Below are 72089 nucleotides of genomic sequence, written 5' to 3'. Positions count from 1 at the left end.
CCGGACTGAGCTCCCAAGGTTATAATGAGGAGCAGAAGGAGAGAGAACATGAACAAGGAAGTCAGGACCATGAGGGGTGCACCCAACCACTGAGACAGTGGGGCCGATCTATTGGGAGCTCACCAAGGTCAGCTGGACTGCTACTGAAAAAACATGGGATAAAACCGGACTCTCGGAATGTGGCGGACAATGAGAGCTGACGAGAGGCCAAGGAGAATGGCACAGGAACTTTCAACTGGCGATAGATCGAGAGAGAGACAGAGACCCAAATTGGAGCAACGGTCTGAGCTCTTAAGGTCCAAATGAGGAGCAGAAGGAGGGAGAACATGAGCAAGGAAATCAGGACCACGAGGCGTGCACCCACCCACTGTGACAGTGGAACTGATCTATTGGGAGCTCTTCAAGGCCAGCTGGACTGGGACTGAATAAGCATGGGTTGAAACTGGACTCTCTGAACATGGCGGACAATGAAGGCTGATGAGAAGCCAAGGACAATGGCACTAGGTTTCGATCCTAATACATGAACTGGCTTTGTGGGAGCTTAGCCTGTTTGGATGCTCACCTTCCTGGGCCTGGATGGAAGCGGGAGGACCTTGGTCTTCCTGTAGGGCAGGGAATTTGGACTGCTCTTCAGTATCGAGAGGGAGGGGGAATGGACTGGGGGGAGGAGAAGAGGAGTGGGGATGGGGGAGGGGAGTGGGGGGAGGGGGCAATGTGTGGGAGGAGGGGAGGGAAATGGGAAACGGGGAGCAGTTGGAAATTTTAATTAAAAAAGAATAAAAAAAATGAAAAAAAAAAAAGAGAGAGACAGAGGCTCTAACTAGAAAGTGACAGGGCTGCAGTTTAGATCCTTCCGACTGTAGAGTCTTCAAGTCAATGCTGTGCTGTCTTTTATTTAATAGAACCCATTCTTTGTTGCCGGAGCTCCTTCTGCTCCTTCAGCCAATAGCTGCTGAGATACCAGCCCATTGGGGCGTGGTCTCCCTGTTTAAAAAAGTCGCCACTGCCCTCCGAGCTCTCTCTGTGGCTTCTGGCTCCACTTTCAGCAACTAGGCTCCCTTCCTGATTGCGCAGAGGGCTGTTGTCTGGGATGGTGATCTGTAAGTTTTTCCCCCTTAAATAAATAACCATTCTATTAATCATAATTCCAAACTGGTGTGGGATTGTTTGTGACTTACACCTTCAATCCTTACCTTTTGCTCTCCTTCCTTCCCCACTCCACTTCATTGTTTTTTCCAGAGAAAGTTATAAAACAGTGAAGAACTCTTAAATTAAAAACACAAATCCAAGCTATAAATATTAAAATATCAAATGGCAAAAGAGAGCTGTCAGAAAATTTGTCAACACATCTATGGTTTCAGAACATTCGAGCCAGCTGAGGGTTTCAACAGAGATGGCATTAGCTGCCAAGAAACGTTAGTAGTGGTTAATAAGAGAAAATATTTACTCCAATGTTCAAAAGGTATCTAGATTGTAAATGCATAATAGAGAATGAAGCAGCGAACACTGACAGCAGTAGAGGGGTCATTTCTTCAGAACCAAGAGTGAGTTATAACAAAAACACGTCTAAAGGACTATTAAGTCACAGATAGAATGTGCCAAGACAATGCAAAAAAAAATTGATTGATTTGTTCATTTACCAGTTCTCTATTGAGTACTTGCTGCCAAGTTCTGGGTGTGGGGAACAAAAAACAGAAAATGCTTGTGAGTTAAAAAATACGTGTCTCAAAAGTTAGGTGATAATAAGTCCTAAGGAGGAAAAAACCGTGAAAAGAGAAAAGTTTTCATCTTGGAGTTGGGCTGTTATGAGGGTCACCAGGAAGGGTTTTGCTGATCATGTGACTTTTATCAGCGAGCTGAAGGTGTTGAAGCGGTGAGCCCTGTGGATAGCCAGGAAACAGATCATTAAGGGCAAAGCCTTTCAGGCTGGAGCTTGTGGCCTGTTTGCAGGATGTCTAGTGAGGGTTCTCAGGAAGGGAGGGCACAGATGCAGCCAAGAGCATTGAAAGCTCCAAGGTCACTGTCAGGCTCTGGGTACCAGGATGAAGGGATGCGTCTCTCTCTCTCTCTCATTCTCTCTCTCTCTCTCTCTCTCTCTCTCTCTCTCTCTCTCTCTCTCTCTCTCTCTCTGTGTGTGTGTGTGTGTAGGGGTGGGAGTTGTATAGAGGAATGTCCTAAAGTTAATATCTTCAAAATAAGGAATGTCAGGGGTTGAGGAAATATGTGGGTATTGTTAATGTACCCGTAGAGTTAAAAATGACAGACTGAAGTCATAGAGAAATGAGAAAGGTGGGAAAGATGTTGACTGTGAACTTCAAGAAAAAATACATTATTATAAAGGAACACACAGTTAGCCGCTAGTGAGACAGGAAGAGATGTGTGTGTGGGGGGGGGTGCAGAGGTTGAAGCGGCGGCTCAGTAGTTAAGAGCACTTGCTGCTCTTTCAGAGGACCCAGCCCAGCACCCACATGACATCTGTAACTTGAGTTCCAGGGCATCCAACACTCTTTTCTGGACTCTGAAGGTACTAGGCACACATATGGTGTACACACCAGACATCCTGGCAAACACACACACACACACACACACACACACACACACACACACACACACACAGAGAGAGAGAGAGAGAGAGAGAGAGAGAGAGAGAGAGAGAAAGAGAGAGACAGAGACACTGAGAAACACAGACAGAGAAGAGAGGTAAAGTGTCCTTGGATCAAAGGAGCAGCATTTATGAAGGAAGTTGAGCCTGGTGGATGAAATGTGGTTGGAAGATGGGATAGCATGAAGCCTGACTGCTGACCGATAGATTTGAGGTTCATAGATTTGACCTAAACGAATCAGCAGTAGTGGAAAGGCAGGGCAGAAGCCTGCTTGAAATGGTCTATAATATATAAAACTTCTTTTAAAAGTTTTCATCAGGGGCCATAGAAATGGGGTGTTAACTCTGGCAGGGAATAGAGAAACGTAAAAAATAATATACCCGTGGAGTGATTCAGCAGGGAGGAAATGTGATAACGCAGGGGAAAGGGCACGTTTTACAGAGTCATACCCTGGGTTAGGTAAAAAGATTATGTGGTTATATTTATAACTAAGATAGACAGGGATGAAACAGCGGGTCCTGTGGTGGCAGAACCAGGTGGATGCTCCCAGTGAGGACATACCGAAACAGGAAACAGGGTCAGGAAGCGATTGTGTAGAGAAGGGAAGACACCCAACGTGAGAGTGAAGGTGTTGGAGGGATGTGAGACAACAGTGGCCTGCTTGTCCTTAGCAATCGACAGTTTAAATCAGGGCCAGTTGGCGTGCATATGGGGTTTTCTCCATCTACATCAAGCAACAGGTGCAGAGGAGCTCAGACGAACATCACAGATGATGTGGGAAGAGAGAGCAATAAAGCTAAGGCGTGTGGTGGTAAGAAGTGGTGGCTCATGGCGTCTGAGGGTGCTGAATTCAGATTGTGTGTGTGTGTGCGCGTGTGTGTATGCATGTGTGTGTGTGTCTCTCTCTCTCTGTGTATGTGTGTGTGTGTGTGTGTGAGAGAGAGAGAGAGAGAGAGAGAGAGAGAGAGAGAGAGAGAGAGAGAATGGATAAAGACATTGTCTAAGGTTATGGATAGACACACAGCTTAGAATGGCTTAGGATAAGTCCACAAATGACTGAGATAGGAGAGAATGAGACTGGGAGGCAGAGACTAAGAAACTGAAAAGATAGAGGCTAGAAGTATCACCATGGATCCAAAGTTTCCAAATAATAGGCGATCCTTGCCAGATGGTGTTCTTTAATGGATACTGTAGAAGTCTAGTTGGCTGCTATAGGAAGAGGCAGATCCTGAAAACATTATTGTATTTTATGCCCAGGAGTGTTTTGCCTTCCTATGTATGTGTGTAGCACATTCATGCCTGGTGCTTGTGGAGACCAGAAGAGGGCGCTGGATCTGGAACTAGAGTAACATAAGGTTGTGAGCTGCTGTGTGGGTGCTGGGAAGTGACCTGGGTGTTCTGTGAGAGCAGTAAGTGCTCTTAACTGCTAAGTCTTCTTTTCAGTCCCAAGTAGTACTATTTTCTTAAAGAATTTGTCCATTTCACTGATCTTACCCCCCCCCCCCATTTATTACCTTCAACTTACTCACAATAAATATCTTTTGTCACGTCATACTTTGGTAAAATGGAATGAATAGGGAACCCCTAGGATTTATGGAGACTTTATATTAGTACATTTCTGTTGCTGTGATAAAATACCATTACCGAAGCAGCTTACAGAAGGAGGGGTTGACTTGGGGTGGTGAGGAATGAGTCCACCATGGCGGGAAGCAACCAGCACTCTGCATTTTATACAAGTCAGTTCCTGAAACCTTGTATTTCAGCTAAAACTCACAAAGAACGATTTCTTCCTGGTGACTTACTTTTTCTTCCACTTATTTGAGCTTGTACACTGTTATCAACTGAGCACACAATATGTGATTGTAAATGCTATTAGCACACCTGTTTTGGAGAAAAGTGGCCAGCTTGGCAACGACCTTTTATAACAGTGATTGCTATTGGTTACAGAGTATAAAACATCACCTTCGTGTCTGGGGGCCAATATGTTCCTACTCTGCCCACAGTAAGTGTCCTCAGTCATTTTATGTGTGATCCAATTATGTTGATATATTGATAGCAAAATCGCTTTTTGTATATAATTTGTTGAATGGAAAAAATTATTTATTTGCATCAATAAATATAACACCACCTCCAATTTCCCCTTCACTTACTTAGTGAGCCATTTCTCCAAGGCCTGTTCTTCTGAACTGGCTTGCCTTAGCACACATCAAGCAACTTTCACGGCTTTGTCCTTGGCATGTTCCTGGGAAGTTGAGTTCTAAAGAGAATAATATGATGAACAATTTTCTTTTCTGACTTTTCAATAACTCAGTATTTTTATTGTAACAGATTTTCATTGTGATGTAACAAAGTAGCCCTTTGTTTTCTCTTCAAAGACAGAAGTCAAGCTAAACTCAGTTTTCTCCATTCTTATGTATAATATTTTCTTTTACTGTGCATGAATTTCAAAATAATATGTCCTGTACATATCCATGCATACTATGGTATTGTTATCTTTATTTTTGTACATGGATACACGTGTATGCACATCAGTATGCCCATATGCCCATGTGTGTGCAATGTGTATGTGTGAGTGCTTGCATACACACTCATATGGAAGCTAGAAGTTGACACCCGATATCTTCGTCACTTCTCACCCTTTGAGACAAAGCTCTAACACTAACCCTGGAACATGGCCAATTTGCTTAGCCTGACTGGTCAGCAAGCCCCTGGGATCTTCCTCCTCTGCCTCCCCAACCCTGGGATTATGAGCGTGTCACTGTACCCATCTCTTTTACTTGGCTGCTGGGATCTGAACGCAGGGTCTCCTGCTTTTCCAGCAAGCACCTTAATGAATGAATCATTTTCCTAACTCCCTGATATTAATATCTTTTGAAGTTTTAATGCTAGGATGATTACATATAAGAAGTAATATAGAAACCCCCGACCTCTTCACCTGCTTTCTCTTGGGTGATACCTTGAAAAATTGCAGTACCGTGATCATGTTCAGAATGCTAGGCAGACGGGGCCGTATAGAGCCTACCACCTAAAGTATGACTTAATTCCTTGGTACAGCCACACCCACCTACCTCCAACGCAAACCTGTCTTTAACCACTGATAACCAAATGGAGTCATGCAGGATGTGTAACCACTGGGATTAGTAGGCAAGTGTATGGTGTTACCTGTCCACGGTGTCCTCAAGTTTTCTCCATGTTGGAGAATATTTTCAGAAGTTTTCCAAGGCTGAATAATACTTCATTTTACCACACTTTTCTTTTTTTAAAAAAAGATTTTTTTTTCTTTTTTCTTTTTTTGTTTTTTCGAGACAGGGTTTCTCTGTAGCTTTGGAGCCTGTCCTGGAACTCCCTTTGTAGACCAGGCTGGCCTCGAACTCACAGAGATCCGCCTGCCTCTGCCTCCCAAGTGCTGGGATTAAAGGCGTGCGCCACCACCGCCCGGCGATTTTTTTTTTTTTGTATGTATATAGTGCTCCGCCTGCAGGCCAGGCAGAGGGCACCATGTCTCATTACAGATGGTTGTAAGTCACCATGTGGTTGCTGGGAATTGAACTCAGGACCTTTGGAAGAGCAGTCAGTGATCTTAACTGCTGAGCCATCTCTCCAGCCCCACACTTTGCTTTTTGATTCGATGCTTTTGTGTTTTAGATAATGTGAATAATGTGGATATGAATATGATGTTTGAACCTCCGATTTAAATTGTGATTTTTGTGTGTGTGTATGTTAAGAATTTTTCCTAACATGTGCTCTCTGCTGATGCAAAAATCCCAACCAAGGCAAATTACAACAAGCCAAATTAAAAAAATATCCAGGTTTAATGGGATTCCTGCACTCTCGGGTGGCCCCAAGGGGAAACCCGGAGGCTGAGAATGGATGGGTGGGGGAAGAGACCCTGTGTTTCTCATTTGGGAGCTCACGTAAATATCCTGTGGGAGTGGTCCGGGGAGGGGTCAGGACCTGGCATGCTGGGATTTGGAGTCCAGACCAATACAACTTTCAGGCCTGGGGGCTGGGACGGATGCGAGGGGCTGGGGGCTATGCTCCCAACTTAACAGTGTACACTAATTTTCTATTATAGCATTGAAATATCTGAGACTGTTAACTTAAAAGGAAAAAAAAAGTTAATTGTTGCTCACTATTCTGGAAATTTCAGTTCAAGACTGAGTGGCCCATTTCTTAGGGAATATGGAAAGGGTCACCCACTGTAGAAGAAGCACAGCCACTCACCTCATGGACCAGGGAGCAGAAAAATGAAGAAATGGATCCCACAGGACCATTGAAAGGCATGCACCCAGTGACCTCTTCTGAGGCCTCACCCCCTTCCAAGATCACCTTGGGTGCTAAGCATACTTCACAGGGACCATTGAAGACATATAGCATCTAAAATGTAATAGCTTCTAAAAAGTAGGAGAGTTGGATTATACGGTGATGCTGTTTGTGGGGTTTGAGGAACTGCATCCTGTGTTCCGTGGAGGCTGTACCACTTTGCATTGCCGACAACATACAGTTCTCCAATTGCTCTGCAAGGACTGCTCCTTTGCTTTGTGCCAGCAGCCATCCTAAGGGACAGGAAGTGGTCACTCACACATGCCAGGCAAGCGCTCTCTTACCACTGAGCTGCATTCCCAGCCCCAGCATTGGGCGCCAGAGCAGTACTGCTGCCCAAATCGTGAATATGGAATACGCTTTTATTTTTATAGTTTCATATTTAATTTCTTTCATCTGTGCTTTGTAGTTTTCATTGTATTATTAGTCCTTTACTTCTTTGGTTAATTGCTTAACATTTTATTCCTTCTGACTAGTGTTATAAAACACTGTGTTAGTTACAGTGTTAGTTTGCATGTTAAAATAATAAACCACCACTGGAGTTCCCATTTTTCTTATAACCTGCTTCAAATTCTATTTCTTATATTTGTCCATGCTGATAGAAATACCTGCAGTTTTCACCGTTATGTTGTATTCCACTGTTGGCGCCACGAATTCTGTTGAGATCTAGGTTGTGCTGTGAGTGTCTTGGTGTGGGTGTGTGTTCATGTGGGTCCCTGACATGAGGATGAACTTGGCCTCTGCAGCTGCAGGGGCTCAGTCTCTGAACAGAAGCACTTTCCCTTTGCCTCTTGGCATCTTTACTTTTTCCTCTATTCACACTTTAGCTAGTAGATTTCCATATCTCAAAACAAAATGAATGAATTTTTCGAAAACACAATGCCAGGTGCAAATATCTGATTCATGAGGTACCACGGTTTTCTGGGTTTCCTCTAAACCAAGTTTTGTATAGGCCTTGTATCCATGGGAAACTCTCAGACAAGACTCATTTAGGGCAACAAAAGGTATCTGTAAGACAAAGGACGGATTAGGGGATGAGTGGGCTAGGCCAGGTACAGCCCAGCAGGAGTTCATGGCTAGAGAGGGTTACTTGGTGCCAGGCCAGCATGAATTTCTGTCACAGGCTGCTTACATCTCAGTAGTGCTATGAGCATTTGTGCGCATGTCTTTTTTTGGCATAAATGTTCCTCTTTATGGTGGGTACCTAGAAGAGAGGGGGCACCTCTACCAAAGATTATGCATTGGAGGATACTACTTAAGTCTCCAGGAGACTCTAAGATGCCACTACCTAGGATTCAAGTAGCAAGCCACTCAAACACACTTGGAAACACACGTCCTGGCTGTTTCTTCCAGCAGTTGCATCTTCTAGACCACTCTTCCTCTTTCCTCGGTCCCCTCCTGCACATCTAGATTTTCTTGCCCTTAGTGGTCATCATCACCACTGATGTTTAAGGATGCTTCCTTCTTATTTCCAGACACGGTTCTGCTTTCTAAGCATAAAATAAATAACACAAGTTATTTCTACTTCACACTCAACAAGGTCAACTGAAATACTTGCTCAGGGTCACCAGTTTGCATTCAGACTCAGGCTGTAAGCTCCATTCTCTCAGGCATCATATTGCGTTTCTCTGTTATGCCTTCTAATTTTCTTTTTCTTTTGGTGTGTGTGTGTGTGCGCTCACGCGTGTGTGTGGTGTGCTTTTGGGGACTAAATTCAAAGCCTTGTGCTTACTGGGTCAGTGATCTACCACTGGGCTACAATCCCAGTCCCTTAGCTTTTAATTTGCAAAAATAAAACACGGTGATATAATTATTTGGATAGTATTTGTTAGGAATATTTCCTAAGTGAGCTTTCTGATGATGCAAAATTTCCAATCAAGCCAAATCAAAACAAGCCAAATTAAGAAATATTCAGGTTTAATAGAAGATTTGCGCTCTTGGGTGGCCCCAAGGGGGAAACGGGGAAGCAGAGGGAACGTGACCCCAGGGAGGGAGAAAGAGACCCACTGTGTTTCTCTTTTGGGAGATCACTTAAGTACCCTGGGGAGGGGTCCTAACCCTACCCCCAGGGAGGGGTCAGGACCTGGCCTGCTGGGATTTGAAGTCCAGACCAGGCCTGGGGCCTGTGCTCCCAACCTAACAGTATTTATATAACTTCTCTTTTGATTAGTTTTTTGTCAGTGTGACACAGGCCAGGGTCATCTGGGAATAGGAAACCTCCACTGAGAAAGTGCCCCCATCAGGTTGGCCTGTAGGTAAGCCCATGGACCATTTCCTTGGATAATAATTGATATGAGAGGATTTAGCCCACTGTGGTCAGTGCCTCTCCTGGGCAGGTGGTCCTGACTTGCTCAAGAAAGCAAACAAAGCAAGCCAGGAGGAGCAAGCCAGGTGTTATGCCCAAATCCACGAAGTCCCTCCAAAACCAACAAGGAGACAGAGTCCCGTATGTAAAATCAAAGAGCCTTTATTTTATGCAAGTTTTCAAACTTGGTCTCTCCACATGTCCAGCATACTGGAATAAACGGAGAGCCCTGACCTCAGTTAGAGTTGGGTTTTTGCCCTGACTTCATGATAAACTGTAAGCTGAAAGAGGAAATAAGTCCTTTACTTTTTAAGTTGCTTTTGGTCACTGTTATAATTCTGCTGGCTTTCCTGTCATCTGGGTACCCTGTCCCTTTAAGAGACAAGCTCCATCCACCTCACTCTTCCCCCTTCCTGCCCAGGCAAGCCAATGAGCCTCCTCTCCTCTCTCTTCCTCTTCTCCTCCCCTCCCCTCCCCTCCTCTCCTCTCTCTCTGTCCTTCTTCTGAAGACACAACCTCTTCTCTCTTCCCCACCCCTTTCTCTCTTTTTCTTCCACAATCCCCTCACCTTTATACCCTTTCCAATACCCATTAAATAAACTCTATACCCAAGCTCTGTCCACATGGCATATCTGTCTGTCTCCTGTTGGTACTGTGAACTTGGCAGGTTATTCCTTGCAGCTGAGGACTGCTAGGGATCCTGTAACCTTTAACCCCCCCCACACGTCTGGTCACGCCTCCATGAGTGTGCAATTGCCTGGCCATGGTTCCCCGTGTAAAAGGTCCAGTGCTGGTCACCCACTTGCCTGTCAGGCTTAAAGCTTCTCAGTCAGCACCAGACTCCATGTGATGATGCCAGGGTCTGGTTTGTGCCCACCTGTTCTCACGGCCTCTGGACCTAGTAAGTGATGACCCAAGGCCAGCCTGAGTTGTGGTCCATGCTGAACCTCTGCGACACTGGAGTCCCGTCTCTGGACCTTCTCCTTTCCTCATGGAAATGGCAGCTCCTCCCTCAAATATCAAGCTACATTACTGCCCACGTTCAGTTTACATTCTGCCAGTGATTGTTAGTTGAAAATGCAGCCTCCTTTCTCCACGTTTATCTTTCTGCCTTTTGTCCAGGGCACGGGGGTCCTGGACCTTCCCAACTCTCCATCTGTCCGCTGGGACACTTGGTAAGATCCCCTCTCCCAGTGGTTTTCCCTGACAGCGTGGCACTTCCCACGAGCAAGGTTCTCAGGCTCTGCCCCAGCACAGCTCTCGTGGAGCTGAACATTCTTTTCTCAGGCCCAGGGCCCCTAGCACCACCTAAACGGTGCCTTTGCTTCTTGGATCTACTGGTGACTGCCCTTTCTCGGCCTTACCTTGTGGATGAGTGGATAACGGCCTGGGAAACAGGCTGACAAAACCATATACATTTCTGACTTCTTCCAGCAAGTGGTTAAACGTAGGCAACCACGACTGTGGCCATTTTGTTTGAGTTTAAGAAAGGGGAGGAGAAGCCGGGCGGTGGTGGCGCACGCCTTTAATCCCAGCACTCGGGAGGCAGAGGCAGGCGGATCTCTGTGAGTTCGAGGCCAGCCTGGTCTACAAGAGCTAGTTCCAGGACAGGAACCAAAAGCTACGGAGAAACCTTGTCTCGAAAAACCAAATAAAAAAAAAAAAAAAAAGAAAGAAAGAAAGAAAGGGGAGGAGTCACAGACTCATGAGGTTCTACTCCTAGCCAAGTGGTGCCTGCAGCAGGTTCTCCACAGGACCTGCTTTAAGCTTTTAAAGATTACCTTTATGGCCTGGAGGGATGGCTCAGCCGTTAAAAGCTAGGTTCTGTCGCATTTGGTGTGTTTGCATGATGGTTCACCTGGGCAGGACCTGCTGAGGCATTCATTATACGCAGAGCTCTGTTTATTGTATCTAATTCCAGACTAAGAAACAATACGTCTCAAATATTTTAAAATTGTATATACTTTTAAATCTCTTACAACATACTGAATATGTATTCCAACTCTGCTTTAAAATATGTTAAGCTGTTCTCCACTATTGTCAGTTCTACCATTAAGCTTCTATTGCAAACAGGTTTTTCTTCTTTGTCTTTTACAAGCATAAATCTCACCTGTTAAGTTAAAAGCCAGTACAGTCAAGCTTGGATCCTGCTCTCCAGGCAGATTCTATACTGTACTTATAGCTTATCTATACCCAATAAACAGCCCCCAACTGCTCAGAGATCTGGGGAATATGACATTTAAATGTTTAATTAGAAGACTTTTTGTAACAGAGAAAAGGTTTGACTCCTAGCAGCAATACCCCACCTCCTCCAAAGAAGACAGAAGACAGATGGGCACAGAGCAACATTCATCCGCAATTCACTGCATCAAGTGAAAGCACTAGCTACTGGGCTAAACTGCCCTTCATCTAAACTGAAGATCTCCAGACAGTGGACAGAATCGACTGTAATAGACGGCCTAGCTGCTCAGACCAAGGTAGGCTTCTTTCTACAGATTTCTTAACCCACAGGATTTTCTAAAGCCTGGCAGGCTGTGTGCTAAAAACAGAAGACAAATACAGCCCTGATGCCCTTGCCCTTGAAGGCCATGGAAGACCCTGAGGAGTGGTACTAGGTAGCCAATAGAGTTAAGTCTTCTGTCATTTTTAAATCAATAACTCAAGTAAAATTTCATCCTTCTCAAAGATCTCTGATGCAGTTTGACAGTTGAGAGGTTTTTGTCAGTTTAAAAAGGACAATCTCACCAATATAATGAAGTTATAAATTTCATTATAACTTCCTACCATGTCTACTAAGAGGTGTTTAAAGTACACAAATACAAGTTATTAAGGTGTGTATCTACAAGTTATAAAGGTTTGAGGGCAAATGTAAAATTATCAGATTTTTCTCTCATTATGTTGCTGTTCATAGTCTTTTTTGGGGGGATACAATATCTATATATATTAAAGGTACAATATCTATATATCTATATATATTAAAGGTACAATATCTATATATCTATATATATTAAAGATACAATATCTATATATCTATATATATTAAAGGTACAATATCTATATATATCTATATATATTAAAGGAAACAAGCTATCTTTTTCCATTTTACACACCAATTCCAGTTCCCATTCCCTCTCCTCCTCCCACTGCCTCCATCTTCCCCAGCCATTTATAGTCTTAACATTATCAATAAAATGCTGATAAGCTATTAATCTAACTCTGGCTGAGTGCTACCACTACTGCAAGACCAAGATTTTAAATTCTCTTTGGTAGTTTTCTGAAGATATTTTTCATAGTGCAAAACACCTGTCACAGTCACTCTGGCTTAAATATGCTGCTGTTTATACAATGCATGTGTCTAAAACATGTTTTACAAACTCAAAGAATTCTTGTGAGTTCCAGGGAGCCAAATTGAAGGATTCACCTTAAACAGGTCAGATACACACCTCTCTAACCTTAAACAGGTCAGATACCCCCCCCCCCCCTCAATTCTCTGGTCTTGATACCCTCTTCCTCAATTACCAGGACCTAAAGAAAGAATTTTCTTTCTAAACTTAACCTTGTCCTCTGCTCTGCCAACACCTCACCAGGTCCAAGAGACACAGGACAGTTCCACACTGTAAGTCCTGGACAGGAGTGAAGTAATCGGCTACCCCAGGATGTGACCAGCATCCAGCTTTCTCAGGTCCCCCAAGACTCCAACATCCACAAATCAGCAGGAAGCAGTCTTGAGAACTCTTAACCTGCCATGCCTAACTCCTCACCTTTTTATTATAAGAGAAAGATGGGAATGCTAAAATTTGGCTGGCCTTCCCTGTCACTTGGGTACCCTGCGAGTTCTACCCATCCCCAGTCTCCCCCTTCCCACAGAGGCAAGTTGATCTCCTCTCCTCTCCTCTCCTCTCCTCTCCTCTCCTCTCCTCTCCTCTCCTCTCCTCTCCTCTCCTCTCCTCTCCTCCCTCCCTCCCTCCCTCCCTCCCTCCCTCTCTCTCTCTCTCTCTCTCTCTCTCTCTCTCTCTCTCTCTCCATCCTTCTTCTGGAGATCTGAAGAGGCAACTTCTCCTCCTCCTTCCCTTCTTCTTCTTCTTCTTCTTCTTCTTCTTCTTCTTCTTCTTCTTCTTCTTCTTCTTCTTCTTCTTCTTCTTCTTCTTCTTCTTCTTCTTCTTCTTCTCCTCCTCCTCCTCCTCCTCCTCCTCCTCCTCCTCCTCCTCCTCTCCTCCTCCTCCTCCTCCTCCTCCTCTCCTCCTCCTCCTCCTCCTCCTCCTTCTCTCTCTCCCTTGTTTCTTTCCTCCATAACCCCCTTACCCTTATACCCTTCCCAATACCCACAAAATAAACTCTATACCCAAACTCTCTCTGCATGGCTTATTTGTCTGTCTCCCACTCACCAAAGTCTGACACTCACTGCACTCTCCCATCCTCCAGGGACCTGCCAGGGTTGTGCCACCATAAATCTTTCAGTCACAGTCTTTATCACAGCAATAGAAACATCAATAGGACAATATCAAAGAAAAATCAAGATAACGAGGTAAAAACCACTGTATTGTGTTTTAAAATCCTGAAGTACTAACTTTGGCTCAAGACAATGTGTCCATCCATTTATTCTCTCTCTCCTAACTTTAAGTCCATTAACATGCAAGCATTCTTAAGAATGTAGAAGCAGATTAGAGGGAAGTCTCTGTAGCTAAGACTGTGCACTGTTCTTCCAGAGTCCTGGGTTTGGTTCCCAGCACCTACCAGCTGCTCATAACTTTCTGTAACTCCTGAGGATCTGATGCCCCCTTCTGGCCTCTGCAGGCACTACGCTGACATACTCAAATACACACACATTAAAAAAAACCTTAAAAATATGAAAGTATGCCAAATGTAACTCATTATTTATACACATTCAAATTTTTCTTATGGATGCCTTTTGCTTTTATGTATAATTTCTTTTCTTTCTTTCTATTTATAAATAATTAGCATTGTGTCTTTAGTATTTCTCACACATAATAACTTGAGTAGATTGTGATACAATTTCATTCATTTTTCTATTGTTATAGAAATATAAATTTTTTCAAAGAACATTTTCTTTCTTATTGCTTTTCCTTTTGTTTGTGTTGTTTTCTTATGATAAAATGTTTGTGGGGAAATTGCCAGGCTAATGGACTGATCATTTTTCTGATTTGTGGTACCGATCAGTATCCGACCAGGACCATCTGAGGTCAACAACCCAGTCTCTGTGGAGATACCTTCCCTATATGCCGATTACTTGTCTGCAATTGATGTTAATTAGAAGTTTATTTGTGCAATGGCCCAACCTCTTGCCATCATCTATGCTCATTCTTTAGGCTGACACGGTTTACTCTGGTGCAAGCATCCAGCTGAGATTTGCACTCTCAAAGCTGAGATGGCACTCAGTGTACATTTTTACCACAGGATTAATTATAATTTACAAACCTCTTCTGGAAAACAGCCATTCGATAGTAGTAAAAACCCAGAGGACAAAATTAGGTGAAATAGTAGAAAAGTATGTCACGGAGGCCTGGAAAATAAGGGAGACTTATGTTAGGGGCCATTTCAGGCCTCTCCTCTCTCACAGGACCTTGAAGTAAAAACCTTGAGATATGTCAGGGACCCTTGTCCCAAAGATGATAGCAGGGACCATTGTCCTAAGAATGTTTGCAGAAAACCCCACTACCTTGAGAGCTGTTTGCTGAGGGAACTTGCCTCACATCCCAACTATCTTGATAGCAGGGACCATTGTCCTAAGAATGTTTGCAAAGAGCCCCCATATCCCAATCGCCTTGAGAGCTGTTTGACCAGGTGTGCTGACTAGCAACTTTTGCTACCCCAGGAAAACCCCCCATCCCAAGCCAAATTCCTCATTCAAGGGCTATATAAGCCACAACCATTATGCTAATAAACTGAGACTTTGACAATAGATCTTGCTTGGTCTCGTTCCTCTTTCTCACCCATGTTCTTTCAGGTAGCGCCTCTTCAGACCCTGGAATAACTGGACCTGCTGGGAGGGTACAGATTTACACGCCATGCTCGTGGCCTCTGTGCACACTGCTGAACTGCTGATGGTCACGCTGTGCACAAAGCCACCAGAGCACTGAACCGGGCACTCACAATTCACACAGCTGAGTTTGAACAATTCACAACACTACTGGCTTTATGTGCACATGCCAATAGGAGTGTCCACCTGTCAATTTTGCCCTTGTTTTTCTCGGTTCAGCCAGCATGCATTTCTGGCAACAGTAATAGAATTTTTTGACGCAATTGGCTGATGCCTCTTAAATCAAGGTATTGTTTTGTTCCATTGAAGTCTTTATTTTCCCTATCTTGTAAGCAGTTATATGACATGGATAAGAAAAAAAAAAGCCCACACGATTTAAATTATATCAAGATAAAAAGTTAGTGACAAAAAACGCTAGAGAGAATATTTAGGCCCATATCTATCTGAATTGAATCTTCTTTTCCCCCACTGGAAACTCAATATTCAAGCTTCTCAGTAAAATTTGAACGGTAGAAAGAGGTGCAAATCTGACCACCAGGTGGCGCTGACCAGGTTCCTTCTATGGGGAGCTGTTTGGCACCTTCCTGTTGGGTGAAGAAGGCAGAGTCCAAAAGGGAGGGATCGCGTTTTCTCTGGGCTCGCATAGCACCTGTGAAAGTTAAGAGTGTAAGTTAACATTTTGCACTATTTGGGAACTTCTATCTTTAGGCACACAGTTAAAGAAATGCTGTCCATTTCAATATGCATTGAAATAAACTCTAGTTTAACAGTTTCCATGATAATTCAGCTTAATCTGACTCTCATTAGTTAAAATATGTTAGCGTCTTGAAACTTGAAAGTTACGGTAGAAATGGCAGGCAGCCCTCTACCTACCAAGGAGAGGAAGGGCGTCTGTTTCATTGGTCTTGAAGGAATTAGACAGCTCCGGTTCACAGACCGGCTTGATGAAATCGCGGGGAGCATGCTGTCACTCAATCCCCAGTTTAAAATAGCACTCGCAGAGAATGTTATTTCTGGCCTGTCAGTACCCCCACTTATGCAGTTCCCAAGTCTGCAGAATGTGTTCTTGTACGTCATGTAACTAATCTAACATTTTGTGTCAGCTGCAATTATGAAAACACGCACTCCAGTTCTCACGCTTTAGCCCTTGTTTGGACCATTTGCCGTTTGCAGTTGTCAACAAATCATCCTATAATGTTAACAAACAGCACGAGATGAAAACACACATTCTGACTTACCAAGGATCAGCTTTGGCAGCGATTAGGTCACATTCGTCGTCTTAATTAACTTCCTCACTCAGCAATTCGCGCATTGCCACATTTTTTAATAAATGAGCGTTGAGGATAAATTATAAGTGGATGTGAGCTTCTTAATTACAAGGTACAGATTTGAGTGCTCTGGGGGCAATCGGTTTCTAAACAATAGCTTATATGGTTCCCTGGTCTCTACTGTCCAGGAGGCTTGTGATATGGTTGGAAAGTCAAGAGCACGCATAACACACAGAAAGAGTTCAAGACTTAAGTGGCGAGGCTTCCCAAGAAGTTTCAGCTGTGTTCCGCCTGGATGCTGCAAAAGATGAGCGAGTGCCGCTGCAAAAGACGAGCCAGCGCCGCTGCAAGCTCGAAGGCCAGTTTCTCCTGGCAGCCGTGGCACGGGGGAGGATTACGTGTAGGCAGTGTATGGTTGGCCCTTTCAGTGTGAGAGAGTCGGTGAAAGAAGATGGCTTCCACATTGGGAAGGAAACAAACGACAAATTTCAGTAAACACAGGCAGTGACGATGGCAACCCGGCCTAGGGGTGCGTGTGGGCTAGAGAGAGCAGGGAGGCCAAGGACACAGACTCCAGTTCTTCAAATGAGAACGCGCATCTTCACGGTGGAGTACTGGACCCCATGGTCTAAGTGGGGGACATCTCTCCTGGTGCCATTTCAACTTGGAGACAGGAGGAATATGCTAAGCAACGTTCGTGGGCAGGTGAATGAAATATTTAGTATTAAGCAGGGAAGCTGTGTGAAGGAGAGTTAAAGAGACAGAACTTTGGAGAGGCAGTGGCCCGTCCAGGGTCACCTAACTGTTCACACTGCAGTGGGGTGGATCACGGGGCGGGTCAGTCATGCTCACGACACACACACACACACACAACACACACACACACACACACACAGTTTTTGCTTTCGCTCTGTCACCGTTTTCATTTATGTTGTCTGACCATTGGTGAGTTCCTCTGCCAAAAGATGACCAGGAACAATAACAAAAGTGATTGAAAAAAGCTCATTATTTTTCCCCGTTCTTGTTGATACTCTTGTAATTAGATGACACCAGAACTGACACGAAGTTTCAAAGTCATGTAGCTGAAATCTTGCGTGTTCTCCGATTCCCGTTGTCAAAGGAGCGGTGCACAGCTGGAGCATGCGCACCAGGGGCTGCTGCTAGGAAGGCTGCGGTCTGCGGGTTTCAGACCTAGCATGCCTTTGGCCTCAGAGCAGAAACAGCTGATCCACTAGACACGCGTGTGCACTGGGTATGCCCAGCCAATTAAGTCCTTTTCTTAGCCTGGAAAAACAACCTCCCTTTTAAATGATGACCTGGGTGGAAAAGGAGCCTTGGCCTTCAGGTGGACGGCTGAATTCTTATTAGCCATATGATCGGATCTTTGAGGACATTTTCAGAGGGCCCCTTGTCTTCTCAGGCTGCTGCCTCTACTGTGGAAATCTGAGCTTTTGTATCTTCCACAAGTGACTCAGGAGGCTCTCAAACGAGTGTCCCCACCGTGGTTGTGACACATCACCACACTCCGCGCTATGCAGACTTTCGTAGTCTGGAGATTAGAAGTGTAAAGTAGGTGACAGAATGATGCTCCTGCCCGAAGCCTCAGGAGAGAATCCACAGCTTCTAAAGGTCGCAGTTCTCAGCTTGGGGCCTCTTCCTCTGGCTTCAAAGCCGGCAGTGCCATGTCTTCCAAGCTCTCAGTGACTTAGGTTTCTCTTTCCAATGCCTCTGCTATTGAGCACCTTTTTGTCGGCTGACCGAGGGCTGCCTTACTTACCCAGCACAGCCCCCATCTCAAGGTCCTTCATTTAGTCACATCAACAAAGTCCTTCCTGCCATGTAAGGTGTGACATCTCCAGGTTCTGAGGTCAAAAACATGCATGTGTATGTGTGCGGGTGCAGACGTGTGCACACTCCAGTATGCCTGTGTATGTGTGCGTTATTTCTTGCTTACAATATGAAGCCTGTTTTTTTTCTCTATCTTCCTGTGTGTATTTGTATGTATATTGTTGGTGTGGGAACGTGCATGTATGCATGTGGGTGTATGTGCATGTAGAGGTCAGAAGTTAATATCCAATGTTCTTTCTGATTATTTTCCATCTTATTTTTTGAGTGAGGGTCACTCACTGAAGCTCCTCTGACTCGGATAGGCTGGCTGACCAGTGAACTCCAGGGATCTACCCAGCTCCTCTTCTCTGACCAATGAATTCCAGGGATCTACCCAGCTCCTCTTCTCTGACCAATGAACTCCAAGGATCTACCCAGCTTTTCCTCCCTGACCCATCAACTCTGGGGAATCTACCCAGCTCCTCCTCCCTGACCAATGAACTCCAGTGATATCTACCCAGCTTCTCTTCCCAGCAGAGACTGCAGGCTTGAGCTACTGTACCTGACCTTTGTGTGAGGGCTGTGACTGTGAACTGCATCTCCATGCTTACCTGACAGAGCACTTCCTCCACTAAGCCATCTCCCTGCCCCCAACAGGTCCTCCTACTCTAGATCACTGCCATGTGGCTCCACTTGTGGATAATGTCCCCAGTCGGGAATAACTCTTCTATCAATGGCACAAGCAGCATCAGGGCCACAGATGCTGCCAAAGGCACCATGTGCCTGTGGACACGCCGGTCCTCTAAGTTCAGGTGGTGATGCTTCTACCATTGCCTCTGCTGCTGCTGGGGCCACATTGTCTCCATCATCTTGGACTCAGATCTAAGTCTGAGACGGAAGCTGGCAGACAAGCTGAGCTACGACGTTATACTCTGTGAACAACTGCATCTCACCTCTGACTTTGGTCCTTTGGTCTTGAACCAGTTTTTTTCTCTGTCTTAGGTCTTGTGGTCAGTCTGTCTCAGGAGGCTCCCCTGTTCCTCCTACACGACCAGCCCTGCTTCCAGGCTCAGATATGTCAGAATCTCAGTGTAAACACAGCTGGGACTCAGGCAGCCACATCACTCACTCATGCTTTCCTATGGATCCTGTCCCAAGTGTTTACATTCCACGCTCAGAGAACTTGAGGGGAAAGAGCAGTGCTGCTTTTAATTGTTCATAAATTCTTACCTAGTGTGGGTTGAGCATCTGGATTTGATTGGAGGCCATTTGTGCTAACTTAGCACTTCCTATTAACTTTGTGAAGGATTACTATTGAAATACATAATTTAGTAACTTCAGATTTTACAAGCTACACCGAGTGCTGTACCATGGAGGGCTGGACTGGTTTATTACTGTTGAAAAGGACATCGTTGACAGTGCTCCTTCCTGCTGCTACTGATCCATTCTGTCCCAGCGTGTGTGAAGTCAGAGCGACAAGAGATATTTATTCCTCTCTCCTGGTCTCATTTGAATAGATGTTGTCACTTCATGAAATAAACAGTGAGGACATTTTATGAATGTCGGTGTATTTTTAATGAGTTTTGATTCTTAGGGTGGAATGTATTAATATTTTGCATGCCCTTCCAGGAAATAAAGACTCTGAGATGGGACACTAGCTTCAGGTTGTTCAATAGGAACGTGTGATCACAGTGTTCAGGGTAGGAGAACCTGATCTTCAAGTCCTCAGGCTTTGAAGACGACTGGTCTAGGAGGAAGAGGTTGGCGGAGGCAGGGGTGTGGGGACAGGTTTCCTGATCTTCATTTGGTGACAAGGTCTCGAGTTTCATGTGACTTTGGAGGTGCATGAGTCTTTAAAGAGTAACAAAAGGAAGGGAGGAAGGTAAGGGTGTGGCAGGGTGGGAGAAGAGGGCCTTTCCGTTGCTAGCCAAGATTTACCTTCTGGTTTTACTATTTCTCATTCAGAAGGATTGTTTGACTGGGGAGACAGCTCAGCCAGTGACGTGCATGCTGGACAAGCATGACAAGCCAGGTTTGACCCTCAGAACCCACACAAAATGTTGGATGTGGTGGCATGTGCTTATTATAGTCTCAGATCAGGTGCATCGGTGGGTCTTTGTGGCCAGCTGACCTAGCCCGCCTGCCAAGTTCCAGTCCAGGGAGAAACTGTTTAATAACACAAGGTGGATAGTTCCTGAGGAAGGGCACCCAAGGCTTTCCTCTGGGTTCTACAAGCATACAACTGCATACACAGACACATGCACCCCCCACATAAACAAACACACACACACACATACACACACAGAAGAGAGGGAGAGAGTGAGAGAGAGATTCTGTTTCTCCTTAGAAGACAAGCAGGTATGTAAATAAAAATAATAAAATAAGACAAACAAGCTGGAATACGACAAAAAAAAAAACCAAATGAACAGAAAAGAGTCAAAGAAAAGCATAAGAAACACATAGACACAAATATAGACACAGACAGACACATACGTTTGTGCACACAGGAACCCCATTAAAACACAAGACCAGAAGCCATAATATATTTGCAAAGGATTTGTAAGGTAAAAAGGAAACCTCTGACAAAACATTGTGAGACAAAGAACCTCCAAAGATCCCAAAAGATGCCATTGGGTTCAGGTTGTGTTGGCCATCTACTGCTAGGAATGGGTCCTGCCCTGAAGACTGGTTTGTACACCTAGTGAACCTCTGCTGGGAAAACCAATTTTTCAGTTTTTGAGTGATTATCAATTAGAGATAACTTCTGAGTTAGTGATGGGTGCTCGTGCCCGCTTATCCTCTCAACAGTGGGACCCTATCCGGCATAGACCGGTACAGGGCCTGTGATGCTGCCACAGTCTCTGTGAGTTGATATGTGTGTTGTTCCCGCTGTGTTTAGGAGGCCTTGGTGTTCTCCACCCCTCTGACCCTATACTCCTTCCATCTCTTCTTTTACAGAGTTCCCTGAGCCCTGAGGGAGGGATTTGATCCATCTCTTCTATTACAGAGTTCCCTGAGCCGGGAGGGAGGGATTTGATGGAGACGTCCGTTTAGGGCTGAGTGTTCCAAGGAATCTCACTCTCTGCACTTGGTCTCGCCGTGGGTCTCTGTATTTGTTTCTGTCTACGCTGAGGAAGCTTCTCTGATGACCCTGAGCAAGGCTCTGGTTTACGAGTGTAGCAGACTGTTTTCAAGAGTCGTTTTGCTGTGTTTCTTGAGCAAAGCAGTGGGATTTGGTTTACCGTGGCGTCCCTGGCTAGTCTCAGATCCTTGTCCATCCAGGCAGCATCAGGCATGGGTTCCATCTCATCGAGGGCCTTAAGTCCACTCAGATAGTGAACTGGCTATTCCCACAGCTTTTGTGCCAGCATTGCCCCAGTGTGTATGCGGGCAGCTCACCAATGTAGACAGAGGGCTTGTAGCTAGGTACCTGTTTACTTTTTGCCTTTGGTAGCCTGCAGAGGATCTTCCAGTACCATGAGCACTATTCCCCAGGGCTGCAGACTCTAGGTAGGTGCCAGCTCAGCTTCTCCATGTTCAATGGGTTATGCAGATGTTGTGTTCACAATAGGGCCTTACTATCAGGTTTGTTTTTTTTTTTTTTTTTTTTGAGCAACCAATAACCTTGGTAATAGCTAGGTTGCTTGAGTGTTCCCATGGATTCCCTTCGGCCAACAACTTGATTAGATGTAACCCATTCCTTGTAGTGGAAGCTTCATCTGATGATGAGAGATGTCCAGGTGGGACTCTGTCTCTCCTATTATTTGGAGATTTCATTTAGATCACCTTCATATATGTATATATTTTAGCAAGCTTATACTGTAAGGTTTCCAGATGACTTCTCAAGTAGCCCGTAGTTTCCGCTGTCCCTCCCTTTCCCCATTTGCCAGTCCTGTTCCAGCCCCATCCTTACCCCTGGCCCTATGTATTTGATATTCACATTTTGGTAATTTACTTGCTTCTACACGTGCACGTTAAACCTGGTAAGGAGTGGCAGCAGCCGTCCGTGCACTGACTGGAAGCGCGCTTCTGCCACCTGGTGGTCACTTCGAGGAACTCAAAGAATTTTTCCACAGGAAGAGGGGAAATTTGATGAATTTCATCTCAAATTTACTTCAACATTGAGAATTTAGCCAAGTACTAAACAGATTAATTTTTTGCCTTTGTGAAGGCTTGGGTGCCTTTGATCACTTGGTTGTTTTAATGAGCTCAACGTGGTTGTTTCCGATTTGGCCTTGGAAGTCTTGGCAGATCGCCTCCGTGTAAGTGGGAGCCTCACTGCCTCCAGGTCGGGCTCCTCAGTTTGGCAGGGCTGTCCTTCCCACTGAAGGAAGGTTTACAGGGAAGGAAATAGTTTTGTCTCAAATTCTGCCAGGACACATCAGTTGTTTCCAGACTTCCATCTATCGTGTGATTCTCCGAAGGCAGAATGTTAAGGAGAAGCAAACCGTAGCGCACCTGTCCCGATAAAAGTGCCTCACCTCACAGCGTCACACTTTATTAAACTAATAAAACAAAATATTGATTTATTGGGATTTATGACGTGAATTTCTTCTTTTAAGCTCCCTGGTCTTCATGTTGAGGAGGACTTGCTTCCAGAGTCACCCAGCTGGAGGTTTCCAGGGAGCTTCTGGCAAAACCAGTTTTGTCCAGGTTTCCTGTGGCCCTCTTTGTGGCCAGATTCCAAGGGACTCAATTGCTCTTCTATCTTTAGAGTCGTGTTTCATCTCACACGGAGCTCTTCTCATGCCCACTGAGGCCATTCTGACGCCATCCCGTACCCTGCATGTTGGAGAAAATGTGTGACTGTTTGCTATCCGTCTCACAGCATAAACGCGGCATTTTGTGCTTGGTTGACAGACTAACCAATGACAAGAAGAGACCAGGATCCCGCTGCTTCTCATTGGAACAAAGCATCCAGGGCCAAAACAGGGTTCTGTTTTCTCTCGCTTCTCACTTTTGATACCAGGCCCAAGTTGCTCAGGTGTGGCTGTATAGGACAGGCTCTTCTCTATGGTGTCCCTCCCTTGGTGTCCTGTGTGTGGTAAGTAAATTGTCCCAGAATTCACTGAAGTTAACATAAGCCATGGAGACATTTAACTGAAGCTGTTGAATACTAAAATTTGGTTGTTGCTCTTGGAAGCTAAAATATATCGATGGCAAGTTTTGAGCCTTTTGGTTTTTCTGACTGTTTTCTCTACCTGGTCTAGTTTAAAAAGCTATTTGTGGTCATATCAGATGTGAGAATAACAGAGTACTCAAGAAAAGGGAGATATATTGGACTTGCTTCATGGAATATTTCATACCACCGGTAGCTTTCATGCCAGAGCTATTTTAAACAGGGGTCCCCACTTGGGGATCAAGCCGGGGACCAGAGCTGTGAAGAATAATCAGTTCCATGAACATCACTTGAAGTTTATGCATCCAAAAATGGTTTGCCTTTCAGGAGGAAAAGGAGAAAAGAAATGGCAGCAGCGATTTATTCTCTCCTGATTAACATGCCATTGCCCTATCGTTGCCAAGCAACAATACCGACGACAACAACACCTCCCACCCGTTACTGAGCGTCTCTGGAAAGCTCATGTACAGTGTTCTTCCAGGCTGACAATCCTACTAGGGGTGACTTGAAGTTTCAGTAACGCCCACATTATCTGTGCTTCGACAAAGCCAGAGTGGCGAGTGCAGAGTTTATTGCCACACATTTTAGGAGGTCCCCCTGTCGGGTAGTTTATGCTGCCGAGGGGGGTAGCTACGCGGTGCTCTGCTGGATGTTGGAGGCACATTTTGTATGAGGGGTCTCTTTAGCCTAGATTTCCTCATCTGCAAGGTGGTTGGTCTGAAAAATTCTGTTGTCCTTCCTAGTTTTAGAATTCCACAATCTACCTTTGTAAGAAGAGGAAGCTTTGGCTTATGTCTGTCTTGTAGACATCATTCTCAGGTCTTGTACTTCATTCCACTGGTTCTGAAAATGTTACCAGAGTGGCTGAAGGACATCATCCATTCACCTGAAGTGCTCTCTCTCTCTCTCTCTCTCTCTCTCTCTCTCTCTGTTTCCTGTCTTTCCAATCACTTTCACACCCCTATCTTTAAGAAGTGGGTTAACCCTATCCTTAAGAAGTGGGCACTGAATTTTGTGAAACAATTTAATATTTGATATATTAAAAGGTCTCATCAAAGCAATAATGCTGAAAAATGGACCACATTATATTTTCTTATACTTTAGAGGTTAACATCACACTTTTTTGAATCGTCCCCATAACCTTTTAGTTTTTAGCACTTTTATAAGATCTTATCTTGGAGATTAAAACTCTACCTCAAGTTCTTTATTTCTGGACTCTTCCCCCCACCCCATGTGCTTGGCACTGACAGGCCAGGTACCTTCTAGAAATACTTGGAATTTGAAGGATTTGGGCTCACAGTTCCCTTTCACTGCTCATTCCATCTTTTCTCATTGTGTTTCATGTTACTTCTGGACACGATCATGCTTCCCAGAGTGTCCCAGAGTCTATGAGCGATGATGATCCCATGAAAGGAAACCCAAGACTTTTTTTAGATGGGCGAGAAGAAAACACCCCATCTCCCTGCTTCTGTCACTTGCTCTCATACTTCTCCAGCGGACTAATAAACTCTGGAACCCTAAACCAAAGTGAACACTTGCATTTACGAGTTGCTTTCGGTCATAGGATTTTATCACAGCAATAGAAAAGAAACTGATGAAGGACTGGAGAAATGGATCTGCGCCCAGACCTTGTTTAACTGAGGAGATCCACGTTAGATTACATATTGCCCAGGTGGGACTGTGGGAATTTTAGGCACAGAGGGACACAGATTCTACATGTGGGAAGGCTAGAAGCCACTGGAATAAAGAGTAGGCTGTGATGTATTACATTTCAAAACCATGGTAACCACAGTACCTCCTATCCTGTGTACTCTTCCTCTGCTGCAACTTGCCCTCTCTCATCAAAAGGCGACTCTATTTCTCTACTTCTCTGAATCTGCTCAGTTCTGGGACTGTATTGCCCAATAGAATATGGTAGTAATTATGTTGGGCCAGTTCGGTTAATTAGTCTGGTAGCTTCTGCTGAAGTTGGATGTAACCATGTAGGAAATATAATCTTATGCAGAGAGAAGCCCTAAGACAGGATGGAAAGGTTTTGGAGAATAAAGGGAATGAGTGAGGGAGATAGAGAGATGATAGACAGACAGACAGACAGATAGATGATAGGGAGATGGATGTGGAGATGACAAGGGATAGAGTTAGAAAGATAATATTAGAGTTCTGAGAAACTAGAATCATTAGGATATGAGATGAGAGCTTTTATTTGATTGGATCACCTGACCATAGTATTTAAAAAATCTCACAATGGTCACCTGCAGGGAGAAGAGCCAGGAGAGTTGCTTAGTTCAAAAACTCAGAAGCCCCATTTTGAGAGAGGACAACATGTAACACCCACTACAAAGTTGAAGACTCAAGAACTTGCTGGAAGAACACTGGTACAAGCCTAAGCTCAAAGGCAACAACCAGGGAAGAATTGCCCCACAGGACAAACTTCCTTTCTCTGGGGTGGAGCAGGGATGCTTCTAGGGTGATGTTATGTATGTGCACGTTCAAGAGAGGTCCTCACCATTCATCTTCCTGGCTCAGACGCCAAAGTTTGCAGGAGAGTCCAGCAAACCTACTCATACATATCCCTTACCAGTTCTCTAAGAATTCTTCAATCCAATCAAACTGACATCCAGGAGAATAGATGCCAGCAGTCTCTGGGTACCAGAACATGAGTGATGAAGCCTTCTTGGAAACGGGCCTCCTGTTTCAGCTGCCCCTCCATCTGATGCCACTAGGGTCAGCCAAGTTAGCTGACCCTTTTTAAATTTCAGACCTACAAAACTGAAGAAAACAGAACAGTGTTCAGTCGCTCAGTGTTGAAATAATATTTCATGCAGTTGTAAGTACCGGGTTCAGGTTTATCTTCTTCTGTGAGATCAGGACTTTCCAACACTTGAGCCCTCTGAGGAGTACAGGGGAACTGGAGCCCTCTGAGGAGTGCAGGGGAACTCGACCCTCTGGGGAGTGCAGGGGAACTGGAGCCTCTGGGGAGTGCAGGGGAACTTGACCCTCTGAGGAGTGCAGGGGAACTTGCCTCTGCAGCAATCACTCAGTCTAGGCTTGCTTTCCTCCAAGCCTGAAAAGCCAATTATCTTGACTCTGTTTGCCTGGGAGCTTCTGAAATTGAATTAACTTCAATTTCTCCTTGAAGATCGACCTACTTTGTTTTCTCTTTACTAAATTTTTTTGGCATATGGAAGTCAGTGGAGACAAAGACTTTTAATCTTCATGTTTAACGGAATATTTATATGCGTTTTCTTGATAACTTAGAGTAGCAGTGATGACTTTGGGCTTTGGGCACAGAAATATGGGTTTTGTGAGTCACATTGGCTTAGAGCTTCTCCACGAAAGGCAGAACTATTGGGGATGACTCAGGGGGCCAATCAAATCGTGACTCTGGCCAGAAACATTCCTGGAGTATGATTGCTATGGGAACATAGTAGGTGTTACAGCTGCCTCTGGAAAAAGAGGCTCCTGGCGCCAGTGGAAGACAGGACACACACACATCTATTTATTTGTAACTTTGTAAATCTACAAAGATTATTTTGAAAAATTATTATATATATATTTTTAGAATTTCATAGATGATACAATATATTTTGATCACATCTGTCTTTCACTTCCCATTCCAACTTCTGAACATGTTCCAAAACACACCCCTACCAACTTGAGGTCTTTTATTTTTTTCCAGCTCATGCTGCCACACCATGGGAGTCACATATCTGTAGGGAAATGACTCTCCATTTCCCAATAGCCATCAGCTGCCAATAACTTCTCTGCCAGGAGTGGGGCCTCCTGAGTGCCCTCCCAAAGTTGAATGGTGACTGGCTTGGTTGTGCACAGGAAACCACAGGTGCTGAGAGTCCATGAGGGCAGTGGTCCCATCATGTCCAGAGGACACTGCTTTTTGACTCTGACAGACTCTTCTCTGATGCTCTCTGAGCCTTGGGAGGGAGATGAGACAGATGTGCATTTAGGGCTGAGAACTTTGACGGGTTGCAAGGCGTGATTCTTGGCATTAACCACTGTTAACCACAAAAGAAGCTATGCTAAGAGGGTTGAGATGCACTAATGTATGGGTATAAAGAGAAGTGTTTAGAAGGCACTTTGATGTTATGTCCATTTAGCAAAATAATAGTAGTGGCTTCTCCCCCAGGGCTCTCATGGGTTCCTAGCCAGGTTTACAGCACCAGGTATGAGTTCCCCCTTGTGGGGTGGATTTTAAATCCAATCAGAGAACAGTTGTTTATCCCCATAACATTCAGGCCACTATGGCACCAATGAGCACATTTTGCTAGGCTGGGTACAGCCTGTTAATGCCCCCTCCCCCCAGTAATTTACAATGTGCTTTCAAGCAGTATGTGAGCAAGATATTAGGGGGAAAGCTTCCCAGGGCCAATTTGTTTTTTTTTTCATTTTTTTATTCTTTTTTAATTAAAATTTCCAACTGCTCCCCGTTTCCCATTTCCCTCCCCCTCCTCCCACATATTGCCCCCTCCCCCCGCTCCCCTCCCCCTATATCCACTCCTCTTCTCCTCCCCCCAGTCCATTCCCCCTCCCTCTTGATACTGAAGAGTAGTCCAAATTCCCTGTCCTACAGGAAGACCAAGGTCCTCCCACTTCTATCTAGGTCCAGGAAGGTGAGCATCCAAACAGGCTAAGCTCCCACAAAGCCAGTTCATGTATTAGGATCGAAACCTAGTGCCATTGTCCTTGGCTTCTCATCAGCCTTCATTGTCCGCCATGTTCAGAGAGTCCAGTTTCAACCCATGCTTATTCAGTCCCAGTCCAGCTGGCCTTGGAGAGCTCCCAATAGATCAGTTCCACTGTCACAGTGGGTGGGTGCACGCCTCGTGGTCCTGATTTCCTTGCTCATGTTCTCCCTCCTTCTGCTCCTCATTTGGACCTTAAGAGCTCAGACCGTTGCTCCAAATTGGGTCTCTGTCTCTCTCTCGATCCATCGCCAGATGAAAGTTCCCGTGCCATTCTCCTTGGCCTCTCGTCAGCTCTCATTGTCCGCCACATTCAGAGAGTCCAGTTTTATCCCATGTTTTTTCAGTAGCAGTCCAGCTGGCCTTGGTGAGCTCCCAATAGATTGGCCCCATTGTCTCAGTGGTTGGGTGCACCCCTCATGGTCCTGACTTCCTTGTTCATGTTCTCTCTCCTTCTGCTCCTCATTATAACCTTGGGAGCTCAGTCCGGTGCTCCAGTGTGGGTCTCTGTCTCTATCTCCATCCATCGCTAGATGAAGGTTCTATGGCGATATGCAAGATATTCATCAGTATGATTATAGGATAGGTTCATTTCAGGTTCCCTATCCTCAGGTGCCCCAATGAACTAACTGGGGACATTGCCCTGGGCATCTGGTAGCCATTCCAAGTTCAAGTCTCTTGCCAACCCTCAGGTGGCTCCCTTAACTAAGGTATGAGTTTCCCTGCTCCCCTATCCCACCTTCCTTTATCCCCAATCACCCCGATTCCCCCAGTTCCCCTCATCCTCTCCTTCACACTTTTCTCTCCCCATCACCCCTCATCCCCATCCCACCCCACCCCCAAGATTCCAATTTTTTGCCCAGGGCCAATTTGACTTCCCCCCTCCCTCCTTCCCTCCCTCCCTCCCTCCCTCCCTCCTTCCCTCCCTCCCTCCCTCCTTCCCTCCCTCCCTCCCTCCCTCTCCCTACCTCTCCCTTCCTTCTCTCCTTCCTTCCTTCCTTCCTTCCTTCCTTCCTTCCTTCCTCCCTCCCTCCCTCCCTCCCTCCCTCCCTCCTTCCTCTTTCTTTCTTTCTTTCTTTCTTTCTTTCTTTCTTTCTTTCTTTTCTTTTCTTTTGCTATGGTTTCCAGGAAAACATTATCCCTCCATACTGGGTAATTTCATTCAAGTTCTTTTATTATTATTATTATTATTATTATTATTATTATTATTATTATTATATTTTGGTGAGATTATACAAAGTAGGTTCATGAAGATTCTCAAAGAAGAAAGCAGTATGTTTAGGCTTTCTAGACTGAAATTGTCACCATTCAAATGTTCCCTACAACAATGGCGACACTGAGAAGGTGATGTGGGCATTAAACATTTTTCTAGAAAAGAGAAGAGCTGGTATTGCATGTGGCTGAAAACAAACCCCTCTTGACTCTGAGAATTCCAAACTGTCATGTAAGAACCTAAGACCGAGTTCTGAGAAGAGAACAACGAATCAGGTGGGTTTTCTTGTTGTTTTAAGAATAATCTAGGATCTGAGTTCTGTTTATTACTGTTGTTAAAATTCCAAAAGCTGAGACTGAAGCTTTTATTGAACTTAAGGGAAAGTCCTCAGCGTTAGAAGGACCTATGATTTCACAAGGAAAAACCAGACTTATCCAAATGAAGGCACATCTGGCCTCTGTTGGTACCACTTCTCCCCATTTCACCCTCACTGTTTCTTCATTGTGAAGGTGTGGCACTCAAAATTCAGAGGGAGCAATTTTGAGCACAAGTCTTAGATTTGCTGGTGTTCTTTCTCATGGAAGGAACAAAAGCAGTAGATTACAAAACAGAGCTTGAAGACAGTGTTCTAGGCAAACTGTGGCTTGGGAGAGCTCTGTGACCTAGGAGAGAGAGGTGTGTGAAAAGGGGCAAGGCATGTTTGGGGGAGCCTTTCTATTGAATGACACCAAAGGCAACAGGAAAGTGTGTATTCAACAACTTGGGGTTCACCAGGAAAAACTGGGGTGTGAGGAACAGTCTGAGGAAGCTGACCTGTGGTGTTCCCCCAGGAAGTTTAAGAGAGACAGCCCAGTGTGAGGAGATTTTGGTGAGTGGGAGAAGCAGGCATCAAAAAATGGTGAAGGAGAACCAGTTTTAGAGTATGAAATGATTTTATAGACCCTAGATGGCTCCCTAACTCATGTGACACTCCAAGTCTTGTGGTAAGGAGGAACTTGTCTGGTAATAAGATGTTTCTAACTCAAGAGGAAAAACCCAATCAAGTAACTATAGCCAAACTTAAGGGATGCCAGATGGGGCAGTACTTAAACACATGGACCTTATGGTCAGATATTCTGGGATTCAATCACTGGCTTTCTCAGACTATACACATATTGTAGGACTACTAATGTATTCTCTCTGAGACTCAGATTTCTTATTATTATTCTTTAAAAGTTAGATAATATCACATTTCGTAGGGTTGGTCTGATGATCTTACAACATTGTCAAGTACTTAGCAGGAGCCTGGACATAGGAAATGGCAGCCGCTGTTCCCTGCCCCCATCTTCATCTTAGCAGAGATAGTTACTCTCCATGGCTCATGCTTCTCTTCCATAGAATACTGTTTCCAGGAAGTTTCTGCCCAACAAGACTACATTTTCCAATCATTCTTGAGTTTAGGGGGACCACCGTGATAAAGTTCTGGCCCTTGGGATGCCAAGTAAAGTCATGCATATCACTTCTAAGTCTCGTCATAGGTACTGCCTACATCACTGGCCATATTCGCCTGTCTTCCCTGCTGGCTGTCATGGAGACATTTTAAGTTTGTTTCCTGGGTGATTAGGGGGAACAAAGATTTCAGAGTTGCACTACATTACAGTGAGTTACATGACAGCAATTAGTGTCACCGTAGCAGCCTGATCAAGTCTGACCTCATCAGCCAGAATCCTACCAAGCAGTGGCCAGAATGGCAACAAGGCAAAAATGGGGTGTGAGGACGAGAAGACAAAGGGGGCTCAACTGTGCAGTTCAAAACTGCTCAGCAGTCAGGGTTTTCTATGAAGTTCCTTGACACTTTATTTGAAATAGTGGGCTGGATATTTGGCTTCCATACGCAAATGCCAGGAGAAAGAAATGAAAAAAATCCTGTCCTCTGAAGGAGAAGGCATATTTTCATGAGGTAGAACATTCATTGTTAGTGAGGAATCTCAGGGAGACCTTGACAAGGTTGGCGGGAGGCGTTGAGTCTTTCAGTTCTGTCAATCAAGGGTTTGGGTGAGATCTTAGGGTTTCTATTGTGGTAATGAAAGACTGTGATCATAGGCAACTTGGGGAGGCAAGGGTTTATCTGCTTTATCCACATCATCACTGTCCGTCACTGAAGTCAGAACGGGCACTCTAACAGGGCAGGAAGCTGGCGGCAGCAGGTCATGGAGGGGTGCTGCTTACTGACGTGTTTACCACCTCTTGTTCAGCCTCCTTCCTTATGGAACCCAGGACCACCAGCACTGGGACGGGTCCACCACAGTGGACTGGGTCCTCCCATCAATCACTAAGAAAATGACAAGATGGGCAGTGGTGGCACACGCCTTTAATCCCAGTACTTAGGAGGCAGGGGGATCTCTGTGAGCTTGAGGCTAGCCTGGTCTACAGAGTGAGTTCCAGGAAGTCAAAAAAGGCTATGCAGAAACTCCAAAAACCCTACATCTGAGCTGGATCTCATGGAGACGTTTTCTCAGTTGGCGTCTCCTCCTCTCAGATGACTTTATTTTGTCTCGAGTTGACGTAAAACTGTCTAGCACAGGTAATTACTTTTGAAACCAAGCAACTTTGAAAGTTATGAGTGTGTAGATTTGACATCTCTGATCTAGCCTAGTGGGATCATCTCAAGGAAAGTCAGTGGCTGGAGAACCTAAGTCACCCAATGGCAAAGACAGTTTTTACCGCTTTTATTTGTAACAGCTGCTCTTCCCTCACTACTTCCTGAGAAAACAGAAACCAACAAACAAAACCAAACAAACCGCCACGATTACAAGCCACTTCACAGAGCCAAGTGCCCAGATCTCCTTTTGGGGAGTCTGAGCTCTATAGCAGAACAAATGGAATTTGTCTGGGTGGGAGTAGGTGGCATTCCTACCCTTTATTTGGGTAATGGTGGTGAGGATGTGGGCAGCGCATGGTGAGAGGGACGTGCCAGATGCTGTGCCAGTTGGGCAGATGCGAGGGCTGGGAGCCTGCGCGGACTCTGCTGCCGAGTGTTGTACATCTGCCATCGTCCTCACCAAGACTTCTTCACATGTCTGTCCTCTCTTGGGACTTGTGTGAGTTGGTCTTGAAGGTAAAACATAGAAGTAGCTGGTAGGAAGCAGTTCCTGGGCTCCCGTGACTGGGCTAATACACAGACGATGAGAGGGGCTCAGTATGCCAAAGACGATGGTTGATGTTTTGAATTGCAGGATCAGGAAGTGGGCCTGTGACTCCCAGACTTGAGGCTACCTAGGCATGCGCGTCAGAAAAGCCCACTCTGTCATTCTAAGTGGTGAAGTGTTGTTTTTACAGCTGTGAGTCCCGAACCAGAGTCTAACAAGAACATTGACTGCGCTTGTGGTCAAGGTCAGTGGCCGTATTAGGGACACAGTAGGTGAAAACTGATTTTATATCCTTCTCCTTTTTTTTTCCACTTTCTATTCTCAAGGCCACTGTTAGCGCAGATTTAAGTTTATGAATTCTGAGCAAGAATGTGAGAAAACAGATGGCTGTTTTTTAATATTAGTATTCGTTATTTCTGATAACTTCATTCATGCACGCAATGAAACATGATCATTTTCAGCCCTACTCTCCTTGCCAGCTCCCCTAAGTTTTTACCTAACATGATCCTCTCTCAACTTCATGTCTTTTAAAAAGATAACTCCTTATGTCAAGTTCGTGCTGTCCAGCAGTGTAGGTTGTGAGACTCTCTGTTGGGGTGTGAGAAGTCTACCAGTGGCCACACATTAAAAAACAAAACAAACACTGGCAATTCTTCCTCCCCCAGCAGCTCCTGACTGCCTTAGCAAGGACAAGCACTGAGTATCTTCTCATCAGCACTTTGACTAGTTATGCATTTTAGCTTCCCATGGCCAAAAGTGGCTTCTCTGACCAAGGCTGAGAACAGTCCAGGCTACAGGTATAAACATAAATATTTAGAAGGCAAACGGAGATCATTTAATAAAATAACAATAGCAACTTGACCATTTAGCAAAATAACAATGGCAGGTTCTACCCATCCCCAGTCATATTTTGACCAGAATTGTAACACCAGGCATGAAAGAAATCCCCTCCTGGGGAGCAGGCCTTAAATCCAATCAGAATGCGCTTGGTTGGCACAGCAGTCATGCCGCTGTTGGACCAGAGGGCACACTTTGCTTTCTACAGTTGGCTAATACCAGCAGCCTGCGGGGTATCTTCTAGCATTTTGAAAGCTGCCATAAGGGAGGCAGTTATGGCTGGTTTGAGAATGATTTCTCTATGTTCTACATCCGAAGAGCATGGTGTCTTCAGCAATAGGATCTTATCATGCGGTGTGATGGGTGAAATGCTGGGCCTCCCTGACCAGAGCTCACAGGGAAGTAGCTCATGCCCTTTTGCTGTGATTTTTATACTCTCCTGGGGTGGGACTATTTGGCTGTGGAGGGAAACTCCACTTGAATTAATTTTTCTAAAAGAAAACCTTTTTGTAGACCTTTATGAAATTATAGTCAGGTTTAATTTAATTTATATGATGAGGAAGCTTGTAAAAGGTACTGGGACCTATTTGGGAATTAATCAGAAGTATAAGACACTGGGATGTGGTGATGTATCACAGCTGAATGACAAGAAAATGCTACTGCTTTGGATTTTCTCTCCCCATTATGTAATGTTGAGACAGAGCAAGAGTAACATATTGGAGGTCCACATCAACCACATCATCAAGGCTGTGCATCCTCAGGTGATAATTAACTGTAATCCCTGTGGACCAGATGCACCATTACCCTTGCAATTACGTTTCTGATCTTATGACTCTGAGCTAATAAAAATCTTTTAGGATTTGTCTGTCACAGTAGCCACTGTTACCTTAGCAACACAAGGAACAGCACCACGCTCAAGGTTGCAGTAGCTGAGGTCAAGAATAAACCCTAAAGAATTCAGCCAGAAAGAACCCCACCTTACAGTGACCAGACAGGGAGCTGGGAACCCTGGCTCAGTCAGGAGACAAGCAGTAACTCCTCTGTGTACTCGTAAGTTGACTCTTATATGGAGTGTTTTGTCATGGAATTTCTTTACTTTTGTCCAAAACTTTGGATTGAATGCTATCTCCAGGAATTACTAGAGCCAATTTCCCTAGAGGGCAAGAAACTGAAAGCCTTTGCGGAGGAAGTACCAGTTTTAATCCATGTGGGTTTGCCCTAAGTAGATAGGGAATGCATCGGAGTATTTCCTGATGGCCAAAGGGAAGAGGCATTCCATGAACTGTCTGTGGAGACACTCACAGAGTCCTCTCGGGGACCCAGGATCTGAGAGTGAGCTAAGAGTTAGCAAGAGAACGTGGGACTTTTGCCAGCAATCTGAGCTCTGGAGGCCCTCTGCAGCCCCATAGGAGCTGTGACTAACCATTTCACCTTTACACTGTGCCCAGACCCTTGATCCATAAAAAGTCAACGAGGTGGGTACTGTTTGCAGTCAGGAAGCTGCGGCAACAGAAAATGAGTGTCCTCTACTTTCAGTGTGCTGATTCTGGAACATCAGCATCAGTTCTGTGTGGCACTAGAGGTCACTCTGTTGTCGGAGCCATAGTCTATGACACACCCAAGGATCAGGTACTAGTTTCTCTCTTATGAATTCTCTTGAGTTCTGCATTTCTCATTGTTTCTTGGCATAGAGGGAATTAGGGGATCTATTTTGAGCAACGTGAATATAAATGTTTTGAATTCTTATTTTTGAGTCACTGTATTGATATTATATTTAAAATTTTAGTGTTTAAAGACTTTGGGCAATTTCAAACCCATTGAAAAGTAAGAACAAAAGAAAGTCTCTTGGATCTTCTCCACCTAGATTTTTGAAATACTAACATTTTATTGTCTACTTACCATTTATTTTGTTCTGACACAGTAGTCCATAACTCCTAAATAATCAAGTATGAACTTATCCAAATACAAAGAACCCTCTGTTCTCAATGACCAGAAGGCACCACAATAAGGAAATCACTGCTGGTGCAGTGCTGTCCTACCCATGGACCTATGCATCTTGATCTGTTTTCTGTTGCTATCATGGAGTACTTGAGACTTTGTAAAGAAAAGGCATTCATTTTGGCTTACACTTATGGATGGTGGGAAATTGAAGATCTGGCAAGGACCTTGTGCCACGTGGTGGAAAGTCAGAAGGGCCAGTGGGCACACAGCACAAGGGACAAACCAATCCACTCTTGTGGGAAGCTCTGTTAATCTCTTTCTACAATAACATCATTTGTTTAAGGTCTTGCCACCAAGCACAACCACAGTGGCAATCAGATTTCAATGGGAATTTTGGAGGGGGCAAACAAAATACTATATACCACTTTTTTTATAGTACAGAAATTATTTGGTTGGCTTATCATTTTGATTTCCAATAGTCAAAAACAGCTCCTGAAGATTACAGGCCTTCGTCCTGTGACAGTCCTTCAACCTAAGCTGCATGCTTCCATATGAGCAGACTCAGGCCACACCCTTTGTGGAAGTACCATAGAAACAGTGGTGGAATTGGCATTTTTCTCTCTATTTGATCAGCATTTGCCACTCCGTTTTACAAAAGTTTGGCTAATCTCTAAGAAGAAAACCTTCACCTGACCTCCATAGGTGACTCTGGGCTATCCCAGCCGCCATTCTCCTTCCTCATTCCCACCACCATCAGCTTGTTGATTGGCATTCTGCTAGAAGGGGCACTGTCCTTCTTCATTTATTCCGAACAACATGATCTTCTGGTGCTTTCTTTCACATGTGTGATATCCTGCACGTGTTTGTCTAGATGTCCACAGTGTCCCAGATTTGGCTAGTGCACACCCCTTCAAGCTTGCTCCCGCATCTCATCAAAGGCTTTAAGGATTGCCCATTTTCTAGTATAACAAGACAGTTTTGGCTTACTTTAAATTTTCTTTCCTTCAGACTTGGAATTATCCTTTTTTTTAAGAACCCAGGTACCTGGAATATGGTATTTAAAAATCTAGGTCTGGAGATTAGATGTATTCATTAGCACTGAGAGGTCTGATGTCACTGTTGATTTACATATAAACATATCCTCACACGCAGATATGTATTCAGAGTTGGACCAGAGAAACCAGTGGGCCATTTCATACACGAGAATCGTCTACAGCCCCATCAGGGCCTGGTTAAGACATCTGAATGATGACTGGTTAGGAAGGGAATCTGTGTGGGCTCCACGGCTGTGGGTACAAACCCACAGGGGGGAAGGAAGAGCAGTTGCAGTTAAGCTATTGCTCAGATTCAGACAGACAAAGGCTATTTTCCCCCTCCAGTTAATAGACTTTTTTTTTTTTTTTTAAATAACTTTGGGGGTCAGATTTAGCTTTTCTTTGTTTAGGATTTTCTTTATTTGTGTTGGATCTCTATGTCTGTGCATGTATGTTTGGATGACTGAAGAAACCAGAAGAAGTCTTCGGATCCCCTGGAGCTGGAGTTAGAGACAATTGTGACCTGTGACACATGCTGGAAACTGAACCTGGGTCCTTGGCAAGAACAGCAAGCAACTTTAACCATTGAGTCAAGTCTACAGCCCCTAGATTTATGTTTATAAAAAATGATTATGAAAGTACATAGTTCCCATCCCCACATAAACCTAGCCTTTTCTGTAATGGACATACCTTGGCAAGGATGTGTGTGTGTGTGTGTGTGTGTTTTCCACTGAGGAACCTCTGCTGACTCAAAGCACATAGCTTACAAGAGAGACCACTCTTTGGTGCGGGAGAATTGTCAGTATTTTGTCAATCATGTTTTAAATAAACGCTGATTGGCCAGGCAGGAAGTATGGATGGGTCAACCAGACAGGAAGTAGAGGCAGGGCGATGAGAACAGGAGAATTCTGGGAAGGAGGAAGCCCATTCCTCCCAGTCCTGCCCAGTCACGGAAGAAGCAGGATGTGAGCTGCCCCACTGAGAAAGGTACCGAGCCATGTGGCTAACATAGATAAGAATAATGGATTAATATAAGCTACAAGAGCTAATAAGAAGACTGAGCTAATGGGCCAATCAGTTTTATAACTTATGGAGATCTCTGTGTGATTTTCTTTGGGACTTGCCAGCTGTGGGAACCGGGAAGGATAGAAATCCCCACAGCCGGCCCTCATGTTACAACTCTTGGTGTTTCCTGGGATTAGACAAATAAATATATTCACCATTGTATTATTCTATAGAATCTACTCACTGCCCTAAAAGCCCATGTTTTTCCCTATCCCTCCTCACCACCATCCCTTGGCCACCTTTCATTGTTTCTGTAGCTTTGTTGTTTTCACAATGTGTCCATAGAGTCTGAGCCTTTTCACTCACTGGGATTCTAAACCATCTTTGAAAGACTTCCAGTTGATTAAGTCAGGCCCAATAGGGATAATTTCTCTTTCGGTTGAAGTGCACTGATCATGGCGAAGCCTTTCACAGCAGCACTTGGATGCCTACTAACTGAGTACCTGGGGAGGTGTGCATCAGATTCACCAAGAGCTGCTTCCATTCTGCTCTCAGCTCTTAGAGGAGAACACTGTCACAACCCGCCCTAAGCAGAAAGAGTCCAGAAAGGAACTTCCAGAGAATTTCAGCTTAATCGAGTTGATCCATAAAAAGACCATTTCATACACACATGTAATACACCTGTACATATTTCTTCACTTATCATAGCTGTCTAACATCCATCCCTGCACTTACCACAATTTATGACTTCATACCTAAAATTTGAATCTCATGCCTCCTCCAATAGTGAGAAAGCTAGTTCTCCTTATCCTTAATGTATTCATTGATTTACTTATTTCATTAACTTGTCTGCTCCATATCAATGGTTCCCATATCCCTGCCTCCTTGATCTTACTTGCACAGTCTGGCTTTTCTGGATCCTGGACAATATACTGTATTCCTCACTACCCTTCCTTGGGTACTGACATTTGCTTTATCTTTAGATCATGTGTGTATGTGTATGCCAGTGTGTGCATGTGCCCACGGAGGTCAGAGGTGTTGGATCCCTTTGAAGCTGGAGTTCATGTATGTATGTGTATGCCAGTGTGTGGATGTGCCACGGAAGTCAGAGGTGTTGGATCTCCTTGAAGCAGGAGTTTACATGCAGGTGTAAGCTGCCTGATGTGAAGACTGAACTTGGGTCTTCTGCCAGAGGACCAGATGCTCTTTTCTTTGGCCCCATAAGCTGATATTTTCCCATATAGAAGGGAAAAAGGAGGAGATAAGGGATCAAATGGGGGAAAGGATGGGAAGGGAAGGGAGGATAAAAAAGAGGAAAAGAACATTAGTTTTGAAATGTTTTAAAATACACTTTACATTTCTGTGAGTTGCATCTTACCCCTGTTCAACAAGAGAAATTCTTTGACTTAGGGAAAATGCTGGCTGCTCATTCAAGAAGGGAACATGAAAAATCAAATGAATACTCAGTCTATGGTTTATTATATGAGAAGTTTTAAACTCTTAGCAACATAGGCTTTTGAGCCTTGGCTTTGCCAAAGATATGCTTTCTAAATTCTAAATGCCCTCTTGGAATATTAAAACGCCAGTTTGGTGTACTATGTGTCTATGCGCAGAGGAAAGAGTTGATGTCTAAGAAGAGATGCTTCCAACAAGCATAATGAAGAAGTAAAAAGTCTTCTATAGGGATGAAAGGGAGGAAATAATTGAAAGCTGATCTAGAGTGGGGTGATGCTGCTGCCTTTGTATCAGTCCTAGGAGGGGTCAGGTGTTAGAAAGAAGTCAGAATCACCAATTGGCTAGAATAGCTAGAAACAGAGGCACTGCTGCCTGGATTCTTGCTTATGACTTTTAGAGGGGACTGAATGTAATTAAAGGTTCCTTGGGTACCAGGAAAGCCATCATCCCCTATGGCACTTGTGGAACACAGATGTCCTCGTGCCCTTCCTCTATGCCCCGTCTCCTCCATTGAGACATGTGTAGGAACTGAAGGTGACCGCTGGTAACCTTGCCAGCAGATGACTGCAACATAAGAAGGGTTTGATAGGTGAGGATAGTGATGCCTTCCCCAGAAAGGACTGTGAGAGCCACAACTAAGCCAAGGCGTCAGGGATAACTGAGAGCTGGCCTATTAACATCTTTGTAACAATTACCACTCATTGCTCCTGCCAAGATTAGAGGCCCCATATCATACCCACGAAGCTATCCAGACAGAAGATGGGATACCCTAAACAAGGGGACATGTGTGAATCAAGCCCCTTTCCTCATCCTTGAGAGTGTTTAAACAACAACAACAAAATCTCATCCTGATGTAGATGGGATAAAGAGGGCAAACACCTTAAGGCATGGAGAATCTACTCTGTTGGACCCCCAAAGACTTTGAAAATATTGTACCAAACAAGACTGAATTGACCCAAGAGCTTTCAGTGAAAGGATATTAAGTTGCCCTTATTGGGGTTATTTAAAAAAATCTCTTTTCTGCTACCTTTCTCGATGACTATCATCATCCCTTCTTTCTCTCCAGTGCATCAGGGAGGTGGTGCTGCAGCGCAGCTTGGGCCTGATAACTGGAAAGAAGGGAAGCTATGGTTTTTAGTATAGACTATAAATTTGGACCCTGCACATTGCTAAACACCCAACACCCAGGTGCTGGTGACTACCACATGAACACCATGCTCATTTGTGGAGGTGCTACACACTAAAGGCATCCACTGGAATTCTTTTGGTCTGGCTTTAGTTGATTCAGCAAATTACTCAGGAGAAATGATCCGTGGTCAAAGAGACGATTCTTACAGGACAAGCCCATCTGGCAACTGTGGTCCTTAATTTACAGATTGTTGTGGTACCTGTGGGAATGAGGATTGCATATCTTATTCCAGCTCAGGATAATATCCTGAAGCTTTGTGTTGATGTTGCTGTTGATGATGATGATGATGATGTGTGGTTCTCGATGACCATATGAGCAGATATGCTGCTAATAGCTCACTGAAGGTTCCTAAGGCAGAGAGGGGTGTTTTCTACTGTATTGCTTTGCAGTTTTTGAGTTGAACTTGACATCTTGGAATCGCTAGTAAACCAGGTTGTTGTTGTTTTTTTTTTTTTTTTTTTGGTGTGTGTGTGTGTGCCAGGGAACATTTCCTGTGTGGGGTGTGTATTTCAGTTCTCTCTCTAGTCACCCTCACAGTGGCAGTCTCCGTGATCGGAATCTGAAATCCTATCCCTAGGGCACTTCCTCAGATATCCTAGCTTCTATTCACATCCTGTGGTGGTCCCGAGGAGTGCCGTCCTTTCTGTGAACATCTTGCTTGGTTCTGAGGACATGCTCTTATCTTTTCCATAGTCGTAAGAGCAGGAATTTTGTACTAACTAGCTGAGAGAGCGTCTGCCATGTTCAAATTATACAAGCGAAAGCTGCTAGGTGAACGTTGTCTTTGCCTCCTTATTAAATTGGCAAAGTTTAAATGGAAGATATTGAGAAATCGGAGGGGAAAGTCAGCTTGGATTCCTCCCCTATGTGAGTGGAAACACGGTTTTGCTTCTGAATTAGCTGCTCAGAGGGCTTTGGGTTTAATCTTCCAGGGGAGTAGGTACTAGAAGAGTCTTAGTAAACGGATTACCTGAAACCCAAATCCTACTTCTGAGAATATTAAAAGTATCAAATACAGTTGTTAACCTGCTGCCATGTTTGTTTCCTGACAACCCCAGGCCCATTTAGCAGGCCAGCTTTACAAGTATGAGCTCATTTCCTTCTTTTGACATTTTCCTTAAAGGTTTTAATTTTGATGGCTGAGTCATCTTGACGAAGATGAAAGCAATATTGAAGAAAGAGCGATGGAGAGTGCTGGAGGAGTTGGGGAAAATGTAATTTGCTTGGAGCAGATACTGTTATTCACAGAGTGTGTGAAGGAACGATGGCCGCCATGACAGTAAGACAAGCTAAGATTTGCACCCTAAGGGCTGCTCCTATATTAAGATATTAAGTCACGAAAGCAGAAGAGTCGACTAGATTTTTGCCTTGGAAAAGCTTAAGAGGCAGAGGGGATAGGTCAGACTGTATTAGAGAGAGCTGTAGATTAATATAGAAGATATGAGAAATTTATAATCATACTGTATACCAGCAAGACCCCAGAGGTCTGCACAGAGTGGGGGTCAGAGTACGGGGCCTCTGTGCAGCTTACAGTCCAGGAGAGTGAAGAAGAGGTCCATTGTGGGCATAGCCATTCCCCTGAAAGGCTGGAATGGCTGGCATGGAAGCAGTGTGGTCTCAGGCTGGCCAGGTAGGTACCACAGGCTCTTGTCCTTCACCTCATCATTTTATCTGTGCCCAGAGAAAAATGATGACAGCTTCCTGATAGTCACCATTTATTACATGTGGGCCACCATTTTAAGTGTTTCGCCTCTTTTTCTCCAGTAAGAGATCATGTTGCTAAGATGTGGACAGGTCCGGCAATAATTGGTAGCCAACTTTGAATTCTGAAGCATGTTTTCTCCATTGATTGTCACAAGAGGAAAATGAGGTGGACCGTGAGATTAAACATCAGGTCTTGATTTGTTTGGGTCTGGGGTTTGTCAATGCTATTTATTAAGAGACTTAAGCCCTAGGAGTCTCTGCTTATTTGTGCTGGTAAGTCATTTGACAGAAGGCGGAGAGATGAGGACTCTGAAGAGATGATGAAACCAGCATTGGAGGGTGAGGTGCACATGGCCTGTAGCCTACAACTGCTCAGGAGGGGCCCAAACGAGGTCTATTTCACTCCCAGTGAAGCCTCCTGTCCAGTGGAATATGTGTGGCAGTGGTCTGTGTCATTTTTGAGTTGATGGGTTCAAAGTATATATCGTTTTCTACCTTCTCTGTGTCTGACAATTGGGTCTTGAGACTAAAGTTGACTTGGGAGCCTCCTGTTGAAGATGGAGAAGCTTTTGAGGCCCAGACCCTTGAACAACTGTGGAGCCCCTTCAGGCACACACACTTTTCACACACACCTACACAGATCAGGAACACCTGCTTTGAAAGAGGTGCTCCCTCCCCTCTCCTCCCCTCCCTCCCTCCCTCCCTCCCTCCCTCCCTCCCTCCCTCCCTCCCTCCCTCCCTCCCTCCCTCTTCCTCCCTCCCTCCCTCCCTCCCTCTTCCTCCCTCCCTCCCTCCCTCCCTCCCTCTCTCTCTCTCTCTCTCTCTCTCTCTCCTCTTTCTCTGTTTTTTTGAGGCAGAGTTTTTCTGTAGCTTTGGAGCTCTTATTAGACCAAGCTGACCTCAAACTCACAGAGATTCTCCTGCCTCTGCCTCCCAAGTGCTGGGATTAAAGGTGTGTGCCACCACTGCCCGACCCATTTTTTTGTCTTGGAAAATGAGACTTAAATAATTGTGTCTTAGAAAAGCAAGGTCGTATTTAGAAAACCAAGGCAGGATCTTGATGACGGTATAATGAACAGAATAATAACTCCCCTTCCTAAAGATCTTTGTGATTTTTTTCTTCAGACAAGATCTCTCATTAATCCTGGAACTCACCAGTTTTGGTTTGATTGACTGGTTGCTGAGTCCCCTGGGATCCTTCTGTCACCGCCTCCATCAGCACTGGGGTCACAGATGTAGACTGCAGATACACCTAGTTTTTATGTGAGTATTGGGAATCTGAAGTCAGATCCTTTTGTCTGTGCTGCAAGCATTTACCACTGAACAGTTTCCCCAGCCTCATGCCTTTATAGTTTCAAAGCCTCTTTCTGTTCCCTGTACCTAGAACAATGATTCTGCCAAGCAACGCGGCAGTTGTGGTAATAGCCATGAAAGGTTAACAGCCAGGGCTTTGCATTCTGTGTTCTAGACTCTGTGTTGGAAGATTCACCCGTGAGCTCTCTTATTTAGGTCAATCTCCCAGAGACTGACACTGTAATTAGTTCCAGTCTAAAATTAGAAACTGGAATCAGAGGGCTGGAAAGAAACCGAGGACTCAGTGGTTAAGAACACACGGTGTTCTTAAAGTTCTTGCAGAGGACCAGAGATCAGTTCTCAGCACCCACCTCAGACAGCTCACAATCCCCCGGAACTCCAGTTCCAGGGGATCCTACACCTTTTTCTGGTCTTGGGGAAATCTGCATTCACGTGCACATACCCATATACAGACAGACACATATACACATAATAAAAAACAATGAAAATAAATTTTAAAATGAAACAAAACAAAACAAAAACAACTGGGAAGAGAGGGATCAAGTTAAATGTCACACCTTAGGAAACAGTCAAGTCAAGGGCCAACCGTGGTGCCCACTGTGTTGACACTGCTCTGCTAGGTGGCTTTTGAGCCTGTGCACAGCATTGTAGCTGCATGAAGAGGAAAACACCGTGGCTCAGCTTGTGGACCTGAGCCTCTGCGTCTGGTCTGCCAGCATTTGTCAAAGTCATATTTTCTGACTTTAACTTCAGGACTCTTTCAACTTGGAATACCATAAATTAAAGCAAACACCAACTTGGTTATGGGGCAGACAGTCAATATTTTTAGAGTGTTTATAGAAAGGAAGTAATTTTGGCCTGGCAAAAGAGCAAACTGACGGCAGTTTTACATGTCTATTTATAAAGAAAAAAGAAAAAGAAAAACTTACTTGAATTGGAAAAATTCTTATGCCAGAGAACTTGGTAAAATATTCAGGGAGAGCAAACCCCTTTGGCTCTCAGGTTGGCCTTATAAAAGGCAAATTTTGTAGATCATTTCAATGGCGCTTGCAACCACCCTCTTTGCCTGGGCTTTGTTTTTTGGCAAAACTCGATTGGCAAGAAAGCATCCCCGTGATCAGTTTTTGTGTTGGATCCTTGCTAGAAGGTTAGGGCAGTCAGTCCCCCACTCTGTGTGCGCCCTCTCCAGGACTGAAGTGCCGCCAGCGAGGCGTCAAGGAGCTTGTATCGTCTTTCCTGGATTCTAGCCCCATCTCCCTCATACTCTGGCTAAGTGATCTTGGACTCCGTGACTTTGTTTCTCCATCTGTAGGGTGTTGTGAGTAAAAGAGAGTGCAGAGTAGAAACGTAAAGCTGACCAAAGTGCTGAGCACGTCAAGAGAGTCAGCCACAAATGGGACACGGGTATCACTTGTCCTTCTCCCCAGGAAGGGGCGGAGACACTACAAGAGCTAGAGGCAGGAGAGGGTCCCAGCAAAGCAGCATCTTCTGGTGTTGGCAGAACAGCTGTGCTCATGAACTCCAGCTGATGGCCCAAGATGAAGTCAGCCAATGGTCTAGCATGGAGTGGGAGGGGCTCATGAGTCTCCACCCATAACTGAGGGACTATTGAAAATTGGTGGTTTCCAGGGTGGAAGAATCAGCTTTCTTTAAGGGTGTGGCCCCCGGGTAGGCTGAGCACAGTCAACTGGACAGCTCCATACCCATGAATCTATGGTAGCGCAGACTGGATAGGTGGGTTTTCTAAAAAAATAAAAATAAAAATAAAAAAGAGGACCCAAAGATGAGGCAGTGGATCTGGGAGGAATTCAAGGGAGGAGATGGGGCCGAACAGGGTAAGAATACATTGTATTAAATTCTCAAAGAATTACTAAAATTTTATTATGTTGAAGAGAAGACCATGCAGAACAAGGCATAGCCTTTGCTGTGGCTTGAATGCAGGCCTGGAATGAATGTGTAGGAAACTTGCTTTTTTGTACGGCAATGTGGGAAGTAGGGCTCATATTAATGGACTGATAGAGTTGTCAAGTATGATGGGAAATAGTCATTGTCAACTTGAATCAATTTAGAGTCACCGTGGGGAAGCACTCTTCCATGTGCCTATGAGGGTGTTTCCATCTGGTTTAACAGATGAGGCAAGACCTGTGTTGAACGTGGGCAGCACCATTGATGGAGCAGGGTCCAGATCTGAACACAGAGGAGGAAATGAGCAGGGGCACCAGCAATCATTTCTCTCTGTTTCCGGAGTGTGGATGCAATGTTCTGGTTACCATGACTCCTCCACCGTGCTAGAGTGTACCTCAATCTGTGAGCCCTAAGAAACCCCTCCTTCCTGAGTTGCTTCTTGTTGGATATTTTATCAGAGGAAAATTTGCTTCTTTTTTTTTTTATTAAAAATTTCTGCCTCCTCCCCGCCTCCCATTTCCCTCACCCCCACTCTCCTCCCCCTCCCTCTCCAGTCCAAAGAGCAGTCAGGACTTCCCTGTGGGAAGTCCAAGGTCCTCCCCCCTCCATCCAGGTGTAGGAAGGTGAGCATCCAAACAGACTAGGCTCCCACAAAGCCAGTACATGCAGTAGGATCAAAACCCAGTGCCATTGTCCTTGGCTTCTCAGTCAGCACTTATTGTCCACCACCTTCAGAGAGTCCTGTTTTATCCCATGCTTTTTCAGTCCCAGTCTAGCCAGCCTTGGTGAGCTCCCATTAGATCAGCCCCACTGTCTCAGTGGGTGGGTGCACCCCTCGTGGTCCTGACTTCGTTGTACATGTTCTCCCTCCTTCTGCTCCTCATTAGGACCTTGGGAGCTCAGTCCGGTGCTCCAGTGTGGGTCTCTGTCTCTATCTCCATCCATCGCCAGATGAAGGTTCTATGGTGATATGCAAGATATTCATCTGTATGGGTAGTGGAGATGTCCCCAGCTAGTTCCTTGGGCAGCTGAGAAGAGGGAACCTTAAATGGCCCGATCCTATAGCCATACTGATGAAAATTTGCTTCTTAACAAACAGGATGATTTGGTTTGGTTTTCTATCTGTGTCTCTCGTATGCTCAGTTGCCCTACGTCCATGTTATCATGTAGCACAAAGGGCTTTGCCAAATGCCACCACATTCTCCTGGGATCCTCAACTTGAGAACTGTGAGTCAAATATCTGTTTTATAAATTTCCAAGCCTGTGGTATTTTGTCAAAACAACATAAAATGGGCTAAGACAGCCTTTGAACTAATGTGAACACTGAGAGCTCAGTGGAATTTAGCCAGTGTTGTTAAAATGGATCTAGGGCTGGGGAGAGGGCTCAGCCATGTATGAGCATGAGAGCTTGGAGCCTTGGCACACACTCACGCCAGCCGCTTCCTGAGAAAAAAGAAGAAAAACACAAGGCTCCATGTCCCCTGACTGCTGTGCCCTCAGATTCTGTAACTGCCCAGAGAAAGGTGAGTGACTCCAGGCTGTGACAGCCTGGGAAGCAGGAGTGCTCAAGGGTCCCTCAGAACTTGAGATGGGAGTGGAGGAGGTCAACAGACCAAGAATGGCGGTTTAAGGAGCAGGTGGGTAGACGTGAGTGATGGGGTCGCGAGCTGAGCGAAGGTTAGGCCATTTGTAGACCTGGGGAAGCTCCCCATCCAGGACAGGATGGGTGAGCGTTCTGTTGCCAAGAGTTAGCCTAGAGCTTGGCTATGTGGGAACAGGTCTCTATGTCTACCCCTTTCTACTTCTCTGTTCTGGAAGCCCAAGTCTTGAATTATCTTGGAATTTTTTCCTTGGCTGATGAGTTTAATAGTAGTTCAGAATCTCAGGGCCCTTCAGGCTCATTTCTCAGCTCCATATAATTGAACCAAATTGTAATTGTTGCTCTTTACAACTATAAATCACCTTCCTACAGCGCGTGCAGGGCAGGCAGGGAGGCGCTCCGCTACCATTCTAGCTGTGCGTTAGGAGGTCACTGTTGCACTGGGGATGGTGGAGGTCTACCAGGTCTCCCTAGGCAGTTAGTCCCTAGATTAGGGATACTGGCTGGTAGTAGCATTGATAAACCTGTAACAGCTGCCACTATAGTTTGGATCCACCGGTAAAGCTGTTATTGTAGTACTGATACACCCGTGAGGGCTGTTGTTATAGCATGGATCTATCTACCTGTGAGGACTGCAGTTGTAGCATGTGAGCTACTTATAAGGGCTACAGCGGGGGTATGGATCCACCTGTAGGGAGGGGCTGTCACTGTAGCGTGGATCCACCTGTAGGGGCTGTCACTGTAGCGTGGATCCACCTGTAGGGCTGTCACTGTAGCGTGGATCCACCTGTAGGGGCTGTCACTGTAGCGTGGATCCACCTGTAGGGGCTGTCACTGTAGCGTGGATCCACCTGTAGGGCTGTCACTGTAGCGTGGATCCACCTGTAGGGAGGTGTAGCGTGGATCCACCTGTAGGGCTGTCACTGTAGCGTGGATCCACCTGTAGGGGCTGTCACTGTAGCGTGGATCCACCTGTAGGGAGGTGTAGCGTGGATCCACCTGTAGGGAGGTGTAGCGTGGATCCACCTGTAGGGCTGTCACTGTAGCGTGGATCCACCTGTAGGGGCTGTCACTGTAGCATGTAATCTACTCATAAAGGCTGACATTGTCTATTGGATCCACCTGTAAGGGCTATATTGTAGCATGTAAAGACTGTCATTGGCTCAAGTTCTGCTGTTTAATTGGATTGACTTTCCTTCTCATTGGGACATGTGGCAACGTCTAAAGTTATTTTGGGCTGCCCATCACATTGATGGCATGGTGATGCTGGCATCTAGTGAGTAGGCAGCAGGGACACTGCTTAATGCACAGGATGGAATTCTACAGCCAGTTGTCCAGCCCAGAATGGCAGAAGAACTGGAGCTCAGAGCTGCTTCTCTAAGGGTACCACCAAACTCAGGATTCCAGGCTTTCTCTTCAGGACAGCCTGCACTGCTGAGCAGCTCAGGAGTGAGGCATGATGTTCTAGCCCCTTGTTTTAACTTGGGCCTGCTCATGAAGGGCAGTTAGACCTCCGCATGGGATGAACTGGCCTCTGCACCATTTTATCCCTTTCTCTTCCTGACTTTACTGTTTCCTAATTGATGACGCTCCCCAAACACTACCTCTCCACAAATCTCCACGTGTGAGCTTTTCTCTCACTGACTTCATCTGAGGCTGCTCACACTCTGATGGTCGGTGTTGAAAGCAACCACCCTCTTGGTGCTTGTTAAACTTGAGATTGATCTCATTTGTTCACTACTAGTAATTGCTAAACACAACAATAAAGGAAGTGGCAATGGTCAGTCCAGAAAAGGAAAGGTGATACCTAATTCTCGCTCAAAACAAACAAAACAACAACAACAAACAAAAAAACAAACAAAACCCCATTGCTTTTTGTGAGAAACCCTTGAGATCAGGGGTTGAAGTGGGAGGGAAAGAATCAGAGAGAAAACAGCAATATGTGGGAGAGGGCAAAGTCTGATTGAAGCCTCAAAAGGAAGTATAGAAGTCAAAAGCACAGGCTAAAGAAACAAGAGTGCCTAGTTAAGGTGTATGTGTTCCATAAAATACCACTTCAGAAGAGCCCGGAGTGGAATTTCATTTCCAGGGACAGGGAGAAAGAAAGATAGCAGTCATGGGAGGGGTGGGGCATAGTGAGGGGGTGGGGAGAAAAGAGCCTCTCTAGGGATCTGCCTGAGGGGTCTTCTGGGAAACCCCATTTTGATCCCCAGAGCAATGTCTAGAACAAAGGGGATATCTGAGTTTTCAAAGCTTTTGTGGTGATGGAAAGGTTTTCATCATGTGACTGGTGAGAAGATGCTTCCAAGAGTGTGGAAGAGTGGTGAGGACCAACAGGGAGGACCAATGGGGAGGACCAATGGGGAGGATCAACGGGGAGGACCAACGGGGAGGATCACTGGGAAGGATCAGGAGTGAGGACCAACAATTAGGGCTGCAGTGCACACAGCTTCTGTCCCAGGATGAGAGCTGCAGGGGAGGGGGCATGGCCTTTTCAGAGTGACCACCATTTTAAAGGGACAAATGGCTAATTACGTCCAGTGTGTCCTTTCCTGTATTAGCGCATTGAGCACTTTAATGTGACATGCTTATGTTCTGTTTAGCCTGGCAACATACCCATGCCTGGCCAGTGGGAGGTGAGTGGTTCTGATATGAGAGACTCATGCAAGCTCATGTTCTTTCTCTTTCCATTCTCCCTCTGGACTGTGGATGTGAGAGTGGTATCTGGACCATATTGAGGGTATCAAATAATAATTAAAAAACAAATCTAAAAATCAACAGAAAGAACATGGGTCCCTGGTGACTGTTGTGCCAAGTTTGAGCTCAAGGCTACTTGTTGGGCCTTTTATATGAAAGAGGAACAAAAAAAATTGTTGATGTTGTTGCCAAAGGAATACTTTGGAACCTTCTCTTATACCTAAACATGCACACATTTAGCATATGAAAATAATGATAATAAAGATCATTAAAGACACATTATTTTTGTTTGAGTTTTATTAAAACACAGTTTTATGTCACATTCTCAGGAGAAACCACATAACTTCATTATTAAATTCTTGTTACCTATACAATAGTTCTAACCAGCACCGGGAGTAAGGTTGAGAACAAGGACAATGATGTGGGAGTGTCTTCTTTCTATCTGTTGCTTTCATTGGTTAATTAATAAAGAAAACTGCTTGGCCTGATAGGGCAGAATTTAGATAGGTGAAGTAGACCGAACAGAATGCTGAGAAGAAGGGAAGTGAGCCAGACGCTATAGCTCTCTGACCCAAGATAGACATAGGCTAGAATCTTCCCAGTAAGCCACCACTTCGTGGTGCTACACAGATTACTAAATATGGGTTAAGCAAGATGTGAGAATTAGCCAGTAAGAGGCTAGAACTAATGGGTCAGGCAGTGTTTAAAAGAATACAGTTTCCATGTAATTATTCTGGGGCTAAGCTAGCCCTGCGGGGAGCAGGGCGGGACAAAAAGCAGGCCAGCCCACAGCTCCTTCTACAGGACAAGTCTGTCAAAATCTCCGGAGAACTGTTCTGAAACTGTACACACTCAGGCCTTGGGATTTAATGTGTTTGGGGTAGTATTTTGAAAACTGAACTCTATGTCATCTTGGTCCATATAGGAAGTGTAGAGCAGGAATCCTATATGTCTCTTTTAAACAACAAATTTCTATGTGTCTTTTGAATCCTCCATGCTGTAGGGAGGATAGTAACTTCTACAGACCCTTTCTTTACGTTGCTCATCACAGTCTGTGGATGTCTCTCAGCCAGTCTGACTCTTGAGAACCCAGGCTGGCCTGTGGGTGGTAGGACCTGTCTGAGTCAAATCACCTTTTCTCTCTTAACTGCAAAGCTAACAGCTCATTTTTCTAATTCTTAAGGAAATAAAAATATAAGGCTCTCGCCACCGATTTGTGAATAGTCAAGAAATTAAGAAAGAATTAAAAACAAAGCAAGGCAGAAACCTATCATGTTTACCAACAAATACATTTGAAATCTAAAGCTCTTCAGGACTGAATATGTGTGCACACAGAGACGGTACTGTAGGTAGACACTGCGGATGATTTTGATCAGAGAGTCATTAGTTGCTTATGAACACTTACAGGGGATGACAACAGGGTGAAACTTTTATTGTCTATTTAGGGATTCTAACGTACAAGTGCCGGTGCACATTGGTTGAATAATCATATCTCAATGTGCAAATAAATATGTAAACCCAGATTAGGAACTAATGAGCATCCTCATTTTATACAGAACTTTATGCCTCTTCCTGAGGTGCAACAGTTGGGGCAGGGTGGGCAGACAAGAGCCTATTCAAGGGAGGTTTGCTCTGGCAGTCACTCAGAGGTCTTCAGAGGGAGGGCTTCACTTCTGATGGGGTCCAGGATGCTTCAGGCTGAACCCAGCAGGCAGGACCTCTATAGGAGCTCAGGTTCCAAGCTACCTTGAAGACTTTGGGTTTGTCCTTTGTGTTAAATATCTCTTTTTTCTTCCATGTTACTGGGCTTTCTCATGACTGTGGTCGATACTTTTGGTTGTTATTGAATAATATTCAGTAAACTTGCTCTTGATCCTCTTCCTCCTTTTCTTCTTCTCCCCCCACCACCGTGTGTGTGTGTGTGTGTGTGTGTGTGTGTGTGTGTGTAGACTAAAGGTCATTCCTCTAGTGCCGTCCACCTACATTACATTCTTGAGACAAGCAAGGTTTCACACTGTGAACTGGATCTTACTATCTAAGCTAGGCTGGCTAACCACTGAGCTAAGGGATCCACCTATTTTTGCTTTCCCAACTCAGGGGACGCAAGTGTGGTGACATCTGGCTTTTAATGTGGGAATTGTTCTCAGGTTCTCAGGCTTGTACAGCTCTACTGACCGAGCTGTCACCCAGGCTTTTGCTTCCTTCTGTTTGGTAGCCTCGTTCTGCCAATATTTGAACGAGTTCAAGATCATTAGAGAGTGGGAATTGATGTCTTTGTCTACTACATTAGGTCGCAAAACACTCAGTAATTACCCCACTAATACGTGGTTGTGATCAAGGACCCCCTCCGCCACTTTCCTGGGTTTAAGCCAAAGGAAGGGCAGTACTCACTTAGCAGGTAGAGCTGGGCACTCTGAACGAAGGTACAGTGTTGTAGAAAAACACTCTTGTTTCTCAGAGAGGAGATTCCATTTTTGCTACAGAGAAAAACATGACTGCAAAGTCTCAGCTGAAAGCTGGAAGGAGCTTTGCTGGAGGTCTTAAAACATTCTGTAGTTTCCTTGAAGATGGTCGTCGTGGCTCTGCATGTGTTATTAACATCAGAACCTAGATGTAAGTTTCAGAGCTCCGTCTTCTGCATAGATATCCTGTGAGGGAAAGCAGGGTCCATTAGCCTCCAATATGCCAAGAATGTGGAATGTTGAACGGAAAAGATATCAGAGCTGAGGAACTCTGCGCCTCAGGGGTGATAAGATCATTTGCCCTGGGATTCCGTGATGATTAAATGAAGTCATCCACGCAACACACCTGGCATTTAGCAGATGACCAAGACATGTTGATGGTAGTTCCTAAAGCTTTGAACACACTTATCGTGGGTGGCTTGGATTTCTGTGGTCATTATTTTATCCAGTAGCATTTTGTGTGTTTGTTTGACATAGAAAAGAGCAATGCTTCTTATGAGTGAGATATAAAGAAATATCTCCAGTGTATAAAGGGAGCATGAGCATTCCTAAGAATTTGACTTTGTTGCTAGAAACTTCCACAGGGTGATGGGTGACACCTCAAGAAGATATTTTAATAACAGGCAATATATAAGTACTTGGGAACACTTAGACATACTACGTTCGTAACTTTGTTTTTCCCCAGACAGAGTTTCTCTGTGTAGCTCTGGCTGTCCTGGAACTCACTCTGTAGACCAGGCTGGCCTTGGACTCAGGGATCAACTTGCCTCTGATGCTTGAGTATTGGGATTAAAGGCATGTACTACTACTGCCTAATTCTACACTCATAATTCTAAATAAAAAGATCAAGTGGACATAAATCAACATAGTTTACTCTGAAATTACAAAATTCGTTACATTATCCAACCATTAAAAAGTATGAGGGATAACTTCTATTTATTTATGAATAGAAAAATCTATGAAGTACTTAAGTTTAAAATAGAGGTTTAGGAGAGTTTTATAGCATGCTGACGTTTCTGTACAACCATAGTGAGGATTTAGATAATAAGATGTTATCTGTACATAGAAAAATCAGGAAAGCCCACTATATTCATTATTTTCATTTTTCTCTGGAACTACATGGGGACTTCTGTTTTGTATGGAAATATTTTGGTATGGTTCAAACTTTTACAACGAGAAAGAATTACTTTAAAACTATAAAAACAAATTTCAAAGTGGGTGAAAATATTCAAAAGTTGAAATGAAGCAAGTCTTGAGTTGGTAAGGTGGTTAAGTTGGCATAACCACATGACCCAGCTGGACCACTCCTTGGCATATTCCCGAAGACTTGACCCTACTCCGCAGATACTCACTAGCCATGCTTACTGACTCTCTATTTACAATAGCCAAGCAGTGAAAACGGCCTAAATCTCCACCAGCTGATGAACGGACAGTGGAAATGTGCTGCATGCACAAAGGGATTCTATTCAGGAGCGAAGAAAAGTGGAATTGTGAAGTCTGCAAGCAAATGGGTGGAAAAGCCTGCTGAGCCGGGAAACACAGACCCAGGAGGAGAACATGTTCTCTCTTGTTTGTGGTTCCTAGCTCTAAATCTCTAGATGTGAGGGTATAGTCTGGATAACCCCAGAAAGCAGGACTGTAAAGAGAAACTATGGAGAATGTGGGGGCGGGGAGGAGCTCTAGAGAAGAGGACAGCAGGAAAAATGTACTTTACATGGAGAAATAGGAAAAAGTGGGTGCAGGGAGCAGGGTTTTAACTAAAGAGCAGGGAGGAGAACAGTGCAAAGGGGAGGGAGGAAGAAGGAATAGATAATGGCAGGGTTCAGGGATTCATCTAACTGGGGTGGGGGTGGGGAATCAGGAAAAGACAGACAGGAAAGAAATGAACACAATAGGCTGCAAGGGATAGGGAGAGGAATGGGATTGGGATGCTTGATGTGAAATCCACAAAGAATCAATAAAAGGTTTTTTTAATTTTGTAAAGAAGAAGTGAACAGACACAAGTGCACAAAAAGCCAGGGTCAGGTGGTCTAGGCTGCACCCCCGGCCACAAGTTCATCCTGTATATTATTACATACAGTTGCACAGGAAGCTGGGGTGATTGCGTACAGTTGAACAAGGTGGGTTTTTTAGCCCAGCTGCAGAAGGAGGCAGGTTTAGCTCATCTCAGTAGGAGCAGTCTCTATGGGGAGCAGTTCTCAGGCTGCAAACATCTGGGAGGTGGATAAAGCTACAATGGACATTTTCTTCACAGACTGTCAATATTTGCACCCAGGCCAGAGGGAGGCTGTGCCATCTCTCTGAGCCTTGTTCGGGGAAGGCTTTGCTGATCCCATGGCTGAGGCATTGGCTCTTGAGATAGCTATGCCATGTCAGCAACACACACTCACTCAGGACTTCACTCACTCACGCCACTAAGGATGTTTCAAAAGAAAAAAAAAACCCATGGGAACCATATTATTTTATGGTTACCTAAAAATGTAGTATATATTCCTTTATATATCTCCACTTGAGGTGATAATGTTCCCCACGAGAGCCATAGACTTAACAAAATCCCCCGTACCAGGCATAAGAAACTGCATTTGGAGCTGTTTGTCACAGAAGTCTAAGGATCCGCCAAACAGTATTAGACTACTGTCATTGCTCTTAATCGTTTATCACAATTTGAAGCTAAATCTCTGTTGCTGAAGACACCACGTGTTTTGGAGACAGGTCTTGGAGGAATCTAGCAAGACCAAGACCCAGTGTGGAGCCTCCTCTGAGGACTAGCGTCAGAGTACGGGAAGCTGCTATGGAAGTTGCCCTGGGAGAAAAGTAATCAATAGCCTTACCAGCTGCAAAGTGTATGAACCATGACCATGAAAGCAGCACAGCAAGATAGCTCCAAAGGTGCCATAGTGGTTTTACATGGCGGTAACCAACAGTCAATGGGAAATAATTCATACCCGGTACTATAAACCTAGCTAGTTGCCCATGGCTGCTGAGCTACCGAAGCTAGAGATCCTACTACTGTGGCTTTCCTAAAGCAGGAAACGATTTCCCGCCCAGGTCTAAATACCAATCCTCGCACCAAAGACGAGCGCAGCTCTCACCCTTGTCAGAGAAGCTTCTTTCTGCAGCAGGTGGAGAACAGCACGTGGACACACAACAAGGAGAGAACAGCTGATTGTGGGGTTCCCAGCCCCCTTACATGTCAGGTTCAGGGAATATTACAGAAGGTGAGGCAGGGATACTGGGAGGGCCATTGAACCAGAATGCCTGCTGGGAAATTATCTTCTCTATAATGACAGGGAATCTGCACCCATGAAATCTCAACAACATGCTTATCTCAACAAGACAGGCACAGTGACGTCACCAATTGGCATGGCAGCTGGATGGGGGAAATCTCAGTCTCATTTTACCTGAGGAAGAGCTGCTGGTAATTATTGACTACGCTGAGAGGGAGAACCAGTCTTCCCCAGGGATGAGCCCCCCAATTGGCTATCCAATGCTGAAGATACACACATATACGTATACGAGAAGCACTCTTGGAGCGGCTTCTGAGCCAACTTTGAAAGATTATAAAGACCCCTTTGCTCCCAGGCAATGGCCTCAGTGTGCCCCAGAGCTCAGGGAAGTGTTGCATTAACTTTAGTGTGGATGAGTAGTAATTGCAGGTTGGCTTACATGCAGAGTGCTAGCTCCCAGGATTCTACTTTAGTGGGAATGGGATGGGGCCAGGAATCTGCATTTTAATCAAGCATCTTGGAGGATGCTGTTCACCCCAGGGGTTCTTTGGGGGATGCTTCAGTCACTGAAGTCAGACAGCTCCAGGAGTCATTTAGTGCCAATCAACGATCTCAGCTTTCATCTGTTTTATGATTAGGCATTTAGTGGACTGAAGAGATGGCTCAGTCGTTAAAGGATAGGCTCACAACCAAAAATATAATTAGGCATTTGGTAAAAATTTGAGTTGGGGAATTTGGCCCATCCACATCCACAGATCCAAATCTACCAAGTACTCCCACTTGTAATATGATTTGAAAGGCTGCCTTCATCTCATGATTCAAAAAATAAACAAGAAAGCAAGCAAAAAAAGTCTTTCCCCAGGCTTTTGTAACTGTGGTATGTCTGTCTTTTGTTACATTAGAAAATATATATAGAAATCTTTTTTATGTGTTTTAGAAGATAAGTTAATTGTATCTAACACTTATTTTAATTATCTTAATTCGTATCCTACTAATGTTACTGATATTTTTGTATATTTATTGAATGATCTATTTTCATAGATCAGAAGAAAGTGAGATCTGTTATATATGTACACATCTATCAGGGTCAGTTTCTGGGTGTCTCTCCGCTGGGATAGCTGCTCATCTTCCATCATTCCTTTTTATTCTATGTTTATATCATAGTTCATTACCTGAAAGATTGTCTTCCTTTACTCTGAATATTCTTTCATTTGTTGACTTTTAAGTCTGAAAGAATAATTTTTGCTTGGTTCTGGAACACTCTTCGCAACTTTAGAAGTTAATCTGATTAAGGTAGTGGTGATGATAACTTGCCGTTTTGTATGTGGTGTGCATCCCAGGAGCAGAACATGGTTCTCAGAGTTCCCCTCTGTGGTGTTTTTTCATGTTCTCTCTGTAGAGTCCCCTCATTTCTGCTCAAGGTTTTGATAGGAAAATGTGGTACAACTACATGTTGGCTTTGAAGTTCGCGTAGGAAGCTTTATCCCATGTATCTCAGCTACTCTTTTGTAAAATGGCATGCATAGCTCAGCTGGGTGGTGGTGGCACACGCCTTTAACCCCAGCACTCAGGAGGCAGAGGCAGGTGGATCCCTACAAATCAGAGGCCAGCCTGGTCTACAGAGTGAGTTCCAGGACTGCCAGGGTTATACAGAAAAAAACCTGGGTAAAAGAATGTATACAATCATTGTATTATAGATGCATCGAGTAACTAAGACAGCTTCTAGAACCCTGACAATTTGTTGTGCTCAGGAAGTCCCCTCAAATGGGGACATCAGAGTGTACAGGAAACAAAATCTGCAACATTTTACCAGGCAGAGGCTGAGTTTAACCTGGACTGGGGTGTGTTTAGCTCAGAGGCTGCGGCTGCGCAGTCAGAGACTGGCCTGTGGCGCTATGGATTTCTTTGAACCCATCACAATGGAAGCAAACGGCTTTCCTCAGGCTCTAGTGAGACCCCATCTGCTTTTGCGTTCGCCTTTACTCCCGTAGGTCAATGATTAGCATCCCACACTAAAGCGTAGTCTTCATTTGGGAGTTGCAACTCAACGCATTTTGTCACCAGCGAGTGCAGTCTCATTGGCCTTTGTGTTCAGGATCTTTGGCCAAATTCTAGCACATGTTGGAGTTCAACAAATGCCCCAGTGAGAAGTAGACTCCTGACCTGTGCACAGTGTGGGTCAGGTGCCTTTTAAAGAAACACAGTCTACTTAGAACTGGAAACTGTATGGTGTCTGTCCCTTCCACTTTACGAGAAGAGTTGGAGTCTTGCCAATGATTCTCAACACGGGTTGCATATTGTAACCATCTGCAGAGCTCTCCGGACCTCTCCAGTGGCCAGAGTCACAGCAGGCACTGCTCTTCCCACCAGGCAGTCCTACCAAGTGGCTTCTCTGAGATTCACAGGGCTACATCTGTGGCAGCAGGGACCTCCAAAGGAGGCGGAAGCAAACACAACCTCTCTAGTCTTCAGGAATCATCTTGGCATCCTGGGCGGAAGCAAGCTTTCACAGGCACTCTGACTCCCTGAGAGAACTGAATGCCTTCATTGGCTCCTATGTGAATTCTTGTTAAAGGTTGGGGCTTGAAAAAACACCAAACCAAAAACTTCTTCCTCACTGTTGTGACCATCTCTAATCGTGCCTTCATTTCTCTGTTCCTTCACAGAAACACATCTCAAATAAGATGTCCGTGCTTTTGTCTTTTCAACTCACGGAGTTGGCAAACCTGGGTGTGCACGTGCAGAGGAATGAAATTAGATCCATGGCTCTCCACATTAATTCAAACCAGCTCAGAGACACTGAAACTGCTCAAGGAAACACGCGGAAACACTCGACATAGGTAGAGACAACAGATTTTTGAATAGAACTCCAACAGTGCTGGAAACAGCCCCAAGACCTGACAATGAAACTCTATGAAATTAAAAGCCCTTGCATAGCAGAAGAAGCTATCAGCAGAATAACCAGGCCAGCACACAGAGAGGGAGAGAACCTCTACCAGCAATGTTTCAGACAGGTGCTTAGTGTCTAGACTACAGAGAGAACTACAAAGATTAAACACCCCACCTCCCCAAACAAGAAGCAATGTTGCCAATCAAGAAATGGGCCAATGATGTGAACAAGTTTTTTGCAAAAGAAACATAAATGTCAAATTTTAATAGTTAAAAAGAGTTCGGTGTCCTTGGCCATCAGAGAAATAAAAGTTAAACCTACTTTGAGAGTTCATCTTACCTAGTAAGAATGGCTACCCTCAAGAAAGCAAAGGAGAGCAGTGGTGAAGATGGAGGAACAGGAACCCCTATTTGCTGCTAATGGGAGTGTAAACTGATATAGCCACACTGGAAATCAGTGTGAAAGCATTCCAAAAACTAAGACCAGAAGCAACCTATGACGATGCCATACCACACATACAGAAAAGATTCAACTGGGTACCATGGAGGCATTTACATAGCTGCATCTTTTGCTGTGCTTTTTACAATATCAAAAAAGTTGGACCAACTTCCTGGAAAAGAAGAATGTGGCACATGTGCACAATGGATTTTTTCAGTCACAAGTAATTAAATTACAAAACTTGCAGGTAAATAGATATAGAACTGGAGAACTGTGATGAGTCTTTCTCTGTCCTACTGGCCAGCTTCCAAATAATGACACAGAGAGACTGCTTATTAATTATGAAAGTTTGGCGTTAGTTTAGGCTTGTTTCTAACTAGCTCTTAGAACTTAAATAAACTAATTTCTATTAATCTACATGCTGCCACATGACTCTTGGCTTCCACCTCTCCTCCTGTATGTCCTGCTACCTCTGCATCTGACTGTTGACTTCATCTTTCTTCCTCTTTGAGTTCTCTCTGTCCACAGAAGTTCTACCAACCTCTTCCTGCCTAGAAATTGGCCATTTAGCTCTTTATTAAACCAATCGCAGTGACACATTTTCACACAGTGTAAAGGAATATTCTGCAACAGAAAACACTATATTAAACACTGCACGGAGTCTATGAGAATGGACAAGAAAAGAGGCTTTCAGGATGGGTGTGGGGGAGATAATAGAACAAAATGGAAAGGGGTTACTGGGATTAAAGGGTACGAAGGCCACAGTGGGGCAGGGTGGTGAGGGAAAGAAAGTATGTGTGAAAATTCCACTGCCAACTTGTTACTCTATAAGTGAGCTTTAAGGAAATTTAAAGAATCAAAAGATCTTTGTTCATTCCCTGTCCACTCTCTGACTTCCTTTACCCTGGCTTCTGTCCTCGTGCAAGTCACAAACCGCAGCTACAACATCACAAAAGGTCATCACATCAGACCTTCAGAATCCTCTAACTTTTCCCACTCTTCTCTCTTCACAGTTTTCTTTTGTTTTGAAAATGGCTTAAGGCAGGGTTCCCCTCTTTAATTTGGGTTTATTCCCTCTAACTCAGAGCTGCCCCTTTAACTATGGGCTTCCTCTTTAACTCAGGACCACCCCTTTAACCTTGGTCTGCCCATTTAACCAAGACCGTCTTTTTAACTCAGGGCTATCCCCTTTAACTCAGAACTTCTCCTTTAACTTAGGTCTAGAGTTTGCTGTTAATGTGGCAGAGATAGCCATTTGGGTGAGAAACTGCTCTTGTCTCAACTACTCACAGCATGTTGTCCTAATTAAACAAGCAGGACACAAAAGAAGGCAACTGCTTAAATTTGCCAAAACGAAGTAGGACAGTCCTTCAAAATTTCTACTTTACAGAAAAGTTTGTCAAATGTTCTAGGCCTCTAGGCTGAATATGTATGCTCCAGTGTTGCAGAGGAACTTTGAACAACTGTCCAGGCAGCCAGCTGCTTCTGTCATTTCTGTAGTTTTGGGAGTTGCTTGCTCTGCACTTCCTGTTTACTCAGGTAATATTATATCCTTCTCAGGTCTCTGATGGGTTGAAGGCAAGATAGTTATACTTTTACAATTTTCCTCATTACCAAATTAAAAAAAACTTATATAAAACATATAAAGTTAAAAAAGAATGAGATGTAAAGTTTATAAGGTAGAGAAACATAAAAGCTTAAGTTGTTTATCTAATAAAATGTTTTAAGGTCTAAAAACTTATTTAAAAATTTACATGGTAATACAACTTATGTTAGAAAATGGTTTATGTGGGAGAGGGAACAAGCTCCACTAGAGCAGAAACCAGGAGCAAATCCAGTCCTGGAAGCCAACCAGTCCCCAGACACTGGTGGATCAGGATTAAGCCAGCGACCAGATCCAGAGTCAACGATCTCCACAGAAATAGGTACAGGGGTGTAACCTCTGAGTGAGTGAGTCAGAGTGAGCCACTTTCAATCACCATAGAAGGACAAAACAAGACATTCTATGACAAAATTAGATTTCACCAATACCTAGTCCTACACAAGATGCTAGAAGAAAAACTCCAACCCAAGGAAGCTGGCTACACAGACACACACACACACACACACACACACAACCCAAAAAACCAAAGATAATTGATGGTCTCATAGCAGCAAATCCCAAAGAAGGGGAAAACGCACAAATTGACATCACCAACAATGAAAACTAAATTAACAGGAGATAGCAACCACTGGTCATTGATATCCCTTAATGTAAATGGACTCAACTTACCTATAAAAAGGCACAGGCTAACAGATTGGATACAAAAACAGAATCCATCCTTCTTCTGAATACAAGAAACACATCTCAACCTCAAAGACAGACATCGTCTCAGAGTAAAGGGTTGGGAACAAATATACCAATCAAATGGACCTAAGAAACAAGATGGTGTAGCTATCCTAATATCTAACAAAATAGACTTCAAGATAAACAGTCAAAAGAGACAAAGAAGGTAATTTCATATTAGTCACAGGAAAAATCCATCAAGAGGAAATTTCAATACTGAACATCTATGCCCCAAATACAAGGGCACCCTCATATGTAAAAGAAATACTTCTAAAGCTTATATCATACATTAAACCCCACACACTAATAGTGGGAGACTTCAACACTCCCCTCTCACCACTGGACAGGTCAGTCAGACAAAAAATGAACAGAGAAATAAGAGAACTAACAGATGTTATAACTCAAATGGACTTAACAGATATCTATAGAATATTCCATCCAAACAGAAAAGAATATACCTTCTTCTCAGCACCTCATGCAACCTTCTCAAAAATTGACCACATACTCGGTAACAAAACAAACCTCAACAAATACAAAAACACTGGAATAACCCAATGTACCTTATTAGATCACCATGCTGTAAAACTAGAAGTCAACAGCAATACTAATTCCAGAAACCCCACAAACACATGGAAATTAAACAATGCTCACCTGAATCATCAATGCATCAAGGAAGAAATAAAGGGGGAAATTAAAGACTTTCTAAAATTCAATGAAAATGACCATACAACATACCCAGATTTATGGGACACAATGAAAGCAGTGTTAAGAGGAAAGTTCATAGCACCAAATGCCTACACTAAGAAGCTGGAAAAATCCCACACTAGTGAATTAACAGAATATTTGAAAACTTTAGAACAAAAATAAGCAAACTCACCTAAGAGAACTAGATGACAGGAAAAAAATCAAACTGAAAGCTGAAATCAACAAAATAGAAACAAAGAAAAAAATGCAAAGAATCAATGAGGCAAAGAGTTGGTTCTTTGAGAAAATCAAGAAACCTTTATCCAAACTAATGAAAAAGGCAGAAAGAGAATATCTAAATTAATAAAATCAGAAATGAAAAGGGAAACATAACAACAGATACTGAGGAAATAATCATGTCATATTTCAAAAACCTGTACTCTACAAAATTGGAAAACTTAAAGGAAATGAAGAACTTTCTTAATAAATATCACTTACCAAAATTAAATCAAGACCAGGGAAGCAAATTAAACAGACCTATAACTGCTGAAGAAATAGAAACAATCATCAAAGTCTCTGACCAAAAAAAAAAAAAATCCCAGAACCAGATGGTTCCAGCTTAGAACTATACAAGACTTTCAAAGAAGAACTAATACCAATACTCCTCAAATTATGCCACACAATAGAAACTGAAGGAACATTGCTAAACTCTTTTTATGAGGCTACAATTACTCTGATACCCAAACCACAGAAAGACATTACTAAGAAAGAGAATTACAGACCAGTCTCACTCATGAACATTGATGCAAAAATACTAAATAAAATACTGGCAAACCGAATTCAAGAACACATCAGAAAAACCATCCACCATGATCAAGTCAGCTTCATCCCAGAGATGCAGGATGGTTCAACACACCAAAATCTGTGAATGTAATTCACCATATAAACAAACTGAAAATTAAAAACCACATGATCATCTCATTAGATTCCAAAAAACTTTTGACAAAATACAACATCCCTTCGTGATAAAGGTCTTGGAGAGAGCATGGATAGAAGGAACATATCTAAACATAACAAAGGCCATATACAGCAAGCCAACAGTAAACATCAAACTAAATGGAGAGAAAATCCCAGCGATTTTACTGAAATCAGGAACAAGACAAGGTTGTCCACTCTCTCCATATATATTCAATATAGTTCTTGAGGTTCTACCTAGAGCAATAAGACACCAAAAGGAGATCAAGGGGATACAATTTTTTTTTTATATTTTATTTTATTTTTTTATTTTTTTTTCTTGCTGATTTTTTTTATTAATTAATTAATTTAATTATTAAAGATTTCTGCCTCTTCCCCGCCACCACCTCCCATTCTCTCCCCCTCCCCCAATCAAGTCTTCCTTCCTCCTCAGCCCAAAGAGCAAGCAGGTTTCTCTGCCCTGTGGGAGGTCCAAGGACCACCCACCTCCATCCAGGTCTATTAAGGTGAGCATCCAAACTACCTGGGCTCCCACAAAGCCATTACATGCAATAGGATCAAGAACCCATTGCCATTGTTCTTCAGTTCTCAGTAGTCCTCATTGTCCATTATGTTCAGCGAGACCGGTTTTGTCCCATGCTTTTTCAGTCCCCGGCCAGCTGGCCTTGGTGAGTTCCCGATAGATCATCCCCATTGCCTCAGTGTGTGGGTGCACCCCTCGCCGTCCTGAGTTCCTTGCTCGTGCTCACTCTCCTTCTGCTCCTCCTTTGGATCGTGAGACTTCAGTCCAGTGCTCCAATGTTGGTCTCTGTCTCTGTCTTCTTTCATCGCCTGATGAAGGTTAATATTCAGGGGGATGCTTATATGTTTTTCTTTGGGTTCACCTTCTTATTTAGCTTCTCTAGAGTCACGAATTATAGTCTCAATGTCCTTTGTTTATGGCTAGAAACCAAATATGAGTGAGTACATCCCATGTTCCTCTTTTTGGGTCTGGCTTACCTCACTCAGGATAGTGTTTTCAATTTCCGTCCATTTGTATGCAAAATTCAAGAAGTCATTGTTTTTTACTGCTGAGTAGTACTCTAATATGTATATATTCCATACTTTCTTCATCCATTCTTCCATTGAAGGACATCTAGGTTGTTTCCAGGTTCTGGCAATTACAAACAATGCTGCTATGAACATAGTTGAGCATATACTTTTGTTGTATGTTTGGGCATCTCTTGGGTATATTCCCAATAGTGGTATTGCTGGGTCAAGAGGTAGGTTGAACCCGACTTTCCTGAGAAACCGCCACACTGCTTTCCAAAGTGGTTGCACAAGTTTGCATTCCCACCAGCAATGGATGAGAGTGCCCCTTTCTCCACAACCTCTCCAGCAGAGGCTATCATTGGTGTTTTTGATTTTAGCCATTCTGACCGGTGTAAGATGGTATCTTAATGTTGTCTTGATTTGCATTTCCCTGATTGCTAAGGAAGTTGAGCATGATCTTAAGTGACTTTTGGCCATTTGAACTTCTTCTGTTGAAAAGTCTCTGTTCAGCTCAGTGCCCCATTTTATAATTGGATTGATTAACCTTTTACGGTCTAATTTCTTGAGTTCTTTGTATATTTTGGATATCAGACCTTTGTCAGTTGCGGGGTTGGTGAAGATCTTCTCCCAGTCAGTGGGTTGCCTTTCTGTCTTAGTGACAGTGTCCTTTGCTTTACAGAAGCTTCTCAGTCTTAGGAGGTCCCATTTATTCAATGATGTCCTTAGTGTTTGTGCTGCTGGGGTTATACGTAGGAAGTGTTCTCCTGTGCCCATGTGTTGTAGAGTACTTCCCACTTTCTCTTCTATCAGGTTCAGTGTGTTTGGACTGATATTGAGGTCTTTAATCCATTTGGACTTGAGTTTTGTGCATGGTGATATATATGGATCTATTTTCATTCTTCTACAGATTGACTTCCAGTTTTGCCAGCACAATTTGTTGAAGATGCTCTCTTTTTTCCATTGTATACTTTTAGCTCCTTTATCGAAAATCAGGTGTTCATAGGTTTGTGGGCTAAAGTCAGGGTCTTCTATTCTATTCCATTGGTCGACTTCTCTGTTTTTATGCCAGTACCAAGCCGTTTTCAGTACTGTAGCTCTGTAATAGAGTTTGAAGTCAGGGATGGTAATGCCTCCAGACAATCCTTTATTGTATAAGATTGTTTTGGCTATCCTGGGTTTTTTGTTTTTCCATATAAAGTTGATTATTGTCTTCTCCAGATCTGTGAAGAATTTTGATGGGATTTTGATGGGGATTGCGTTGAATCTATAGATTGCTTTTGGTAGAATTGCCATTTTTACTATGTTGATCCTCCCAATCCAAGAGCAAGGGAGGTCCTTCCATTTTCTGGTGTCCTCTTCAATTTCTTTCTTCAAAGACTTAAAGTTCTTGCCAAATAGATCTTTCACTTCCTTGGTCAGAGTTACCCCAAGGTATTTTATGCTATTTGTGGCTATCGTGAAAGGTGATGCTTCTCTGATTTCCCTCTCTGCTTCCTTATCCTTAGTGTATAGGAAGGCAACTGATTTTTTGGAGTTGATTTTGTATCCTGCCACATTACCAAAGGTGTTTATCAGCTGTAGGAGTTCTTTGGTAGAGTTTTTGGGGTCGGTTATGTATACTATCATATCATCTGCAAATAATGAAAGCTTAACTTCTTCCTTTCCAATATGGATCCCCTTGATCCCCTTATGTTGTCTTATTGCTATTGCTAGAACTTCAAGCACTATATTGAAGAGGTATGGAGAGAGTGGACATCCTTGTCGTGTTCCTGATTTTAGTGGGATGGCTTTGAGTTTTTCTCCATTTAATTTAATGTTAGCTGTCGGCTTGCTGTAAATAGCTTTTATTATATTTAGGTATGCCCCTTGTATCCCTAATCTCTCCAAGACCTTTATCATAAAGGAGTGTTGAATTTTGTCGAATGCTTTTTCAGCATCTAATGAAATGATCATATGGTTTTTTTCTTTCAGTTTATTTATATGGTTGATTACATTGATAGATTTGCGTATGTTGAACCAGCCCTGCATCTCTGGAATGAAGCCTACTTGATCATAATGGATAACTTTTCTAATGTGTTCTTGGATTCGGTTTGCCAGTATTTTATTGAGAATTTTTGCGTCGATGTTCATGAGTGAGATAGGCCTGTAATTCTCTTTCTTGGTTGGGTCTTTGTGTGGTTTTGGTATCAGGGTAACTGTAGCTTCATAAAAGGAATTTGGCAATGACTCTTCTGTTTCTATATTGTGAAATACATTAAGAAGTATAGGTATTAGCTCTTCTTGGAAGTTCTGGTAGAATTCTGCATTGAAACCATCTGGCCCTGGGCTTTTTTTGGAAGGGAGATTTTTGATAACTGTTTCTAATTCTTCGCGACTAACAGGTCTATTTAGATCGTTCACCTGGTCTTGGTTTAGGTTTGGTATATGGTACTTATCTAAAAAAGTGTCCATTTCTTTTGCATTTTCCAGTTTTGTGGCATACAGGCTTTTGTAGTAAGATCTAATGATTCTCTGAATTTCCTCTGTGTCTGTGGTTATGTCCCCCTTTTCATTTCTGATCTTATTTATTTGCGTGTTCTCTCTCTGTCGTTTAATTAGTTTGGATAGGGGTTTGTCAATCTTGTTGATTTTCTCCAAGAACCAACTTTTTGTTTCATTGATTCTTTGGACTGTTTTCTGTGTTTCTATTTTGTTGATTTCTGCCCTCAGTTTGATTATTTCCAGTCTTCTACTCCTCCTGGGCGCGTCTGCTTCTTTTTTTTCTAGAGCTTTCAGGTGTGCTGTTAAGTCCCCAATGTATGCTTTCTCCGTTTTCTTTAAGTGGGCACTTAGTGCTATGAACTTTCCTCTTAGCACTGCTTTCATCGTGTCCCATAGGTTTGAGTATGTTGTCTCTTTGTTTTCATTAAATTCAAGGAAGACTTTAATTTCTTTCTTAATTTCTTCCTTGACCCAGGTGTGGTTCAGTAGTTGACTGTTCAGTTTCCATGAGTTTGTCAGCTTTCTGGGGGTAGCTTTGTTGGTGGCTTCTAACTTTAATCCGTGGTGATCTGATAAGACACAGGTGGACACTGATATTTTTTTGTATCTGTGGAGGTTTCCTTTGTTTCCAAGTATGTGGTCAATTTTCGAGAAGGTTCCATGAGCTGCAGAGAAGAAGGTGTATTCTTTCCTATTTGGGTGGAGTGTTCTATAGATGTCTGTTAAGTCCATTTGATTCATTACCTCCAACAATTCTCTTAATTCTCTATTAGTTTTCTGTCTGATTGACCTGTCCATTGGTGAGAGAGGTGTGTTGAAGTCTCCTACTACTAGTGTGTGTGATTTGATGTCTGCCTTGAGTTTTAGCAATATTTCTTTTACATAAGTGGGTGCTTTTATATTAGGGGCATAGATATTCAGGATTGAGACTTCATCCTGCTGAATCGTTCCTGTTATGAGTATAAAGTGTCCCTGTCGATCTCTTCTGATTGATTTTAGTTTGAAATCAGTTTTGTTAGAAATTAGTATGGCCACACCTGCTTTTTTCTTAGGACCATTTGCTTGAAAAACCTTTTCCCAACCCTTTACTCTGAGTAGATGCCTGTCTTTGTGGTTGAGATGAGTTTCTTGCAAACAGCAGACTGTTGGATCCTGTTTTCGTATCCAATCTCTTAGCCTGTGCCTTTTTATTGGTGAATTGAGACCATTAATATTAAGTGATATTAATGACCAGTGGTTCTTAACTCCGGTTATTCTTACTGCTTTTGGTAGAAGAGTTTGTGTGTCTCCCTTCTTTGAGTTGTGCTGTTGAAGGGTCGCTAGATGCCTGGGTTATTGTAGGCAGTGTTGGCAATGTTGGATTCCTTGGGTTGTGATTTTCCTTCTATTACTTTCTGTAGGGCTGGATTTGTGGCAACGTATTGTTTAAATTTGTTCTTATCCTGGAATGTCTTGTTTTCTCCATTGATAGTGAACGATAGCTTGGCTGGGTATAGTAGTTTGGGTTTGCATCCATGGTCTCTTAGTTTCTGTAGTACCTCTATCCAGGACCTTCTGGCTTTCATGGTTTCCATAGAGAAGTCAGGTGTAAGTCTGATCGGTTTACCTTTATAAGTTACTTGGTCTTTTTCCTTTGCAGCTCTTAATATTCTTTCTTTAATCTGTATATTTTGTGTTTTGATTATTATATGGCGAGGGGACTTTTTTTTTTGATCCAGTCTGTTTGGTGTTCTGTATGCTTCTTGAATATTCAAAGGAATATCTTTCTTTATGTTGGGGAAGTTTTCTTCCATAATTTTGTTAAAAATGTTTTCTGGACCTTTGAGCTGTGCCTCTTCTCCTTCTTCTATCCCTATTATTCTTAGGTTTGGTCTTTTTATTGTGTCCCATATTTCCTGAATGTTTTGTGATGAGAATTTGTTGGTTTTGGTGTTTTCTTTGATCAGTCCGTTTATTTTCTCTATGTTGTCTTCAGAATCTGAGATTCTTTCTTCTATCTCTTGTATTCTATTGATTATGCTTGTTTCTGTAGTCTCTGCTCGTTGACCTATATTTGCCATATCCAGCTGGTCCTCAGTTTGTGTTTTCTTCCTTGCTTCCATTTCAGTTTTCAATTCTTGGACTGTTTCCATTACCTGTTTGATCGTTTTTTCTTGGCTTCCCAGGGTATCATTTACGTATTTACTCATTTCTTCAAACTTTTTGTTATACTTCTCATCCATTTCTATGAGGGCGTTTTTTACATGTTGTTTAAGGGACTCTATTGCTTTCAAAAAGTCAGTATTTTCCTCTTCTCCTGTGATAGGGTGTTCAAGTCCTTGTGTTGTAAGATCATTGGGTTCTGGTGTTTTCATGTTGTTTTTCAGATTGTTGGGTGAATTCTTGCCTTGGCGTCTGCCCATCTCCTCTTACCGATGCTATCTATTGGGTTTGATTTAATTGTAGCGGGGCAATCTGTTCTCAGTGCAGGCTTCACTGTTTCTTGCCCGCACTATCCTGTATCCAGTGCCTCCGCCGCCCGGGCCTGCCTGCCGGTGCCTCCTCCGCCCGGAACTGTCTGTGCGCCGGTGCTTCCGCCGCCTAGGCCTGCCTGCCGGTGCCTCCGCCACCTGGGCCTGCCTGCGTGCCGGTGCTTCCGCCGCCTAGGCCTGCCTGCCGGGCCTGACTGTCCCTGCCTCCGCCATCCGGGCCTGCCTGCACGCCGGTGCCTCCGCCGCCCGGGCCTGTCTGTGCGCCGGTGCTTCCGCTGCCTAGGCCTGCCTGCCGGGCCTGAGTGCCGGTGCCTCCGCCACCCGGGCCTGCCTGCACGCCGGTGCCTCTGCCGCCAGGACTTGCCTGCGTGCTGGTGCCTCCGCTGCCCGGGCCTGCCTGCGCGCCGTTGCTTCCGCCGCCTAGGTCTGCCTGCCGGTGCCTCCGCCGGCCCGAACTGTCTGTGCGCTGGTGCTTCCGCCGCCTATGCCTGCCTGCCGGTGCCTCCGCCACCTGGGCCTGCCTGCGCGCCGGTGCTTCCGCCGCCTAGGCCTGCCTGCCGGGCCTGAGTGCCGGTGCCTCCGCCACCCGGGCCTGCCTGCACGCCGGTGCCTCTGCCGCCCGGACTTGCCTGCGTGCTGGTGCCTCCGCCGCCCAGGCCTGCCTGCGCGCCGGTGCTTCCGCCGCCTAGGCCTGCCTGCTGTTGCCTCCGCCACCCGGAACTCGGGGATACAAATTTGAAAAGAAGAAGTCAAACTCTCACTGTTTGTTGATGATATGATAGTTTGCATAAGCAATCCCCAAAATTCTACCAAGGAACTTCTACAACTCATAAACACTTTCAGTAATGTAACAGGGACAAGATTAACTAAAAAAAAAATCAGTAGCCCTCCTGTAAACAGATGATAAAAGGGTTGGCGAAGAGATCAGAGAATCAACACCCTTCACAATAGCCACAAATAGCATAAAATATCTCGGAGTAACTCTAACCAAACAAGTGGAAGACCTGTATGACAAGAACTTTAAATCTTTGAAGAAAGAAATTGAAGAAGACACCAGAAAGTGGAAGGCTCTCCAATGCTCTTGGGTAGGCAGAATTAACATAATAAAAATGGCAATCTTACCAAAAGAAAACTATAGATTCAAAGCAATGCCCATCAAAATTCCAACAAGATTCTTCACAGACCTTGAAAGAACTGTACTCAACTTCTTTAGAAAAGCAAAAACCCAGGATAACCAAAACAATCCTGTACAATAAAAGAACTTCTGGAGGTATCACAATCCCTAACTTCAAACTCTACAGAGCTACAGTACTGAAAACAGCCTGGTATTGGCATAAGAACAGACAAGAGGACCAATGGAATGGAATAGAAGACCTGGATATCAATCCACACACCTTTGAACACCTGATTTTTCACAAAGAAGCAAAAAAAAATATCAAATGGAAAAATGAAAGCATATTTAAGAAGTGGTGCTGGCATAACTGGATTGCAACATGTAGAAGAATGAAAATAGACCCATATCTATCAGTATGCACAAAACTCAAGTCCAAATGGATCAAAGACCTCAATATAAAGTTAGCCACACTGAACCTCATAGAAGAGAAAGTGAGAAATACACTTGAACGCATTGGTACTGGAGACCATTGCTTAAATATAACCCCAGCAGCACAGACCCTGAGAGATACAATTAATAAATGGGACCTCCTGAAACTGAAAAGCTTTTGTAAAGCAAAGGCCATGGTCAACAAGACAAAACAACAGCCTACAGAATGGGAAAATATCTTCACCAACCCCACATCAGATAGAGGTCTGATCTCCAAAATATACAAAGAACTCAAGAAATTGGTCACCAAAAGAACACATAATCCAATAAAAAATGGAGTACAGACCTAAACAGAGAACTTTCAACAGAGAACTCTCAAATGGCTGAAAGACACTTTAGGAAATGTTCAACATCCTTAGTCATCATAGAAATGCAAATCAAAACAACTCTGAGATTCCATCTTACACTTGTAAGAATGGCCAAGATCAAAAACACTGATGACAACTTATGCTGGAGAGATTATGGGGAAACGGAAACCCTTCTGTATTGCTGGTGGGAATGCAAACTGGTACAACCCCTATGGACATCAGTGTGATGATTTCTCAGAAAATTAGGAAACAGTCTTCCTCAAGACCCAGTAATACACTTCTGGGTATATATTCAAAAGATGCTCAATTGTGCAACGAGGAAATATGCCTAACTATATTCATAGCAGCTTTGTTCGTCATATCCAGAACCTGGAAACAACCTAAATGTCCCTCGACCAAAGAATAGATAAGGAAAAATGTGGTACATTTACACGGAGTACTACACAGCAGAAAAAAAATAAAAACATCTTGAATTTTTCAGGAAAATGGATGGAGCTAGAAAACATTATTTTGAGTTAGGTAACCCAGACACAGAAAGACAATTATCACATATACTCACTCAGAGGTAGTTTTTATTTTATTTTTTTTTTTTTTTTTTTTTTTTTTTTTTTATTTAAATCACTGCTTGACCCATTAGCTCTAGCTTCTTTTTTTTTTTTTTTTTTTTTTTTTTTTTTTTTTTTTTTGTTGTTGTTTTTTATTTTTTTTTTTTTTTTTTATTTTTTATTCTTTTTTAATTAAAATTTCCACCTGCTCCCCGTTTCCCATTTCCCTCCCCTCCTCCCAAATATTGCCCCCTCCCCCCACTCCCCTCCCCCTATCCCCACTCCTCTTCTCCTCCCCCCACACCATTCCCCCTCCCTCTCGATACTGAAGAGCAGTCCAAATTCTCTGCCCTGCGGGAAGACGAAGGTCTTCTATCTACGTCCAGGAAGGTGAGCCTCCAAACAGGCTAAGCTCCCACAAAGCCAGTTCATGCATCAGGATTGAAACCTAGTGCCATTGTCCTTGGCTTCTCATCAGTCTTCGTTGACCGCCATGCTCAGAGAGTCCGGAATCAACCCATGCTTATTCAGTCCCAGACCAGCTGGCCTTGGTGGGCTCCTAATAAATCAGTTCCACTGTCACAGTGGGTGGGTGCATCCCTCGTGGTCCTGATTTTTTGCTCTTGTTCTCCCTCCTTCTGCTCCTCATTTGGACCTTAAGAGCTCAGACCGTTGCTCCAAATTGAGACTCTGTCTCTACCTTGATCCATCGCCAGATGAAGGTTCTAAGGTGATATGCAAGATATTCATCAGTATAGGATAGGGTCATTTCAGGTTCCCTCTCCTTAGTTGCCCAAGGTACCAGCTGGGGACATATTCCTGGACACCTGCGAACCCCTCTAGAGTCAAGTCTCTTGCCAACCCTAAGATGGCTCCCTTAGATAGGATATATACTTCGCTGCTCCCGTATCCATCCTTCCTATATCCCAACCATCCCAATCCCCCGAGCTCCTCCCATCCTCCCCTTCTCATATTTCTCATCCCATTTCCCCTTTGCCCCATGCCACCTCACCCGCAAGTTCCCATTTTTTGCCCTGCAATCTTGTCTACTTCCCCCTCTCCATGCGGATGACTATATGATTTTCTTTGGGTTCACTTTCTTATTTAACTTCTATAGGATCGCACATTATATGCTTAATGTCTTTTACTTATGGCTAGAAACCGATTATGAGTGAGTACATCCCATGTTCCTCTTTTTGGGTCTGGGATACCTCACTCAGGATAGTGTTTTCTATTTCCATCCATTTGCACGCAAAATTCGAGAAGTCATTGTTTTTTACTGCTGAGTAGTACTCTAATATGTATATATTCCACACTTTCTTCATCCATTCCTCCATTGAAGGGCATCTAGGTTGTTTCCAGGTTTTGGCTATTACAAACAATGCTGCTATGAACATAGTTGAACAGATACTTTTGTCATTTGATGTGGCATCTCTTGGGTATATTCCCAATAGTGGTATTACTGGATCTTGGGGTAGGTTG

This window comes from Chionomys nivalis, chromosome 12 (genome assembly GCF_950005125.1).
Source record: "Chionomys nivalis chromosome 12, mChiNiv1.1, whole genome shotgun sequence".
In the NCBI taxonomy this organism is placed as follows: Eukaryota; Metazoa; Chordata; class Mammalia; order Rodentia; family Cricetidae; genus Chionomys; species Chionomys nivalis.
Note: the sequence above shows the minus strand (reverse complement) of the source record.